The sequence below is a fragment of the Eurytemora carolleeae genome, unplaced genomic scaffold (assembly GCF_000591075.1).
Source record: "Eurytemora carolleeae unplaced genomic scaffold, Eaff_2.0 scaffold360, whole genome shotgun sequence".
Lineage (NCBI taxonomy): Eukaryota > Metazoa > Arthropoda > Copepoda > Calanoida > Temoridae > Eurytemora > Eurytemora carolleeae.
In genome coordinates this window covers 1-71356 of record NW_019396302.1, presented here as the reverse complement: position 1 = coordinate 71356, position 71356 = coordinate 1, and the positions used below count along the sequence as shown (strand labels likewise).

General features: G+C 33.1%; 6 protein-coding genes across 9 annotated transcripts; 3 read left to right on the top strand and 3 right to left on the bottom strand.

The window, feature by feature from the left end:
• Window positions 1-1697: 1697 nt before the first annotated feature.
• Window positions 1698-7384, bottom strand: LOC111700509 (uncharacterized). Its single transcript, XM_023471439.1, has 7 exons — window positions 7290-7384; window positions 5722-5809; window positions 5396-5464; window positions 5045-5107; window positions 4433-4472; window positions 2408-2489; window positions 1698-1797 (listed from the first exon to the last, which is right to left on the bottom strand). The coding sequence occupies exons 2-7, from the start codon at window positions 5767-5769 to the stop codon at window positions 1725-1727; spliced, it is 375 nt and encodes a 124-aa protein (XP_023327207.1). The 5' UTR covers window positions 5770-5809; window positions 7290-7384; the 3' UTR covers window positions 1698-1724.
• A 71-nt stretch (window positions 7385-7455) lies between these two features.
• Window positions 7456-10732, bottom strand: LOC111700522 (leucine-rich repeat-containing protein 59). The gene is made up of 7 exons (XM_023471458.1): window positions 10653-10732; window positions 10395-10432; window positions 10208-10240; window positions 9777-9869; window positions 8771-8856; window positions 8051-8090; window positions 7456-7536 (listed from the first exon to the last, which is right to left on the bottom strand). Exons 1-7 carry the CDS (start codon window positions 10699-10701, stop codon window positions 7456-7458), a joined length of 420 nt encoding a protein of 139 aa, XP_023327226.1. The 5' UTR covers window positions 10702-10732.
• A 6769-nt stretch (window positions 10733-17501) lies between these two features.
• Window positions 17502-38606, top strand: LOC111700516 (uncharacterized). Of its 4 annotated transcripts, none has more exons than XM_023471449.1 (8): window positions 17502-17644; window positions 31952-32035; window positions 32177-32383; window positions 33000-33588; window positions 34263-34423; window positions 35076-35255; window positions 35522-35798; window positions 38479-38606. In XM_023471449.1, the coding sequence occupies exons 1-8, from the start codon at window positions 17609-17611 to the stop codon at window positions 38589-38591; spliced, it is 1647 nt and encodes a 548-aa protein (XP_023327217.1). In that variant the 5' UTR covers window positions 17502-17608; the 3' UTR covers window positions 38592-38606. The 4 variants fall into 4 exon arrangements, with proteins under 4 accessions (XP_023327217.1, XP_023327216.1, XP_023327218.1 ...); XM_023471448.1 differs by lacking the exon at window positions 17502-17644 and adding an exon at window positions 25645-25920; XM_023471450.1 differs by lacking the exon at window positions 17502-17644 and adding an exon at window positions 29437-29536.
• A 4726-nt stretch (window positions 38607-43332) lies between these two features.
• On the bottom strand, window positions 43333-53655 carry LOC111700521 (uncharacterized). The gene is made up of 15 exons (XM_023471457.1): window positions 53534-53655; window positions 52812-52861; window positions 52390-52438; window positions 52249-52320; window positions 51210-51267; window positions 50284-50355; window positions 50138-50161; window positions 49531-49598; window positions 49261-49288; window positions 48222-48287; window positions 47533-47608; window positions 47161-47228; window positions 44103-44189; window positions 43982-44030; window positions 43333-43534 (listed from the first exon to the last, which is right to left on the bottom strand). Exons 1-15 carry the CDS (start codon window positions 53539-53541, stop codon window positions 43473-43475), a joined length of 837 nt encoding a protein of 278 aa, XP_023327225.1. The 5' UTR covers window positions 53542-53655; the 3' UTR covers window positions 43333-43472.
• A 3586-nt stretch (window positions 53656-57241) lies between these two features.
• On the top strand, window positions 57242-62874 carry LOC111700511 (uncharacterized). The gene is made up of 9 exons (XM_023471441.1): window positions 57242-57340; window positions 59029-59102; window positions 59376-59488; window positions 60019-60080; window positions 60231-60338; window positions 60752-60837; window positions 60902-60984; window positions 61347-61614; window positions 62689-62874. The coding sequence occupies exons 1-8, from the start codon at window positions 57243-57245 to the stop codon at window positions 61449-61451; spliced, it is 729 nt and encodes a 242-aa protein (XP_023327209.1). The 5' UTR covers window position 57242; the 3' UTR covers window positions 61452-61614; window positions 62689-62874.
• A 165-nt stretch (window positions 62875-63039) lies between these two features.
• On the top strand, window positions 63040-70627 carry LOC111700510 (uncharacterized). The gene is made up of 5 exons (XM_023471440.1): window positions 63040-63844; window positions 64110-65032; window positions 66083-66292; window positions 67555-67683; window positions 70097-70627. The coding sequence occupies exons 1-5, from the start codon at window positions 63521-63523 to the stop codon at window positions 70134-70136; spliced, it is 1626 nt and encodes a 541-aa protein (XP_023327208.1). The 5' UTR covers window positions 63040-63520; the 3' UTR covers window positions 70137-70627.
• Window positions 70628-71356: the final 729 nt, after the last annotated feature.

Genomic DNA, 71356 nt, shown 5'->3' with positions numbered 1-71356 from the left:
TTCTTTATAATAATTGATTTTAAAATAAGTTTAGTTTATTCTACATCCTTCTACATAATTAATTTTAGAATAAGTTTAGTTTATTCTACATCCTTTTGCATAATAATTAATTTTAGAATAAGTTTAGTTTATTCTACATCCTTCTACATAATAATTACTTTTAGAATAAGTTTAGTTTATTCTACTTCCTTCTACATAATAATTAATGTTAGAATAAGTTTAGTTTATTCTACATCCTTCAACATAATAATTAATTTTAGAATAAGTTTAGTTTATTCTGCATCTTTCTTTGTAATAATTGATTTTAGAATAAGTTTAGTTTATTCTACATCCTTCTACATAATAATTAATTTCAGAATAAGTTTAGTTTATTCCACATCCTTCTACATAATAATTAATTTTAGAATAAGTTTAGTTTACTCTACATCCTTCTAGATAATAATTAATTTTAGAATAAGTTTAGTTTATTAGTCATCCTTCTACATAATAAATAATAAAGTCCAGTTTATCTGCATAGGATCAGGGTGGCCAAAACTTTTTTGAACACATCCGTACAAAAATCCGTACATTTTCAGAAGAAATCCGTACAATCCGTACAATTTTCGAAAAACAATCCGTACAATCCGTACAATTTTTTAAAAAAAATCCGTACAATCCGTACATTTTTTTAAACCAATACGTACATTTTTTTAAAAATCCGTTCATTTTTTAAAAAAATCTGTAAAATCAGTACAATTTTCGAAAAAAAATCCCATTTTTGAAGAAAAAAACATTAAAATTCAATTTTTCATTTATTGTCTTTTGTGTTCAGTTCATGTAAGAGGGTTTAAACTTCTTCAGCAAGAATCAATCTGTAAAAAATTGGCTTCATACATATATACAAACTAAATACTGGGTACATGATACTAGGTGCATGATACTGGATACTGGATACATGATACAGGGTACATGATACAGGATATAAATGAGTGAAAATTTAAAAAAACGGTGTATTTTCAAGGATAAAAATCCGTACAATCCGTACAATTTGAAAACAAATCCGTACAATCCGTACAATTTTAGGGTTAAAAAAAAATCAATCCGTACAATCCGTACATTTTGGCCACCCTGCAGGATTCATTACATCGAATTAAAAGCGCAAACTTTAAATATTACTGATTTTTCAATTCTTAATTGACATGGTTTTTTAAGCTATTAATCTACAGAGCGTCCCATATCATATTAGATTATCTCTAATCTTCAACGACAAAATAAACCTTTAATACTCGAAAAACTTATCATTTTCCGCAAGAAAATTCTTATATAAGCCTTATGTTATTTTTCAAATTGATTCAATCTAATTAAATTTTCTTATTAGTCCCGAAAATCGCAATTTAGACCCGTTGATGGTCTAATATGATGTGGGACACCCTGTATTTAAATGTGAAAATGATTTTCAGGAAATATAGAATGTAGCTGATTATCTACCTGGATGGAGCTGATTATCTACCTGTACGGGGCTGATTATCTAACTGGATGTAGCTGATTATCTACCTGGCCTGGATGTAGCTGATTATCTACCTGGATGTAGCTTATAATCTACCTAGATGTAGTTGATTATCTACCTGGATGGAGCTGATTATCTACCAGAATGGAGCTGATTATCTACCTGGATGTAGCTGATTATCTACCTGGATGTGGCTGATTATCTACCTGGATGGATCTGATTATCTACCTGTGTAGAGCTAATCATCTACCTGGATAACCGGAACAGCTGCTTGTATAGAATCCGAATCCATTTTGCCGTCTGTATACAACCTTAAAAGAGAAATATAGAATTAAAAGTATCACACCGCCTAATAAAATGGCAAACTTCAAATTTGGTGAAAGCATTTTCACAAAGATATTTTTTCATGGGCGACTTCCCAATTGACAATTTCCAAAGTTTCAATTTCGCAAGCTGCAACTTCCCAAGGCTAGGTTAGGCTTTCTGAGGCACCGCAGTCTGCAATGGGGGGGGGAGAAGCACTGCGACTAGGATGAGTTTGGGGGCAGAGTTCTCGGCTAGAACTGACTAGGAGGCCGAGCGCTGCGGCTAGGACAGACTTGGGAAGTTGCCGTTCGGGAAATTGCACAGTTGGACAATTTCCACTTGGGAAAATATCGTTGGGAAGTTTCCACTTGGGAGAATACCGTTGGAAAGTTTCCACTTGGGAAAATACCGTTGGGAAGTTTCCACTTGGGAAAATAACGTTGGGAAGTTGCCACATGGGAAAAATCATTTGGGAAAGTACCGAACATCGTGGAACGAAAAAGGAACTCGGGTAAAACTAACCGTAATAATAAAAACCTGAAATAATATAAGTATTTTTAATTTTAAGGTTTAATAAGGTAACAAAATTAAAGTCAGCAAAAGGTAAAGACAAACCAGAGAAGAGAAATGCCCAGAGCAACACATCCAACCATACAGTAGAGTATCAGTCGGACCAGCAGACCAATACAGGAGAACCCTGTAATACAGAAATACAGAAATACAGAAATTGCATTGAGTACCAGAAAACTCTGGAATAGGAAGACGACATGAATACTCAAGTTATAACTTAAAATAGTCCAATGAACACGAGACAATGTAATTATGTATGGTAAACAGACCATTTCGCAAGTAAAACTATTTTCTTTGTAACAACATCAAATACACTTAATTATTGCTATAATATCGTCTTACTAGTTCAGTTTTCTGGTTCTCATTGTAAATGTTTTTTATTCAAACAGGCTACCATGGTCCGTAAATAAATAGAAAGCGTAAATTGTTAAAGGGACTGTAAGCGTAACTCTAAGTGACCCTCCATGCAAAGATGGCAATGCCCGATTCAAAACGGTAACCTTAAAAGCTTTATCTGATCAAGTATTAATTAGATATCAATGTTCTCTATAAAAGATACATGCGAATTTGAAAACTTGAAAACAAATAGAATTGATCAAAATTAAAAACGACTAATTAATTAGATATAAGTCTCAAGGGTACCGTTGTGGATAGGGCATTGTTATCTTTGTCTAAATCAGGGTTCCTCTCAGAGCAAACTTGGATAAGATTTGGAAAACTACTGCAAATTTTAAGCAGAAACATACCAATTTTGGAGAATAATTTCCCCAATAAATGAATAAATTAGCCGATTTCGGAAAAAAGTCTAACAGGAAAATGCCAATTTTAGCCAAACGTGCCAATCGAGATATTCAGTTGGTAACATTCTTCATGTTTTATGAAAAAATCTGCCACAAATAATGTCTTTGCACATAAAATCTGCCACATATGCAATAGAATATTGGAAAATCTGCCACAAACATAATCTTAATGCATGAAATCTGCCACACAAATTATAATTGAGTTTAAAATCTGATACAAAATTATGTTAACAGAGCTGAAAACTTTAGAATTGGATACCCTTAATCCTGATCGCTTAGTCTGAATATCCAATTTGGAAACTTGTAAATTTCTTTTGAATCCGGTCATGTTGGATATAACATTTCCTTATTACGTAACATGTAATAAAGATAAGTTTGATTACAAATCCAGATGTGATGCTATATCGATTGGATTAATATCCGATTGAACTAAACTCAGAAATTATGCCACAAAAAGTATCCAAATGGAAACATATGGAAATGCCACAAATAAAATTTGCCACAATTGCAATCACATCTCATAAACTAGACCACAAAAAGATCACCTAAATGCATATCTTCATAAGGGGGGAGGGGATATTATCTGAGAAAAAAGGCAACTTTTTATATCATGCAAATACAAAATATGTTCTCAATAGCTTGTAATAGAACGAAGCCATGTTTTAAAACAGACAAATATCTATCTAAAAATATTGTGTGAAAAGTAAAGATCAGCTTTTTTAGCCTGAATTCATAAATCTTTTAACATCTTCTGAGGTTTCGGTTAAAAAAAATTTGCACTGCGGCACGCCTCTTATACGTGCACCACTGCACTCTTAAAAATTATACACCCCCCCCCCCTCTCCCCTTATTTTAATTATTAGAATTAGAAAAGGCTCTTCACACCAAAATCTTTTGGCTTAATGTCAATATGTTTCAAAATTGAGTGATTTGGATTGATTGACAAAAAACATTTCACCCCCCCCCCCCCCACTCACAACCAATAATTCATTATTTTTGAAGGGGGGTTAAATTTCTGCCACTTTTTGAAAATCTGCCACATTTTCTTTTTACCTGACCTGCCACAAAAAAACCTGGGGGGAACCCTGGCGTAAAGTCACTTTAAATTACGCCAACAGTCCCTTTAAGCATGAAGGTTTTGGGTAAGTGGAACTCAACGTCTTTATAGTGATATTTAGGAACAGAAAAATAAATGAATAAATTGACGGTTATTTGTTGAGTTGTATGCTGAACTAAAAAAGTAAAAAAACTTTTTAAAAAGTATATTTACCCGAGCATTCTGGTTCCTCAGTATCCTGTGCGTGACCATTCTGAAAAAAATCATCAATTTTACTTTAATAGCGAATTAAATACAATGTAATAGTTAGTGTTATTCTTTTTTGAAGAACTAGGCTTAAGGGTGCTTTGCACCCATCTTCTATTTCATTTGTGAACATTTTCTTTTTGTACACGTTGGGTTCACTGATGTCCCACACAAAATTTGGTCCTGACTGGTTCAGCCGTTTCGGCGTTTATTAGTTACAAACAAACCAACACCAAGACACCCAAGGAAAGTATATATAGACTAATTTTACACCCTATTTTAATACTTATTTCTATAATCTTATTTTACTATTTAATAAAATATAATGTAATAGAAAATAAATAAATAAAAATCTACTTGAAAATGAGAAAAGAAAACTTGTATCTGATTTATGGTGGATAATTATAATATTTTTTTGGGCACATGAACTAGGAACATAACAAGGGGAATTTGAGGATTTTAAAAAGTTGTTAAAAACTTCCGAGATTCGGTAAAACAGCGTTCCTATGACAGAAAAACGTATAAGGTGGAAAATATTCCTAAAAGCCTAAACCCTCAGGGTCTATACGAGCAGTGTACCTGATGATGATGCTTAGACGGTGAACCACCGTTCTGATCCCCCCTCACCATATACTCCGCGTACTGAAACATTAAACATTAAAGAATAGAAAATCAAATAAACATCTAGAATTATTTCGATGTGTCTTTCATAAATAAAATTCAGAAACACTAAGATAGTTCTGATAGGTTCACGAAAAAATTAGATAGTCAGAAATACCAAGTGAAAATGTGGAGCAACAGTAATAAATAAAAGGTTCGTCCTAAGATCAATAAATGAATTTTTACTCTGCTTAAAAACCTGAGAATTTTGGTCAAATGAACTTTATATGAAGTGAAAAACTGCTTTTAATATGTTATCAGTTTATTTACCGAATCCTTTTGTTCCATCTCCTTTAATTTAGCCTCTTCTCTCCTTTTCTCCTTTAACATCTTCTTCTCCTGTTCAATCAATCAATCAATCAATTTACCAACCAATCAATTAACCACACCAAGTACCAACCAAACAAATACCAGCCAACCAAGCAATACATGCCTAATGAATAAATGAAAAAAAGATCCATTAAGCTAAATAACCTTTTTATGAATGTATTAAAGTATTTTGTCCATTGTAATAAGACAAGAGAGACAAAAAAGGATCAATTTTGAAAAGCTTAAAACCGACGATGGTATAAATACGCAACCGAAGATTCTCTAACCTGACGGATTCTCTCCCGTTCCATCTCTTCCTTCTTCTCCTTTTTCATCCTTATCTTCGCCTCATGTTCTAGCCGCTGCTTCTTCTCTCTTAAATACAACAATTAATAATTCGTAAAAATATTTAAAGGAAGTCCAAAAACAATTTAAATTTTCAAGTGACCCTCCGGCCTCCATTCACAAACCTTTTAGAGTGAAATAAAAACTTTGTCATTTTTCCATCATAAACATGTTCAATTCTGACAATTCTTATTAATGCACTGAAGCAAAAATCTACAAGTATTTAGAGAAACCGCAATTAAATACAATAACTGTTAAGATGTTCTATAGCTGGCGGGTCACGTGAAATGACGTCGCTAGCCTATTTTACCAGGCCAGGATGTTCAGCCTTTGAAGTGAACCAAGATAAAGCGTCAATCTTCTTCTATATGAGTATTTCAAAGGGGCTTTGACATTTTCTGTATAAAATATTTCCAAAATGATGATTTCCAAAATTCTACGCATTTATCTAGACTTTACGGTCGCCAAGTCAGAAAGAATATAGTTCATGATAAGCAAAAACAAAACTAATTAACATTAGTTTTTGGAAAAAAAACAAATTGTTAAAACGAACGAAGTGTTAGTTTTAAGCTATTGAAAACGATTGTTAAATATAACTAATTTTCGAAACGATCGTTTTGAAAAACTACTCGTTTTAAAAAAATGGAAAAACCAAATAGATTATCAAGTACAATAGGTGGCAACAGGGAAATGGATCAATTATACACGACGTCACAAGTGTCTAATATAACAAGGAAAACGAATTTTTCTTACATTAGTTAACATGTTTTCCAAGATTAAATAAAAAAGTGTAAAAACAATAATAAAGAACACATGAAATTGCACTTATATTACTGTAAGATAAGAACTTTTTTGGCAATTCACGTGAAACTAAAGTAAAATGCACTTAAGATTAAAATCTTATATGTTTTCCATCATAACTCCTCTTATTAACTCCTCTTATTGAAGAGTTATTTAGAAGGACAAAAATGTTTTGAATTCATGATATGTAATCAAATAAATTTGCTTTCCTTACACGTGTGCTTAAAATCCGAACCAGAGGAACTACGGAGTCACAAAGTCGTAACAGCAATGTCAATTGAATTTGACCTTCGCCTCCTGGTTAGTTGGCTGTGAATTATTACTAGTATTATTATTTTTCTCGGACACAGAAACAAAGTTGACACTTGTGACGTAAGAATACAGCTGTACTGACAAATGTACAAATTTTACGTTGCCATCTATTTTACTTGACAATCTAGTCGAGAAAAAAATAGTTTTGAAAACTATTCTTTTGGAGTAAAATCGACAGTTTTGAAAAAGATCAAAAAATATTTTAAACTTTAGAAGTTTCAGGAGTCGACGGAATCAATTTTCGTCTTTTCTTCTTAAAAACAATCGTATTCAAAACAATACTTTCGTTTTCAGATTTATTCATCATCGTTAAAGAAACGAAACAAACGTTTTTCAAAGTCAAAACTTCCCATCCCTACATATGAACCGACTAAGTAAATGGTAAACTGATACTCACTGGAAAAGCTGGGACTCAATACTTTGAAGCCTGGCCACTACTTTCTACACAAATTCAAAATAATATTTTATGTCAGAATGGATCTTTTTTTATAGATTTAAAAGACCCTCTTTTCATTTGAAACGTATCATTTGTATCTCATTCCAACTTTTCAGATTAGCTTAATTTAAAAAAATCCTTTTGCACAATCATTAGCAGTTATACAAGGTCCAGCTGCCTTGGCTAGTTCAGGGACTAGAGGGTTTTCCTAGATATAAATAATAAGTGCTTGGGGTCCAAATACGTTGGATCTGCAACATTTTGGCTTATTGGATCCGCATAATTATTCGGATCCAAGAGGCAAAATATCAACCAATAAATGTAAGAAAAAAATGTTTGCTCTCAAACCCCAAAATCTGAATTGATAAAAAATTGAGATTTATTAAAAATTTCCTCATCTCTGAAAAGATAAATAAATAAAACAGTCACCCATCAGTCCGAAGAGAGAATAGTTTAATGTGTTTTAGAATGAAATTAGGCGAAAAATAATTTGAAGATTCTTCTTGATTCTTCTTCAGGGCGGATCCAGGATCCGCATCAAAATGAAATGGATCCTAAGAACTGTAAATATTATAATTCAACAAATTCAAACTGAAGAATTTAGTAAAATATAATATGAATTAAAACATAAAATATGCAAAAGTACCTCTCTGAGATAATGTAAATAATACTCCTGAGCTATCGATATCAAATATCTCAAAAAAAAATTCAGCCTGGCCTACCTTTAGATCCAAAAACTTGAGACTCTTCAGCTGTGCAAAACTAAAAAAAAACATTAGCGTCATAATCAGTTTTGGACTTTTACAAAAAAGAATGCAAAAATGTTTTGTAATCCAGTCATATTTATGCAAATACAGAAGATTAGATCAAGCTGTTCATATAAAATGTGCAAATGTTAAATTGTTCGGTATGTTCAAATTGTTTGATAAATAAGGTTTGTCGACATGTCATCTAGAGATTTGTATGGTGCATGTCGTTTTAGGTCATATCCTTTCAATTAAAGAACAGAGTTAATAGTGTTTGTAATATATATATGCTAATATACGGAAGGTTTACCATCAAGACCCCCCACGCCCTCCCCCTCCCTGGCTTCCAAAGCAAAACATATAATGTAAGATGTATTACAAGGACTTTGGAGCAGGGGTGTTTGATTTTTAGAATTACACAGAAATGATTTTTGAAGAATTTTGGGGATAATATAAAGAATTGGACATCAAGGTTGGTGAGCTTTTTCATCCTTTGCGATACGTTCCCCCAAAATACATTTATTTCCCACTAAAAATCATCCCCCCCCCCCTCCAATAAGCGAAGAAACCAAACCCCACCCCCACACACACACACAAAAAAAACCGAATTTCTGGGGGAATAAAATGAAGAGGGACCGGAGGGGAAAATGATTTTTCATTAGGAGGCCTAGCAGGATTTAACTGATCCAAACTGACCTGACGGGTAGTTTAGATATTTGGTTTGAATACAGATCTAGAGATTTCAACTTGGTCAACTGACCAAAATTCTCCGGTAACTCAACCTGTAATACATAAAATTATATAAAACAGCTACATAAAGCTAAATATAAGATTAATAAAACTTTATGAAGGTGATTTTATTTATTCCTCTTAATGTTCTTTTCCTTCCATTATGTTATTCGTTAAAGGTACTGTAAGCCTAACTTCAAGTGACCCTACATGTAAAGAGGGGAATGACCGATTTACAACGGTACACTTAAACCTTTGAATGTGCAGTGCGCAAGGCCGCTTTGCTTCAACATGTTGGAACCCGCTTGAATTCCTCTAACACACGGCCTGAAACCCTGTAAACTCAACGCAACTGATCTGTTACTAACGAAACTTAAAGTGCCGTTCAAAGTGGTTTTCAAACATTCTTAATTAAACTTTTATTTTCTGTCCCTTTTACACCGTGACTATTGCCATTTCTTAAATATTTAAGTGCTTGCAGTTTAGCAAATTAGGGCGTTTCAGTCAGTAGATTGATATACATAAAATATATCAGACATCCTTCACCAGACAAAGGTTTAAAGGGTACCGTTGTGAATAGGGGATTCTCCTCTTTAAATGGAAGGTCGCTTGAAATAACGCAGACAGTCCCTTTAAAATGAGTTTCATTGAAGAAAAAAAACATGAATTTGTAACTGAAAATGCAGAAGAGAGGAGTTAATTTCACAATTTCAGTGAGATACAAAATGGAAATATTACTAAATACAGTATTTTAATCCTAAGACTAACCAAATGAGACTGTTAACATATTTTCACGTGAACTTCCAACACAAAAAATGTCTAAAAATGTTTCAATTATCGTTTAATTTTTGTTACATTACATTGAAATATTTCCCCAATTTATACAGAAAAAAAAATAAATACAAAAAATTAGAGACACGGAAATTCCGGAAACGGTGCTTTGTTGTGAATATTTGTGTCACAATTTACTCACAATCTGGTTTTTGCTGAGGTCTATACTTGTCAGTTGTGTTAGTAGTGGCAGGTTTGCTGGTACACACGTCAACAGGTTGTGGGACAGGTTCAACTATCATAAATAATACAATAATAAAAGATAAAAAAAATGTTCGAAAAAATTAACAAATTCAATTTTGAAACGGTTTCCTAGAGATTACTTTCATCCTTTTTTAATTCTTTAGACCTCGAAATATGGTTTTCATTGGCAACGCAACGCAATAATTGCGCAACGATTTATCTTATCCGCGGTCTGCACAAATTCAAAATCTTTCTTGTTACATGCCCAAACAAAATATGATATTTTTAGGACAGAAGAAGAATATAAATAATTTCGCTAAAACCTAAGTATTACCGCTTGTATAATGTTTAGCAAGGGTAAACTTCGCTAAACATAAAAAGTTAAATCACCTTGAGAACTTTAGAACCAAGCTGTTCTATCTCCTAAAATTAACACATCAGATGAATTCAACAATGAGACGTTTTTATTTTTATATTATTTTTTTTTAATATTTTTATCATTACGAGTCAATTCAATCATTCCATTAATTTAAATTAATCTTTTATTTCTCAATGTAATTTCATGTGATAATTTTACCTTAACCGGTATTTCGGTAAGTTGCATCATGGACAAATCTTAAATAGGTTAAATTATTAATAGTTGTTTTTATCTATTATATTATAAGTTATAAGTCAATATCTAAGTGAAATCAATAAGTGAAAACTGAAAATTATTGATAATTTTACAACGCAACTTCATCCTACATTAATGTGGTATAAGAGAAATTTAGAATCAAAATTATCGCAAAAAAAAATAATTTAATTGGTTGAGAATAAATTAAAAAATACTTCTTACCCAGCTCCTCATCAACCAGTTTATCTTTAAGGTACAATTTCCCCGACATGGTTTACTTTCTGAAAACAATCGTAAATTTAATTTGATTTATTCTGATAAATAAAACTGAAATCTGTATGTAATTTAGGCATTGTTTAAGGTGTCCTCACAACATGGATTTCAGAGTCGACATGCTACATATGGCAGGATGACCCAGCCAGAAGGTAACAGCTGGCTGCTAGGGCCGATCAGAGTAGTCTTGAGAAAGTTTATACCCTATAAATCGACATACAACATGCAAAACCTGTTGTAAGATGACCCATTACGTAACAGTAGGCTACTAGCGCACCGTGACATGGAAACGCCTCTAAAAACAGAATCATAAAACTAATTTAATGTCGTTTTCTCTCAACTTAAAATTAAAAGACTATATTCTAACTGTTTTCACAGCCATGGCCGCAGCGCTCGGCCTCCCAGCCTGTTCTAGTCGCAGCGCACGGCCCGCTAGCCTGTCCTAGTCACAGCGCTCGGCCCCTAGCCCATCAAGCCGCAGCGCTCAGCCCCTCCGTAACCTGCGGTGCAACCTAACATACCCTAAATTAATGGTAAAATAATTGTTAAAATATTTTTTTAATGAGAGAAGACATTAAATTAGTTTTATGAGAACGTTTTTTGAGACATTTCCGTGTTGAGGCGTTTCCATGTCACCCCGATCGGTGTGGCCAAAAGATTTTTTAATCCAAGAAATGGAATTCTCATGCCCAATTACCTATAAATTGATATACGGCCTGTAAAACTTATAGTCATAATGTGACATCTGGCTACTAGAACGCCGGTTAGAATGCTCCAAAGTCAATTATGACCTCGGAAATAAATTCCTTGTCCAAATTTACCTGTAGTTTGAAATATTGCATGCTACTAATGTTCTGAATTAGGTCCAACTTGAACTAAAAAATATTTATTTTTATCTCTGTGTTTGGTTAAAGTATTAAAATTTGTTTGGTCAAGCTAAAATAAATGAGTTGGTGTGAACCAATTGGTATTTCCCAAATTTTCAAAGTAATGTTCCTAATTCGTAAAGCTGATCACAATAAGATGCTGCATGCAAAGTTTCAGCTTTCTAGCGGAATTTGTATAACCATTTACAGCCTATACAAATTTTGGTGAAACAAATTTTAAAATTTACCCCATTTTTTCGGCTATGGCCGCCGAAATAGATCACTGCGCCAAATGCACACTTATATTTATCGTCATCCTCTATCCATGGCGGTGGTATATTCCTAGAGAACGATTTTTGGACCCCCCTCCTACACATATCCGCCATACTCCACTTCTGACCTACGCCAAATCCGCTATACTACACATCCGACCTACTAGCACGTGGTATTACAGCTGCTTTATGGACTTGTGGCCGCAGCGCCCGGCCCCCTATAGCCTGTCCTGGCCGCAGCGCTCGGCCCCCTGGCCTGTCCTAGCGGCAGCGCTCGGCCCAGAAATTACAAAATAGCTTAAAGTTAAAGGTCATGTACAAAATTGATAGGAGGGGGGGGGCCGGGGTCCAAAAATCGTTCTCTAGGACAGACCCGCGCGTTGGTGCGTTTTACTTTGTTTAAATTATCACTCTTCTTTAGGTAAAATAAAAGATCGAGAAGTATTCCATTCATTCCAGTAATATCCAATAAATTAATATTGTTGTAAAATGTTAAATTTGTATCACTTCAGAAGATTTCTGACAGGTTTAATTATGATGAAGGAAATTCTGATTGGATCGGCCACAAGACAATGTGCAATTAACCGAAATATGCCGCGTAAAACTTTTGTTTTGTCAAATTTCTTCAATCAACTAATCATGACACTCTTCGGTGTCATACATATAATACAAATAAGGTGAAATATCGGGTGGTGTATTTTTCGACCTACACATATCCGCCATACTCCACTTGTGTCCTACGCCAAATCCGCTATACTACACATCCGACCTACTAGCACGTGGTATTACAGCTGCTATATGGACTTGTGGCCGCAGCGCCCGGCCCCCTATAGCCTGTCCTGGCCGCAGCGCTCGGCCCAGAAATTGTCTTAAATAAGTCAATATCTAAGTGAAATCAATAAGTGAAAACTGAAAATTATTGATAATTTTACAACGCAACTTCGCACAATCATTAGCAGTTATACAAGGTCCAGCTGCCTTGGCTAGTTCAGGGACTAGAGGGTTTTCCTAGATATAAATAATAAGTGCTTGGGGTCCTAATTGTCTTAACCTAACCTAACCCTCAAATAATACTAAAAGAAACAGCTGGCGTAGGTCCGATATTGCAGTAGGTCGGAAAGTTAGTAGGTCGGAAGTTCAGGGGGGATGTTGCATATAGACGATATAACATTACCGAAATATCGTTTGCCACTAATGATTGATCGGACGAATCGGACGGTACGGTGTATTTTTCGACCTACACATATCCGCCATACTCCACTTCTGACCTACGCCAAATCCGCTATACTACACATCCGATCCCTACTAGCACGTGGTACAGCTACTTTGTTGACTTGTGGCCGCAGCGCCCGGCCCCCTAGCCTGTCCTAGCCGCGGCGCTCGGCCCCCTAGCCTGTCCTAGCCGCAGCGCTCGGCCCAGAAATTGTCTTAACCTAACAACCCTCAAATAATACTAAAATAAACAGCTGGCGTAGGTCCGATATTGCAGTAGGTCGGAAAGTTAGTAGGTCAGAAGTTCAGTAGAGGGGATGTTGCATATAGACGATGTAACATTACCGAATCGGACTAACGTACATTCGTACTAGCGTTCATTCGGACTAACGTTCATTCGCACTATCATGTGCGAGACTGAACAATGTATTGTTCAATCAAACTAAAATCCACGTGGAAGGTTTTTTAAATTCTATTTTTTAATTCTAGCGCGGAATTCGACGACGGTTCATTTAATTAATTTATACAGCTCTATTGAACATATATTGTAGACTTGTAGTCGAAAGGAACAAAAGCTAAAAGTGTCTGCCTGTCCTAGCCGCGGCGTTCGGCCCCTATAGCCTAGCCGCAGCGTTCGGCCCAGAGATTGTCTTAACCTAACCTCCCTCAAATATTACAAAAATAAACAGCTGGCGTATAGTTCCGATATGACCAATATTGCAGTAGGTCAGAAAGTTAGTTCAGAAGAGGCGGAATGATTCGTATATCGATGTAATATTACGTATATCTTTAGGCACAATAAAAAAGTACCCATCAGCAGGTCCGTAGCGGGGGGGGGGCACAGGGGCACGTGCCTCCCCCCTGTTTTTCATTGCACATTATCTGAGACAAAAAAGAAGAAAATTAAAATAGGAAAGGAAAAAGGAAATGAAAGATGAAAGGAAGAAGGCAGAGGCTCGACTTGGGGGCGGGCTGCACGCCGCCCCCCATTAGCACCTTAGAGGGGGGGCGCCCCCCCCCCCTTCCAGAATGTAAAGAAAGCTTGGCAAATATCAGTATCACAGGATCGTCCGGAAATAACAAAACCAAAAAAGAGTTATTTTTAGAAGTTGTATTCAACTATAGTTAGTTTTAAAAAAAATATTTTTATCTTTCTGAATTCTCAAGGCTAAAGGCTATTGTAAACATTTAATGTAAAAAAGTTCCGAACTGTATTGCATTTGTGTCACGATATCAAAGGTTTATACCACTAGGTGCAAAGATTAGGGATTAGAAAATTTGAGTTTGTAGCAAAAACTCAGTTCCAAATCTAAAGAACATTCTGAGACTGTACTTGGCAAACTTCTAACTGATTATCATATTTGATAACTTTAACCTGTTTATCTTCTTTGAAAGAAATTCTATAAAATCGAAAATCCAATAAGATTATGAATGTTAGTTAGAATGACCAATAATAAATTCAATAACTTCAGGAGAAAACGTAAAATTATCTGTACTTTTTCAATGAAGATGATTAAATTCTAAATGTATTTGGTGTTTTTTTTTTCAGAATATATAAATGAGTATTTCTTGATTAATAAGAGAATTGATTGACTCATAACGTTAATTTTACAGTTGTCAAAGGTATAATTAAAAAAACGATTTGAATTGAGCACAGCCAAATTTGCATGCAACAACTTAAAATTTCCTTTTTTTCGACTTCANCTAGCAAAAGTGCTTGTTGCGCCTCTGCTATGTACTGGCCCATTGTTCTATAAATAACACTATGTAGTATGTACTTGCCTATTGTTCTGTAGAGAACACTTGTCCTGGCATATTGTTCTGTAGAGAACACAATGTACTGGTATATTGTTCTGTAGAGAACACAATGTACTGGCCTATTGTTTTGTAGAGAACACTATGTAATTGGCTATGTTCTGTAGAGAACACAATGTACTTGCCTATTGTTCTGTAGAGAACACTATGTCCTGGCATATTTTTCTGTAGAGAACACAATGTACTGGCCTATTGTTCTGTAGAGAACACAATGTACTTGCCTATTGTTCTGTATAAAACACAATGTACTTGCCTATTTTTCTGCAGAGAACACTATGTCCTGGCCTATTGTTCTGTAGAGAACACAATGTACTGGCCTATTGTTCTGTAGAGAACACTATGTACTTGCCTATTGTTCTGTAGAAAACGCAATGTACTTGCCTATTGTTCTGCAGAGAACACTATGTACTTGCCTATTGCTCTGTAGAGAACACTATGTACTTGGCTATGTTCTGTAGAGAACACAATGTACTTGCCTATTGTTCTGTAGAGAACACTATGTACTTGCCTATTGTTCTGTAGAGAACACAATGTACTTGCCTATTGTTCTGTAGAGAACAGAATGTACTGACCTATTGTTTTGTAGAGAACACAATGTACTTGCCTATTGTTCTGTAGAGAACACTATATATCTGGCATATTGTTCTATAAAGAACACTATGTCCCTGCCTACTGTTCTAAAGATAACAACATGTATTTGCCTATTGTTCTGCAGTAGATACTGTATATAAAACTATGCACTTGCCTGTTGTTCTGTAGAGAACACAACAGACGACTTTTAAAATCAAATTAGGACTTAAAATAGTCCAATGAGCATGAGACACTGCAATTGTTCAAGTAAACAGGCCCATTACACTTATTTATTCATTAAAATGTGTATCTAGTAAAACTCTTTGGCTTTGTAACAACAATGAATACACTTAAGTATTGTCATAAAGTGGTCTTCCCATTTGAGAGTTTTCTAGTTATCACTGTATGTACTGTACTTGTCTATTGTTCAGTAAAGAACACTATGTACTGTGCTTATCTATTGTTCTGTAAAGAACACTATGTACTGTGCTTATCTATTGTTTTGTAGAGAACACTATGTACAGTACTTGTCTATTGTTCTGTAGAGACCACTATGTACTTGCCTATTGTTCTATAAAGAACACAGTGTACCTACCCGCCTATTGTTCTTTAAAGTACACAATGTACTGGCCTAAAGTTGTTTGCACTTGACTATTGTTCTGTAGAGAACACAATTTAATGGCTTTTTGTTTTATGGTGAACACTATGTACTGGCCCATTATTTTGTAGAGAACACAATGTACTTGCCTATTGTTCTGTAGAGAACACTATGTACTGACTCATTGTTCTGTAGAGAACACAATTGGGCAATCATTTTAGGTCGTACTCGTATTAAGCAATATTTGTCAGATGAATAACATTTTAGGATAGAATTGTGCAATGATTTTTAGGTTGGATGAGCAATAGTTTTAGGCCGTACGAGCACCAGTCTAATTCCCATGTTTTATGTCAAAATATGACAAATGATACATCATTAGAAAGCTCTTGTGCTCTACTTTTAGAATCTGCAAAAAAATTTGCAAATTTGCAAAAATTAAATTTTTTATCGCAAAATCCATTTATATAGTAAAAATGTTTGCAAAACAAATTTGTCCATTAAGCAAAAAATTGATTCGGTCATTGAGTAATAATTTTATATCAGATATGGCAACAACTGTTTGTGTGCAATATTTTTAGGTCGGATGAGCAACATTTTTTGGGGAAATTATTCATTAGGAACATTCCAATTTGGCAAATTTTACATAGTTGGGAAGTTCTCAATGGGAAACTTTAAGTTGGCAAAGAATCCACATGGCAAATGAACTGAGTTTTTGCATCAAACTCAAATTTTGTATTCCCTATATCTTTGTAAACCTTTGAATTTCACTCTTAAATTATTTGATCTACGTTCGAAGTATCAAAGATATACTACATTGGGTTGCAAATATTTAAAAATTGGAAAATCAAAGTTTTTACGTGGCAAAACTCAGGACCTTTACGTTTAAGTTTCCACTTAGCAAATTTTACTTGAGGGGGGTTCCTACTTGGCAAATTTACGTTAGGAAAGTTTTTACATGGCAAATTCTACCTTATGAACGGAACACTTTGCAAATTTTACATTAGGGACGTTCCTACTTGGCAAATTTACGTTATTAAGAAAATTTTCACTTGAAAAATTTTACTTTTGGGAAATTCCCACTTACTTATTCTTGACGTTTATCTTAATGGGAAAACAGCTTTGGAAAGGCCATCCCTTTGTTTTCGACACTCCTTTGGCTATACGTCCTATATTATGTGTTTAGTGTATAGATGTATAATGTATATATATATGTTTAATGTTTATTTGTATACTGTATATATTATGTTTATTGTTTAATGTATATATATATATATGTGTTTTAATGTATAATATGTTTATAATGTATAATGCCTGGTATAATTCGATATATTGCGAAATGTATAAAGGCGTAAAAGATAAAATGTGGGTGTGAAGGGTAGTGGGGGTGTTTGTGAGTGTGATGAGTGTGTGTGTGTCATGGTTCGACCCTTCCAATGATTTTCCTATTGGTTAGTCCCGTCCCACCTATGCCAGCTGTAACTTGTATATAATAGAACGAGAGAACCACATAAAATAAACCACCGCAAATCCACACAAAGTTTGGATAAAAAAAACTTTTACAATAGTGACAACATGAAACTTACACAAGACAGAGTACTCGGTGAAACGGTAAGGACATTTCGGCTTAAAATACGTTTTGCCTTTTTTGAATCATAACTTTGAAAGTTTGGGAAAAACTGGTTCTAAAGGGAAAAGATTTAAATTTTAGAAAAAAAATAAAACACAATATTTTTGTTTCAATAATTAGCTTTAAATACCAAGTGAAATATTTGAAAGATTTGTTGATTTATATTGCCCCCTGTATATGGCTTAAGTCTACAGTGAAATCATATGTTGGTAGGACCAGGGCACCAAACCAAGGTCACTCAGATTTAACTATTATCAAACTAAACTTAACCAACTCAACCCAACAATCTTGTATATATTTAAAATATAATTGGTTAACTATTTTCACCAAAAAATGGCGTATAAACTATAAATCTATTTTAAAAAGTGAAAGTATTTATTAAGTTAGATAATGAAAATTAATCTGGTCTCGCGTTTAAACAAAGAAACAAATTAACAAAGGAATCAGAAATTATTTTTCGTAAATTCTTTTCACATTAATCCAAAGAATATTATAATGAGATCAATATAGTTATTTCTTAATTTTTGTAAACAACAATTTTGTTGCAGATGTAATTAGTATATAAAGATGAAATATGAACATTGTACAATTTACAAAGTATGAATTATATTGTATACATGGTTTTGAATTTATATCCTTTAAAGATATACAGCGGTAATTTATTTATACAAAATACAGACAAAATAAATCTGAGCATAATAAGTTTACCATCTATTCTGAAATCAATTATTTTTTTTAAATGATAAGATCAGAAATAACGACAAAAATGCAAAAAAAACACCCCCTTAGCATATGGTGAACAAAAAAAGTATACAAAAAAGTAGTAAAAGAAATAAAAAAATTTAATCAATTTTCTACAGTTTCCTAGACACAAGAGCTTTTCGCTATTAAAGACAAGTTTCAGTTTAAGATTAAAAAAGTGAGTAAATGTATGCCTTGAAACCGACCAAGAATGTAAATATATGAAAAAAAAATGCAAATTGCTAGAATATTTTGAATAAAATTTCCTAACCAATAATGACAAATTTCCAATTTATGAAATTAAATGAATCCTGTAACGAGTGCTGGTTCTGGAGAATAGAAAATTCATAAATTCAGTTTAATGATTCAAAGGAAAAGTTTTCGTAAGCTGAATAAATGCTAATAATTCTTGAAAACTCTTCTCTCGATGTCTCCAATTAATATCATTCAGTCAAACCATCTTTAAATTCGTCAGATTTCATTTTACTGCAGCAAATGAACAATTGAAAATGAACATCACTTGAAAGGAAATGAGAAATCGTCTCAAACTCTAAATTTGGAATCCATGTATGTTTGCAACCTGATGTCGAAGACCTTTGATATGTCTTTGTATAAATAAGAGTTCTGCTATGGTTAAATTTCAAGGTTGAACAGATATATAGATTATAAAATTAGAATTTGAGGTAAGCGACCAGTTCCTTTCAACATTTTCAGGAATAGATAATAGATACTTGAAAAATATTTGTATAAGACTAAATATGTAACGTTGGGCAAAAATCAAGAATATTAGACTTTTAAAAGACGCGTCACAAAAACCATTGTATATTCTAAACAGAGGCGTATTCAGGGGGGGGGCTATTTGAGCTCAATCCCCCCTCCCCCTGGATCAGTGAAACCTATGGATTTCAGGGGGTTTTCAGGCTCCAATGGGTGCTGAGCCACCCCCCTCCCCTTGCAAAGAAATACAAATTAAGCCCCCCCTTGGAAAAATTCCTGAAAACGCCCCTGATTCTAAAAGGTTGCTTTTATTACACTACTTTTGCTAAGTTTGACGATGAGATTAGATATAATGCCAAAACGAATCAAACCTTTGTTTCTAACCAGAATAAAGGTTTGATCTGTTTTTGCAATACTTTTTGAAAAATTGCGAACCCAAACTTTTAAATGCTTAAGAACGAACCAATTTGTTTGGCCAAATCTAATCATTAGTAAGTGTATGCAAAGGAGAGGCTATTGGGGCTCAGCCCCGCCCCCCCCCCCCTTCATCTAAAAATATCGTTTCCAGATAATTTAAAGTTTCATTGGGTGCTGCTGCCCCCTCATGCAAGAAGGAAAGAAATACAACCCCCCCTGGAAAAGTTCTTGTTTTTTATTAAACACTAACCCTAAAAACAGTTTAGACTAAATTATAGTGTGCTGTGGACGAACCACCAAGGATAAAAATAATTTTTTTTAAAGGTAATGCAATGTAAATCCCGTTATACTCGGAAGCTCTCCCCTTTAAATCTCGGTATACTCGGAAGCTCTCCCCCTTTAAATCCCGGTATACTTGGCAGCTCTCCCCTTGTAAATCCCGGTATACTTTGCAGCTCTCCCTTTGTAAATCCCGGTATACTCGGAAGCTCTCCCCTTTAAATCCCGGTGTACTTGGCAGCTCTCCCCTTGTAAATCCCGGTATACTTGGCAGCTCTCCCTCGTAAATCCTGGTATACTTGGCAGCTTTCCCCTTGTAAATCTCAGTATGCTTGGCAGCTCTCCCCTTTAAATCCCTGTATACTTCGCAGCTTCCACCTTGTAAATCTCAGTCTTGGCAGCTTTACCCTTGTAAATCCCAGTATACTTGGCAGCTTTCCACTAGTAAATATCAGTATGCTTGGCAGCTCTCCCCTTGTAAATCCCTGTATTCTTGGCAGTTTTTTTGTCTCCCCTTGTAAATCTCAGTATACTTCGCAGCTTCCACCTTGTAAATCTCAGTCTTGGCAGTTTTACCCTTGTAAATCCCAGTATACTTGGGAGCTGACCCCTTGTCAATCCCAGTATACTTGGCAGCTTTCCACTAGTAAATATCAGTATGCTTGGCAGCTCTCCCCTTGTAAATCCCGGTATACTTGGCAGCTCTCCCTTGTAAATCTGGTATACTTGGCAGCTTTCCCCTTGTAAATCTCAGTATGCTTGGCAGCTCTCCCCTTTAAATCCCTGTATACTTCGCAGCTTCCACCTTGTAAATCTCATTCTTGGCAGCTTTACCCTTGTAAATCCCTGTATACTTCGCAGCTTCCACCTTGTAAATCTCAGTCTTGGCAGTTTTACCCTTGTAAATCCCAGTATACTTGGGAGCTGACCCCTTGTCAATCCCAGTATACTTGGCAGCTTTCCCCTAGTAAATCTCAGTATGCTTGGCAGCTCTCCCCTTGTAAATCCTTGTATTCTTGGCAGTTTTTTTGTCTCCCCTTGTAAATCCCAGTATACTTCGCAGCTTCAACCTTGTAAATCTCAGTCTTGGCAGCTTTCTCGGAGCACTTATAAGAAGTTTCCTCACAAAAGGTTTCTTTCAAGAAAAATTGTTTCTTCAGTTTTACCATTATGAAGGCATGGTGTAGTTTTAAACATCTAACACATTTACATGATTTGAGTAGTTTACTTATTTCTAAAAAACCCGGCAAAGTTTTCCATGTTTTTTTAATGTCTTTTTCCAGTTTATGTTAAATAAAATTTTCTCTATATCATTTCAAAGTAGAAAGTTTTTAAATGGTTAATTGAATACTAATAAGTAATATTTTAAACATTATTAATTCTCTAAATTCCTTTTCTAACAAATAAACATATAGCTAGAAACATTTCTGAAAGCAAACATTTTGTAGCAGGGCGCATTTTGTGAAGGAAACATTTCGTGGAGAAAACATTTTGTAGCAGGAGAGGAGACATTTTGTGGAGGAAACGTTTTGTTCCGGGAAAAATTTGTAAAGGAAACGATTTGTGTCATAAGTACTTTGAGGAGGAAACGTTTTGTATCAAGAAACATTGTGCATGGGGAAACGTTTGGTGGGGAAACTTTATGTGTGGAAATCTTGTTTGGGGAAACGTTTTATAAGTACTTCACTTTCCCCTTGTAAATCTAGAATTTTCCCTTAAGGTAAAAAAAGTTATTTCGCTTTAAACATTTTATTATATTGATAAATATCAATAACACAAAATATATGCTTTACTTTTTTTGCTCTTTTTAAATAAAAAATTGTAGAAATTGATTAAATTTCTTTTCAACGTAACATTCAGTGACCTCTATATTAAGCTAGACCCTTATTATATACTTGTACATCTGTTCGTACTTTTTGAACCATCTATTATGAATTATCTAATTTGGGCCTGTAGCGTTCCTTAACAGTGACGTCATGGACTAAATAAATGGACATCTGAACAGCTTAATATGAAAAACAGTATATAGAAAATTAAGAATAGAGATAATAGAGGACTAAGAATAGAGTATACAAAAGAATAGAAATTATAAAGCATTAAGAACAGGGCATATAAAGCATTAAGAACAGAGCATATAGAGGATTAAGAATAGAGAATATAGAGCATTAAGAACCGAGCATATGGAGGATTAGAACTATAGAATATAGAGGATTAAGAATAGCGAATATATCGGAGTAAGCATAGATAAAGAATAGAGAATATAGAGGATTAAGAACCAAGCATATGGAGGGTTAAGAATAGAGAATATAGAGGATTAAGAATAGTGAATATATCGGAGTAAGAATAGATAAAGAATAGAGAATATAGAGGATTAAGAACAGAACAATATAGAGGATTAAAAATAGAGAATATAGAGGATTAGGCTAGAGAATATGGAGGATTAAGAACCGAGCATATGGAGGATTAAGAATAAAGAATATAGAGGATTGAGAATAGAGAATACAGAGGATTAAGAAATAAAGCTGACTAGTCGTTTAAAGAATAAAGAGAATTAAGAATACATATAAATAGAGGATTGAGAATATGTAATATAAAGGATTATACAAGGAATATAGAGTATAGAGGATTGAGAATATGTAATATAAAGGATTATACAAGGAAAATAGAGTATAGAGGATTTCGAATATGTAATATAACGGATTATACAAGGAACTTAGAGTATAGAGGATTGAGAATATGTAATATAAAGGATTATACAAGGAATATAGAGTATAGAGGATTGAGAATATGTAATATAAAGGATTATACAAGGAACATAGAGTATAGAGGATTGAGATTATGTAATATAAAGGATTATACAAGGAATATAGAGTATAGAGGATTGAGAATAAAGAATATATAGATAATCCAGAATAAAGAATATAGAGGTCTAAAACTAGAGTGAACAGAGGATATGAGTAGAGGTTGGTATACTAAAGCCTGCGAAGTATTGAATACATTTATCCGTTGCCTGATTTCTGGCCTTGAGAGTTTTCAGCCTTGAAACCAAACCTGGGTTTCATCAATTCTTAGAATCCCATAATTTCAAGTATGTAGACTAGTTTCAACCAAACATCCCCCAACCATCTTATTGCGTATACCCCCTGACTTATACCCCCCCCCTTCCTGACTTATACCCCCACTCACTTTTACCTTAAAAGTATGCCATGCCGACACCTTCTGCAAAAATATTCTTGCAATGAGTCTTGAAAACGGCGACATAACTTCCTTTCTTTTCTTTTTAAAGTGCACAAGGAGTAGTTAGGCGTAGTAAAATGGATTTAAAGTATTAATATTCTATCAATAGAATCAATCAGTAATCAAGTTTAACGTATGTATAATATATTATATATAAAAATAATATATAAAATGTTGTAAAAGATCAGTTAACCCATGTTTATTAACTGATGAGGATCGAGAGATCTAAAACAATTTGTATTCATAAATATGAAAACTGAGAAGCTGTTTTAATTTTTTCATGCTTTATAGTTTTCTATATATATGTATGTCACATTTTTATAAACTGTCCACTAAACATTTATTAATGCATTTCCCCTGACCTTACCCCCCCATATCTCCATCATCTCTGCCTGTTTATAAGCTTGAAATGAATAAAACACCTTGTTTGCCTCGCTTTACAACTTTCACCGTTTATTTCACCATATCTAACCTTTTATATTTATACTTCGTCTTCATGCAGTTAGATTTTATTTTAAGATGCACTGTGGACAAGTTTAGTATGGACAACATTTTTTAAAATTTTTCTCTTTTTGTTGGGATACTGTTATTAAGTTACTTTGCATTATTCTAATCCCTGAAGTTTGATGAAATAAAAAATCAATCCTAAATTATTCTAATCCATAATCATTAAATCTTAGACCTCTTAGAGTTCGTTTAAAACTCAGTGCAGCAAGTAAACAATGAGTTTGAACTCATTTGATCAGTTTATTCAAAAGATTCCGGGTCTGAACAAGTCCACAGTTATTTAGTAAACCATAACTGTTTGATGTTTTCGAGGATGTATATTCTAAATCTTAAATAAAAAAATCAATCAAAAAATCAAAGCCATGTTTTTGTTGGATAGATGCAGTTTATTTTGTTATCTATATATATATATATATATATAATGTAGATTGTAGATGTATATGATGTTTATCTTATTATCTAATATACAAGATATTTACCATTTATACAATAATCTTACAATACTGTTTACAAATACAAGACTTTATTTTCGTAATTTAACTGCTATATAACCTTCTAACCAGCATACAACTAAACAGAATCGTTTGTTTCGGTCTGCTTGCTTTAAAATCAATTTAACTCTTGCAGAACAAGTAGCCCATTGTAAAATATTATTATTTAACCAGGATAATAGCCGATTGTAAAATATTTTTATATAACCAGCTAGGATAATAGCCAATTGTAAAATATTATTATATAACCAGGATAGTAGCCGATTGTAAAATATTATTATATAACCAGGATAATAGCCCATTGTAAAATATTATTATATAACCAGCATAATAGCCGATTGTAAAATATTATTATATAAAGTCCCCTTAAAGGGGCATCAAATGATATCTTATTCGCTATTGTTTTATACCTATAGTTTTATACCTATAATATTTTTATAGCATAGTTTTTGCGATTACTTATGAGTTAAACTATAAAGTTATGCCACCGGGATGAAAATGTGACTTTCCGACTTTTGGACTCGCTAACACTATGCCTTTCTGACTTTTTAAATTTCTGACATTCTGATTTTCTTCTATATTTTAAATTTTCTAACTTTCTAACTTTCTGACTTTCTAACACTATGCCTTTCTAACACTGTGGCTTTCTGTCTTTTTGATTTGCTATCTTTTTGACTTTCTAACTTTCTGACTTTCTAACTTTCTGACTTTCTAACTTTCTGACTTTCTAACTTTCTGACTTTCTAACTTTCTGACTTTCTAACTTTTAACTTTCTGACTTTCTAACTTTCTGACTTTCTAACTTTCTGACTTTCTAACTTTCTGACTTTCTAACTTTCTGACTTTCTAACTTTCTGACTTTTTAGCTTTCTGACTTTCTATTTTTCTGACTTTCTAACACTGTGCCTCTCTGACTTTCTACCTTTCTGACTTTCTAACACTGTGACTTCCTGGGTGGATTGTTGCAGTTGATGTTCTCTAACTGTTTAGCTATATCTATGGACTGGTTTGACTAGGAAGTATATATCTGCTAAACACTGATCAGTCGTATTTCTGGTCTTGTCAAAGCAACACCTCTCCCCTCTCACATTCTAGTTCCTGTAGTGAACCAAGAATAAGATGACATTATTAGATTGAAGTTTTTTTCTCTCTTTTTGCTTGTTTATTCATCCTTCTGTATTGTCCTTGACTTTATATACTGAGCTTTGTATACATGAGTCACTACTTACCACAGCGTAATATTTTTCAAAATACTTGCATCAAACTTCCAGCTACCGGACCCTCTCTAGACTCCCCTTGTTCAAAAGTAAAGAACAATATAAAGCAAATTCCTGTTTTTTTATTAAAAAAAAATATTTTATTTTTAATTATAAAATTTTTCTTAACTCATTCTGAGATATGGTTTCATTAACGGTCATCTTAACCTTAATTTGCTGTTTTTTAGAATAAGTTAATGCGATGTTGATCAAATCAATTCTTACAAACTTATTATTTGGTTTAGCTGGAGAAGAATAGATCTTTTTAATCAATTTGACAATTTATATTTTTCTGGAACAATATATTAGTTAACTCAACAATACTTTCAGTTTGTTCAATTATTGAACCTAAATAAGAAAATGTTGGAAAATGTGACAAATGAGATTGAGTTACTGGAAAATTTATTTTCCATCGAGGATATATTGAGGATCGTTGAGATCACTAGCTCTAGCTCTAGTTCTAGTTCTAGTTCCTTTGCTAGATTAAATCCTAGTTCTAGTTCTAGCCATAGCTCCAACTTAAACTCTAGCTTCAACTCCAGAATAAACTCCAGCTCCTTTGAGATGGAGTCCGATGAATTGATCCCTGTGACAGTTTTAGAAAAAACTCCGGTAAGATAAAAAAGATATTTTGTTTTTGTTTACTAGTCAACATTGTTTATGTACGGTGGTAGGCGATTATATCAATTAAATGAAGACGACGTTCGATTTAAATTTTGATTTTCATCAAGCCTTTAAACAGCATGGATGCACAAAAACATGGAGTCAAAGAACAGCTGTCAATTAAAAAGCATCTTTTTAAAGGGAGTGTTCGCGAAAAATGAAAGGGGGTATAGGCTTAATGCGATAAAAAACCGCTTTTGATCGCTACTAATCTTACTTATATCTGTTGCGTCTATAAGGAGAAAATTGTTAAAGACGTCTCATACCGAATAACTTAGCGGCCATACAATTAAGAAAATTGCAACATACTACTACTTAGACCGTATAAAATCAATTTAATTATAAACAAATCATTTAGATATTACAACCTATAGTCATCGATTATCTTTCGCCACATTTGTATATGTTTATATTTTATTATATTTTATTTTTTTAGAAAACGTTTTCAACGGATTTTGAAAATTGTGAGTGGTGTGCGGCATTCTTAGATAGTTGCGCAAGCTACAAGAGAAATAAACAAATCAATTAAAAATATTATAAAATATAAACTATATACAAATGTGGCGAAAGATAATCGATGACTATAGGTTGTGATATCTGAATGATTTCTTTGAAATTAAATTGATTTTTTACGGTCTAAGAAGTATGTTGCAATTTTCTGAATTTGTATGGCCGCTTAGTTATTCGGTATAAGACGTCTTTAACAATTTTCTTCTTATAGACGCAACAGATAGAATTAAGATTAGTGGCGATTCAAAGCGCTTTTTTATCGCATTAAGCCTATACCCCCTTTCATTTTTCGCGAACACTCCGTTTAATTGGTTGTAAACTTATAAGAAAAGGCTAACTATTAAAATTTGAATAAACAGCCGTCTTCATAATATTGATATAATCGCCTACCACCGTATATTAATATTCTATAGCATTGTGAGTCTGTAAACCGTCAAGAACGGGTTCTGACTTCTGAGGGATAAATGATTAGCGGAGCAAATTGTTATATAACGCTAATTGTTGATGTAAAGTCTAATGAAAATCATATATGATAGCGGTATGATTTTGTATTTCGACCATGTATGATTTCGTATTCCGATCATGTATGATGTCGTAATCCGACCATGTATGATTTCGTATTCCGACCATGTATGATGTCGTAATCCGACCATGTATGATTTCGTATTCCGACCATGTATGATTTCGTATTCCGACCATGAATGATTTCGTATTCCGACCATGTATGATTTCGTATTCCGACCATGTATGATTTCATATTCCGACCATGTATGATTTCGTATTCCGACCATGTATGATTTCGTATTCCAATCATGTATGATTTCATATTCCAATCATGTATGATTTCGTATTCCGACCATGTATGATTTCGTATTCCGACCATGTATGATTTCGTATTCCGACCATGAATGATTTCGTATTCCGACCATGTATAATTTCGTATTCCGACCAGTATGATTTCGTATTCCGACAAGTATGATTTCGTATTCCGACCATGTATGATTTTGTATTCCGACCAGCATGATTTCGTATTCCGACCATGTATGATTGAGTTTAAGTTGTATCATGAGTTCACAAAAGAGTTTTAGACAGCTCTTTTATGTAATCATAATACAAAACATATTTACAAATATACTGGAAGCATATTTTGCATTTTTCTTAAGAATTGCGTATTAAGGCCAAAATGGGGTAGTTTTAATACTAGTATAGCCTTGAAAAGGTATCTTGCAAAATTAAATTATTTTACGATGTAATTTTAAACTAATTATCCCAAGGGACCGATGTATCATCATTAATGCTTTCCTTGATTTCATTACATCTATGTATGTATCTATCTATCTTTCTATCTATCTATCTATCTATCTAACTATCTATCTATCTATCTAACTATCTATCTATCTATCTATCTATCTATCTATCTATCTATCTATCTATCTATCTAACTATCTATCTATCTATCTATCTATCTATCTATCTATCTATCTATCTATCTATCTATCTATCTATCTATCTATCTATCTATATATCTATCTATCTTTCTGGTGTTCGTTAGCTCTACTGTGTCGGAAATACCACCAATAGTTTCCTCGAAGCAGAACATTTCATCTGTACATTGGATCAATTATACACTAGCAACTAAACAGTTACTTACAATGGGATAAATATCAAAAACATTAATTAGATAGATATACTGACTTCTACACAACATTGAATCTTTCGTTTTTCTGAGAGATTGTCTTGTCACCCATTACCTGGCAATAAAGGATACTAAAAGTTTCAAATTTTCTTATGAAAAATTCAAAAGAATATTCTGGACCAGATTGTAAAAATAATGGGTATGGGTTAGATCCCACACAAAACTTGTAGACTTATCTCACAAAACATCCCTGAGGTTCCATTTGAACAATTGGGACCCATTCGGTTCAGCCGTTTTGACACTTATTGGATTAAATAAAAAAACGTATACATTGAATATTTAGAACCTTATCTTATTTAGCATTTTACTTGTATTGGTTGTCAATGAGGAATGATAAAAATTAAAAAAAGCTAAATCGATTAAACAACTTTAAAAAGAAGAAACCGTTACATCAATGTCGGAGAATAGCATAAAACATCAAAATGAAATATAAAACTTGAGAAATGATTAAATTTATGAAATTAAAGAATATTTAATTTTAATTTTCATGTAAAAAAAGATACTTTAATTGAGACAGGATAAATCCACCATTTTGAAAATTGGTTCAAATCTATTTATAAATTATAATTATACAATTATAAAAAATACTGCGCAGTAGTGTATATTTTATGATAAACAACTGGTTTCTCGCTGGCCCTGATAACAATTATTAAATGACGTTATATCTCAGCCAAACACACAGGGGGGACTTTTAGTCATTATATTATAATTTTATTAACGTAAAATCTAATCAACCCCATGAATATGTACCATTTTTCAAGAGATTTATTAGGGGGTTTGGTGTGAGGTATTTTTATAAATTACTTGTACTTTAAATAACCCCTGCCTGGTTAGGCCTAAAGGCAGTTCGGCAGGCTAGAATAAGGGCGTGGCCAGGCAAAAAAACCTGTCTCTTCTCCACTGTTTAGCGATAGAAAATACAAAAATTCGCGCAAACACTTTTTCCGCCATCTTTAATCATTATTGATCAGAAAACCTCTTAAAATGTTTATCTCTTTTAATATTTTTCTCTCTTAATTTTGAAGAGCAAAGGGCCTCTCATAGCTCTGCCTAAATGTTAAGAGATGATGCGTAATATATGAACTCTTCATGGCATTATGAACGGTCCCGGTTACCATAGGAAAGCCTGAAATCCCCAGCAGTTGAATCCAAACAGAGCAACAAGTGTCCGATAGAGTTCCAATTATCCGCTACCATCGATAAGAGGGGGGGATTGGGAAGGAGGGGGAGATTGAGGTACATAGACGGAGGTACATGTACACATAGAAGGTGGTACAAGTACACATAGGAGGGGGTACAGGAGGTACAGAAACGCATAGACGGGGAACAGATATACATCTAAGGATTAAAGAGTTACAGGTATACATAGAAGGGGTCACCCTCAACAAATCTTTTGGTGTGTACTGCAGTAATTTGCAGTACACTGACCGAAGAAATTAGTGGGGTTTGGTGAAGAGTAGGGTGCAGGTACATATAGAAGGGGTGCAGGTACACAAAGAAGGGGTACAGGTACACATAGAAGGGGTGCAGGTACACATAGAAGGGTTCTCATCTTTGCATAAAAGTCCCTGAGTTTGCAAATACTTAAACCAATACCAAGAACTTGGTACAGGGTGTGAAAAAGAAAAGTACAGAGTTCATAGAAATGTTTTCAACGAATGCCCTCCCAAAGTTCAAAGAAGATTGAAGACTAATCAGAAAACAACTGAATCCATGTTCTAAGAAGTTTGAAAAGATTAGTGAAAGTTTGTACTTTTAGCATCTATAAATTTATCAAGAAAATTAGAATTATGAATTTTATTTTTCTTGATTTATTTTCAAGATTAGAATACCATGTTAAATAGGTTTAGAGGCCATATCTAAATTATCACAAAATATTTTTTATGGAGCGGTAACCGAGGAAATCATATCCAAAAAACTCGGACAATAAGAGATCAATTACGTACGATTTTGCTTTATTTTTATTTGCAAAAGTAATATAGATAGAACTAGAAGCTTTAGTATCTATAATTTGCCTGCCTGCCTGTCTTTTTTTTTTGTCTGTTTGGTTCCAATAAACAACTGAACCGATTTGGCCCAAATTTTCTGTGGGACCTCATGCATGACCCCAGGGAAGGTTTATCAGAATTACAAAAAGTTGTACCCAAAAGCTTTCGATTTTTGTAAAAGTTTAAAAGTGCGCGAGAAAATATTTGAAAATCCGCGAAATTTTTTTTGTTATTGTTTTATACTGTACAAAAAGAAGATGGTCACAGATACGCCACAATTAAAAGTTAAAATATAGGATGGGCGGAAGTGCCTTTAAAGTCAAGTATATAATTTATGTTTGTATAACAGCTAGTACAAGTATATACTTGAATTCAGAACATACACACATGTAGGATGTACCGCTCGTTTTTCCACTTAATTTTGTGCACTGTCAGATTTGTTTTCATTTAAAGTCATGAACTGTAAAGAGCTGAACAATGAATTTGTCCCAAGCTAAGTAACGAATAATGAAGAGTTATTTATCAGCAATTCTTCTGGAAAACTAACAAGTTACTAAATAAACAAAAAATTTGAAACCCACAACATTTTTTGTATGAAATCCGCGAATTTTTTTGTTTTACAATGATACAAAGAGAACATGTTTACTATTGAAATAGAGGATGGGCGCAAAGCGCTCTAAAAGCCTAGTATAATATATATAAATATATATATATAATATGTAAACTATATCTAGCTGTTATCTATCCTTGACGTGTATGCTTGTTATCTACTCTAGTATCACCTCAACTAGAAGTTTTATATTTATAACTTCTAGTTAAAAACATGCACTCGTCTAGTATATACTCATTCCCGTACACTCGTCCTTGCCAACACCCACATACTCGTCCTTTCAGTCAAAAGTTAGCTTGTCAATTCCAACAAGACAAGAACTATGCTTTTTATTCTAACAATTATTTGAATAATCGTCTAGTTTCCTCGGACTATCCAGTGCAATATCGTCCGGAGCACTTCAGTTCTCCAACTCGTCCCTGTAGTTTAAGCCTGTACTATGATAAAAGACGATGTGGTGGGAACTATATAAAGTATGCTGACTATAGAAACCCAGTTCAGCAGAATGTTGAAGTTTTCACGGTAGGAATCCTCATATATGGTGTCACAAAAATAAAACAAAAAGCTCGGTTCGTTTCCATGAAAATTTTAAAATATTAATGGTATTATTATACCATTAATATTTTAAATTTTTTTAAAAAATGTATGTCTGATGGGTGCTTTAATTAAAATAAAAGTTTAAACTTTGTATTTAGAAACACCTTNTCAAAAACAAGAATTTCAGATATCACATAAATTTTATGGCACAATTCAACAATGATAACTGCAAACTAGCCAAAAGAAGAAGTTAGTAGTACGGCTTTGTGTCATCGTAGCTTCTCTCGTTTTGTATTTACACACAAGTATGAGAAAGGCAAATCCATACGGTTACATCTTATACATTTAAAACAATTTTGTTCTTTTCGATAGGTCTTCAATAATTGTATGATTATATATATATTATATTATATTATATATATATATATATCCATAGACACAGTGTTTCGTCCTATTAGGACTCATCAGTATGGCTCTAATCATCAGATTTTGATTTTGCAGTTGACTGGGCTTGAACCATAAATTTTTAGATTATGAATCAAACACGCTAACCACTGCTCCACCAAACCCTGATGATTTGGTAATGAAATAGGGACCAGAGAGCTCAACCAACTCATTATTATATATCTATATATCTAGATGATGCAGCTGGTTCCGAATTCTTCTCCTCTTTCTTCTCTAGACTCTGACTTAGATTTTGATCTTGATCTACTAGACTGCCAGGTAGGCAAATGTCGTCTTCTATCTTTACATTATGATTGGCAAGTGAATGTCGTCATCTAACCAGGAAAAGGATAAAACCAAAAACCAAAAACAACAAATATTTGTTAATGCTATAAAAATATAAATGGTTTATTCTTTAAGGTTCCAAGCCCCTGTCCGCCTTCTCCACTCAGTATCCTTTCCCCAACCATGTTTTCCCCTGAGGGAAAGGACCACTACGCACTTTCCCCACAGGGAAACTACACTTGTTCCCCCTCCCCTCGAAGATATCCCTCCCCCTCCCCCTCCTCGATGTCGGGCCCCTACTCCCCAGCAGGCAGACAAAGAAGAATATCTTCTACGCTACTGGTTCGTATACATTTATTATTTATTCATTTAATTTATTTATTCATTTCATTAATTTATTTATTTATTTTATTTATTCATTTAATTTATTTATTCATTTCATTTATTTATTACTTTAATTCTATTCTTCATTTAATTTTATTCTTTGATTCATTTTTTTTATCTATTCATCCTAATAATTTAAATATTCTTATCTATTCCTTTTCATTTTTTCATTCTTTGAATATTCATTTTTAAAATTTTTTTATGCATCTCTATTTCAGTATATCACATTATTTTTACATCTAATAAGATTAGTAAAATTTACTTCCTGTTTGTCTATCTGGATGTTTGGGTGTCTGTCTGTTTGTTTTTCCGTTCATAACTCGGGAACCCCGGGACTGATTTGCCTCAAATTTTGATTGGGGAACTCGGGAGACTCACGGGAATATTCTTAGCTTGGTTTAAGATTCTAATAGCGAAAATTTAGTTTCCTGGTAAAATCGTTCAAGTGCGGGTAAACGGCGAGAGTAGCTATAAGAAGCCTGGGCAGCGCTTGGTTCCCAAGCTAATTGTTGATAACAAGAAAAATTTCAAACTGAGTTATTTTTTTGTGATATTTATATGCTTGTGAATTTAGGAGGCTGAGGAGCTTGGGGATATAAACATGCAGGATTCTCTACTTGAATTTAGAGAACTCCAAGACAAGATCAAGAAAGAACAAGAGAACCTTCTAGATTCAAGGTTCGACACTTTCTCCACTACAGATTTCTCAAATCCTTTCTCAGCACCTTCTCAAACCGTGGAGTTCGGGGCTCCCATCAAATTGGAACCGTTTGAATGTCTAAGAAAAGATGATTCAGGAACGAACACAGATCTAGTTAGTTCTCATCCAGTACTGAAACAGTACTTGGAGGACATGTCCTTCCAGTCCAGGTTCAACCTCACCACACAACCTTTTCAGTTTGTTCCGGAGACACGAGTTATAGATTCAGGAGGTAAAACCAAGATGGCGGCTTCTGAAGCGCAGCTGACAATACCGCGTCAGATTAATTCACCCCGAAGTTCGATTGCGGAAGATTCCGGCCGGGTTGAGACTGAACTTATGGATGATGTGAAACCGGTTCTGGAAATCACCGAACATCAAGTCAAACCGGTTTTAGAACTAGCAGTTGAGCAGGTCAAGATGGATATTGAGACGACATGCGAGATTCTTGGAATCACTAAAGGTAAGAGAAAAGTATCAATTATAATTGTTAACTAGAAAAAAACGTCTATATATATTTTCATGGGAAAATGCCAATTACGATCAAATTCCTTATAACTTATTAATTTAATATTCTTGTTTTGGTGTTGAATATTGATCAATTAAGCTCTCGTTCTCTGCCCCCATTCCTCCCCTCCTCCTTCTCCTCCTTACCATGCCTGGTTCTCTTTAATCTTCTCTTTCGTTTTACTCTTCCACGCATCATTTCAGTTTTTAACCTCACGCTAGTCGGACCTTTCTCCTCTTTCTCAACTTCATTTTATCGAGGACTTTACCCTTGATTCTTAGTACCTATAGAGAAGTATGTAATATAATCTATACCCAAGTACAATAGTACATTTACCTAACAGAATTCTTGGATTGAAAAAAACCCAGAATTAGTCAATATGAATCTACAGAAATACTGGAATTTAGATATTCCCATAAATATATTAATATCAAGATTAATGTAAACTAGCTAAAGCACCCGGCGTTGACCGTGGAATTAAAAAAACACGTGTAGAAAAAAAATTCGAATAGATTTTTTTTAAATCCGTATTTAGAAAACAATAATTTCGATTATTTTAGCCTTTCTTACCCATGGGTTTTCTCCGATGCCCACTTTTCATGACTAAATATCAAATAAGCTTGTTTTAGACCCTGGAAGTTGGTCTGCAGCTAGTGTAAAGAGCTGGTTGCTCTGGACCCTACAACAGTTCTGTATTCCTCTATCAACAGTAGATATGGAGAACTGGAACCTGGACGGAAACCAGATGATAAATATGAACCAGTCCGAGTTCAAGGCTAGAATACCGCAGGTATAATAATACTTAACTTTAAATTAAAGGAATTGAGCCTTTGCCACAAACTCTGTTTTCTCATCCTTAATATCTTTTCAATCCAATGGCGTAAGCCTTAAATATGAATTCTGTTAGATAAATATTAATTAAAGATAGATAACTAGGGACATGTATCAATCTCAACTCCAAGGGCAAAATGCTTTCTAGTTGAAAAAATATAGGGATTAGAAAATCAGAGTTTGTGGCAAAGACTAAATTCCTTTCAAGTTCTATTAAAAAATCGGAGGATTCTAATTGTAACTTCTCTTTTTGAACAGCTATTAAGAAAATAAAAAAAGTTTTGAATTTCTATTCTTGAAAACAAGTCGATTTTCCGGTTCAATTTAAGTTTGAAACGCTACGAAATCACAATGTCGCCCCGGTAAGTTCGCATGATTTACAAATACAAATGTTTACAAAATGCTTCTTTTAAATCATTCAAACATCTTTTAACATGTATTACGCTAATTATACAAGACAATACAATAAGTTTCAATTTTAGTTTTACATAAACCAACTATTGAATTTACATCTTTAATCACATGTTAATTTATAAAAATGTTGACAACATTTTTCAATTAAATCCTAAAACAAAATTAAATACGCAACTTCAAAGATTTATCATTTTCAGGGAGGTGAAACAGTTTACGCTCAGTTTGATCTATGGAGGTCGAACTGGTATGCTAGTATGGATATGGATGTCCAGGGAGGTCTGGAGGGGGGTCTACAGGGAGGTCTAGAAGAGAGCTATGGACCTCCTCCTCCATACCCAGAATATTCACAGTTTTCTGACGTTAACTACCTTTTTCAGGTAAATACATTTCTATTTATATTTAGTTATTTGAACATTGAATAAATATTTCTTTTTGCAATTTTACGTGTTTTCGTGAGTAGTTTTCACTTATTTCTTTTTTGCTTGAGGTTTGACTGAGTTTAAGTTTTTAACCCAGATCAAAGAAAAGGATTATTTTTTTGAATTTATCCCGAAAACATTATTTACCAAAATGAAATTCTGATATCATTTTTATATAAATTTATATAATCAAAATGGACGAAGACGACATTTAATTTTTCTAGTGTATGGATAATGAGCCTCCTCCCTCACCTTGCTCAGCGGTATCTCCTCCTTATACCCTAGATATTTCCCCTTCCTCTCCTTATACTTTCTCCTCACAGCCCTACTCATCCTCCACCACCTCCTTCACCTCATCCACCACCTCCTTCTCAACATCCACCAGCACCTTCTCCTCCTCCAGCACCGCCTTCTCCTCCCCTGCCACCTCCTACCCTTCCTTCTCCTCCCCTCCTCCCTACCCAGGAACACCTACCTTTCCGCTTACTGAGGAGGACGAAGGTAAATAGGCATTTATCTACCTATCGTGCTATCAACCCACCTGCCTACTTGACAACTTAACAACTTAACAACCAGCATATTTATCTACCTATAGTGCTATCAACCCACCTGCCTACTTGACAACTTAACAACCAACATATTTGTAAACTATATCTAGCTGTTATCTATCCTTGACGTGTATGCTTGTTATCTACTCTAGTATCACCTCAACTAGAAGTTTTATATTTATAACTTCTAGTTAAAAACATGCACTCGTCTAGTATATACTCATTCCCGTACACTCGTCCTTGCCAACACCCACATACTCGTCCTTTCAGTCAAAAGTTAGCTTGTCAATTCCAACAAGACAAGAACTATGCTTTTTATTCTAACAATTATTTGAATAATCGTCTAGTTTCCTCGGACTATCCAGTGCAATATCGTCCGGAGCACTTCAGTTCTCCAACTCGTCCCTGTAGTTTAAGCCTGTACTATGATAAAAGACGATGTGGTGGGAACTATATAAAGTATGCTGACTATAGAAACCCAGTTCAGCAGAATGTTGAAGTTTTCACGGTAGGAATCCTCATATATGGTGTCACAAAAATAAAACAAAAAGCTCGGTTCGTTTCCATGAAAATTTTAAAATATTAATGGTATTATTATACCATTAATATTTTAAATTTTTTTAAAAAATGTATGTCTGATGGGTGCTTTAATTAAAATAAAAGTTTAAACTTTGTATTTAGAAACACCTTTTAACCTTTTATACAACTTGAATTTTATACTGTAAGAGCATAAAGTTACTAATTGTGCAACTAAACACTGTGAGGCCCTTGCTAGGTTACAGTGTAATCATTACATTTAAAAGCTGACTGGAAAAATGTTGATTTACGGTTTACCAATGACGTCATATTTTTCATGCTTAATACACAGATGCTCATAATTTTTTCTTTCAATTCCACAAGATTACAGCTACAAGTAAGCGTGACATTATGAAAATAATTGAATATATATCGTACAGACGTTTCAGAAGTATATATCGTGTGTGGGTGACTACCTATAGTTTACTTATTAATGGTTACTTATGAGTGACCCTACGTATAAGTAATTGTGTTAAATAAGAATTAGTGGATTCGTTAAAAATCTGAATTTCTTGAGTTTGAATTTAACGTTGTCCGTTTACGTCATCGATAAAACTGTCGAATGTTTAGAGCTAAGCCAAGTGACGTCAAGGTTTCTACATAGTTCGATACAGATCAAATTTCAGTTATTGATGATACTGCATAGTACTTTAGTTTGTCTTGTTGCTTGATATAGTTCATTTATTTATGCATATCATTTGGTTCATTTAGTTAAATAAGTTCATTTAGTTCATTCATTTAATTCATTTAGTTCATTCAGTTCATTTAGTTAATTTAGTTAATTTAGTTAATTTAGTTAATTTAATTCATTTAATTCATTAATTTCATTTAATTCATTTAATTCAAATAGTTAATTTGTTACAGTTAGTTCATATAATTTATTCACCCAATTTAGTTCAATTATAGTTCATTTACTTTAAGCAGTTCATTTATGAAGTTCATTTAGTTTATTAAGGTCATTTAATTCACTCAATTCATTTAATTAATTTAATTCACTTAATTCATTTAAATCATTGAATTTATTCAAATCAATTTATCAGACGGACCCTCTTAAAAATGAAACAAGAGAGAAGAAAGCTCAAAAGAAAATTTTTCGAGGGAAAAGGGAAAACTTGCAGAGACAAAACTAGAAGGGTATTATTGATTCATTTAATGCAAAATCTCTGGCTTATCTTAAAATATGAAAACTGAATTCCTAGAAATTCGTTCTTATCAAGCTTGTCTGCATCGTTCAAACAAATCAAAATAGAAAACTCATGTTCTGATATCATGGAAATAAATATGTACTTTAACTTTTTTGTTTGATGTCTTTTTATCAATTTAATGTTGGGACTTAAACCTGTCACAGAAGCGTAACATTCATTTTTGCTCCTGCACTCACTTTTTATCAATTACATTTAGACAAAAAACGAAATGCGAAAATAAAAAATGACTAAACCGTTAAATACATATAAAGATATAGAACATTTTAGATACGATTTATACTTCTTAGACAGTAGAAGACGTTCTAATGATCCTTTTATTCGGAAGTTTTTCTAAAATTAGCAAAGATTTTAGATATAACAAAAAACTGCACAATATAATATAAATTCACTATACATCAGAAATACGTCAAATATCGTACCATTAAAATTTTTGAGATTTAAACAAAAATGAAACCTTTAAAGAACTGTCGATATATTTTCGATATTTATAATAAATAGGACGTTGTACTGCCAATCCTCAGTCCTAAAGTGAATGTACTAAATCCGGACTATAGAATCAGTTTTTAATACAAAATCAAGAATATCTTAAAATGTTCATATCGCGGGATGAAGTTTATTTTGCGTATACAATCCTTAGAGGTTGTTGTTTAGAATATTTGGTGGTTTTAGATAAAACTATACCATCTTTATATCCATAATTATATATTTATATACGGATCTGAGAGTGTTAGATTTAGAAGAATTGTACCTACCTACCTACCTACCTACCTACCTACCTACCTACCTACATACATACCTACCTACCTACCTACCTACCTACCAACATCACTATATATCTACCTATTAATCTAGATACAGATGAGGATGCTGAGAAGGGATCTCCGTGTACCGGAAGATCTCCAACAAACATTCATCTCTGGCAATTCGTTAAGGTAAACAATTCCAAAAAAATTGTATACACTTAAACAATTCAAAACAATTTGTGTACACTTAAACAATTCCAAATAATTTGTATACACTTAAACAATTCCAAACAATTTCTTATATTAAACATTTCCAAACAATTCGTACACTTAAACATTTCCAAACAATTTGTACACTTAAATATCATCATTTTATTATTATTATTATTATTTCTAGGAGTCAGGGTGTATTTAAGATTGTAGATAGTGTGAAGGTTGCAACACTTTGGGGGAAAAGAAAGGTAGGTTTCGCCTGAAATATAATTCAGAATATAAATAAACGTGTTTTTGTGTTGTTTCATACATGGTTTCCCACGAAACATGCCAGTTGGTAAATAGTTTTGAATGTCGTCTTTCGTACACTATATTACATATTAATGGCTGTTTGCAGGTTATTTCGTTTAAACAATCTTTTACTCAAGTATATTTTACTTTGAAATTTAATACAATATATAATATTTTTATTGTTGTCTTTGGTATTAAACAATTAAACAAATTATGGAAGAATACATTCTAAACTATTTACCAACTGTCATGTTTCGTGGGACACCCTGTACCCATCCAATGAATATATTTGATTAGTCAAAGGAATTGAGTTTTTGTCACAAAATCTGATTTTATAACCCTTATGTCTTTGCGACCTGATGTCGTAGATCTTAGATATTTCAAACTATGAGTTCTGTTATATCACATAGTCGTAGTTTGAAAAATCAAAGGTTTACACCATCGGTTTGCAGAGCTTTAGGGATTAGAACATTTAAATTTGTGGCTAAAACTCAACTCCTTATCTTAAACATGTTTATTAATAAAGTTATTTGAGCCTAAATTGTATCCGTTCAATTTGCTTTAAATAAAAAAATTTAATTTAAATTGTTTACAAGATAAATGTTGTAATTCACATTTTAAATTTATTTTGCCTTTTGATCTTTGCGACATTAAATTAAAATCAAAGACGATGTTCAGACAAGAATAGACCATTTACCATCGTATATTCTAGAACCGGCCAGCTATGAACTACGACAAGTTGTCCCGCTCCCTCCGGCAGTACTACAAGAAGGGGATCATGAAGAAAACTGAGAGATCTCAACGCCTTGTTTATCAGTTCTGTCATCCGTACCACGTCTAGTTCTCTCCCCTCCGTGACTCCCCCTTCATCCATACCAAGTCTAGCCTGCCCGCACCTGCATCTTAATACTCAGAACATTTTACTCACTAACTCACAATCTTTCTTTGAGCTGAGGCCTGTCCTTAATATCTTAATTCTAAACCTACACAGGTCGAATTTATCCCTTTATTCGTCATTAGAATGTAAATCCTCGACAGGTTTAGACCTATCAGTGTAGGTTTCTTACAACTGTTTGTCGGAGTTTAACCGGCATCCTTCTCCCCTTTCTCTGAAAGGACGAGAAGCGTGCTGTTGTTTTCTTTCTGTGCTTGAGGTAAGTCAAGCACAGAACCTTGTTCAGTATTTTTAACTCTATATTCAAAATATGTAACTCATTGTAACTTTGGAGGTAATTCCGTAATCATTAATTATGCTTTTATAAGATGTTCGTTGATAGATTTATATATTTTATTGTAATATTGTTTATGCCTCATTCTTCGTCGTACTCTTCGACGCTCGGCTTTATTGTTTGCTGGGCGCAGCGCGCACACGCCCCGTAACTTTACAAGTCTGATGCTCAGATTGCGTCGGTGGATTTGGATTTTTTTTCATGCCTAAATATCAGTGATATTTTATCGTATGCTACATTAGCAGCACATTGTTTTAGTTCTAAGGTTCTACATGTTATCTGGCAAACTTCGCTATTTTTAAAGGGTCCTTTGTATGAAAATTAAAATATTTCAAATCAATGTTTAGAAATGGCGACTTTCAGACAATTCCCTCTTTTTGGCAAAATAGCGTGAAAATATTTGCCAAGGCCCGGGTGAATAAATAAAAATAAGCCAACGGTAGGAGGGGAAGGTCTAAGATCAAATTGAAATTATATTATTTAGAATTTGTAAGTTTGCCTTTCTTAAAAAAGTGTGGTTATTAGTATACCAATTGTATACATTTGTTTAAGTGAAAAATTAGGTAAAATAAGTTCGACAATTGATTTTAATGGCCATTATCAAATCGAACCTTGAACTTGTTTTACTCAAGAATTATTATTATTGTTATTGATATACTTTTGACCTAACTCCCGATGTACTTTGTGACTTCAATCTGGTGAAAGAGGACATTATAAATTGTGTCCAAGTCCAAAAAATAAAGATATTTAAAAAAAAATATTATTTTGTTTAATCTGTTTAAAATTCTAATGATAGAAATATATATAATATAAATGTTTACCTTTTATTTTGATATTTCTAGAATGTTCTAAAGTGAAATTATGCATTAAGTCATGTTGATATTGATATTGCCAAAGTTAAGAATTAGATGCTGTAATATAAAGTACCATGCATGATTTAAGCGTTCCCAGGCATTTGCCCTTGGTTTGGTGCCAATATCAACATAAATCTTTTTTTTGTAGCAACATGGAAACATAAAAGTTGCAAACATAAAAACTCTTAGTTTCTAGTTTATGAAGGAGTATTGGGCAAAATATTGATTTTTAAAGTTGAGTAGTGAGAAATAAATAGAGATGGATGTTAAACCTGTTCGAATACAGCCGAGGATAGAAATGTATCTTGAAATAAACTAGCAGATGGGTGTTAAACCTGTTCGAATACAGCCGAGGATAGAAAGGTATCTTGAAATAAACTAGCAGATGGATGATAAACCTGTTCGAATACAGCTGAGGATAGAAAGGTATCCTGATATAAACTAGCAGATGGATGTTAAACCTGTTCGAATACAGCTGAGGATAGAAAGGTATCTTGGAATAAACTAGCAGATGAATGTTAAACCTGTTCGAATACAGTCGAGGATAGAAAGGTATCTTGAAATAAACTAGCAGATGGATGTTAAACCTGTTCGAATACAGTCGAGGATAGAAATGTATCTTGAAATAAACTAGCAGATGGGTGTTAAACCTGTTCGAATACAGCCGAGGATAGAAAGGTATCTTGAAATAAACTAGCAGATGGATGATAAACCTGTTCGAATACAGCTGAGGATAGAAAGGTATCTTGATATAAACTAGCAGACGGATGTTAAACCTGTTCGAATACAGTCGAGGATAGAAATGTATCTTGGAATAAACTAGCAGATGGATGTTAAACCTGTTCGAATACAGTCGAGGATACAAAGGTATCTTGAAATAGACTAGCAGATGGATGTTAAACCTGTTCGAATACAGCCGAGGATAGAAAGCTATCTTGAAATTTCATTCCAAATTACTGAAGACAATTTGCACGGATATATAGAACTGAAAGGGACTGCAAGCGTAATTTCAAATGGGGTTTCATTTAAAAAGGGGACCTGAAATTACGCTTATAGTCCCTTTAAATGCATGAGTAGATTCAGAAAAAAAAATGTCTACTCTTAAACATCTGAAATTAAGATGTATACAATTTAATTCAGGCTTTAATATTATTGTAAACCTTATTTTATTAGTTTTAAGTTTTATGCATTTTATTACTGTGTACATCTGTTCCAGTAATAAAATTTGCAAATTATCAAAATGTGAATGATCTTTCTTGAATTAATTTTTGAAAATAATTAATCAAGTATTCTAAGTGGAACCTATTGTGATTGAAGGATTGAACCATGCAATGAATTTAGGACTAGAGTTTTTGAAACAACGTGAAGTGAATTTTGCAATGTGCAAAGCAGGAAGCTAAGGTTGACAGGGAAAGGAAGCCTATAAGGTTAAACAGGTTATGTGGTGTGATAGGTTCCCCCTTTCCATTTATTCAGAAAGGAAAGAGAATGTATAAAAAGGAGAAAAAGATAATTAGAGAAACTAGTAGTGTTAATCACATACCGAAAGTAACAGAGAGGAGAATATGGAGAGGGGAAAAAATATCAAGGGAATTGGAAAGGAGAAGGTTTTGTGGAATCTATGCTTCTACATGTCAGGCGAGGTACAAGCTACCTATGTGGAACACCACACGGAGATGAGATAGAAGTATGAACATGACAGAGACTAGGAAAAATCCACAGCTTATAAATCGTTAAGGAGGCCTGGATTAAAGAAAGTTAAGAGAAAGCAATAAACCGCGGAAGCGAAAGAAGATGGTGAAGCCACGTTATTTAAAAATGGTATTTGATCACTGAATCATATTATCCTACAGAAGAAAGTAAGAAGACATTTATTCGTGAAAGCTTCAAGATAGATAAAAGCAATATATTAAACAGAGATGAATAGTTGAAAGAAGAAGTGATCAAAATGTTTTAGACAATTTTTCGGCTCTGGCGTTACATAACAATAATTGCAGGAAAACAGATCTATCACAGTTAAAAATGGAACTGGAACCAGGAACTATTCCCAAGAGACCCCAAATGAGACCTTTAAACCCAGATCAGAAAAGAAGCTTGAAAATGTAGATAGACGAGTGGAGAGCAGGAATCATTGAACCAGCTAATAGATTGTTGAGATCACTTTTCTCAACTAACTTATGACTATTTACTAAATAACTATTCTCTGTTAGGATGGATATCAGATGGAAGAATGGACTTAATTAATTAATAATTAATTATAGTTTAATTACATGAGACCTTTTAATTTTGAATGATTGTGTCTAGTACCATCATTCAAATTGTAAAAAAATGTTATCAAATAATCTTATTTATTTCAATTATTACTAATACGTAAATTTTTAACTATTCTCAGATTTTTCATTTTAGCAAATCTTAAATTTTTAGATCAAAAATCAACAGTTTAACAAAACACATTTCTCTAGACATGAATTTTTACTAAACAATGATGAATCATAAGATATATTTATTAAGTTGTTTTATTCATCTTCATTTCCTTCCTTCTCTGCTGATATTTCTTCCTGTTGTTCAAATTCTTCTCCTGAAAATCAAAATTGGCACAAAAATTTAACAATTAAATAAAAATTGGCGAAACTTGAAATTTGCGAAAATGTTGAAAACTTTTGACAATTTTTTTTAGCAAGTTTCCAAGGTTTTCTGACCTCAATTTTGCAAAATTGTTCCATAAATATTAAACATTTTTTCTTTCGTAAAACTGAAAAGACATTTTTCTGACCAACAGTTCTTTAGGAAAGGAAATTGTCATTAAAAGTATGCAAAATTTTAAACAAAAATGAATTTAACTTTAGTCTAAACTGAATTTTCCTGAAAAGGAAATAATTCAAATATTTGGAATATATACCTCTCACTTACTTTATAAGCATTTTTGTCATAAATTCCCTAACAAATTTTTTCATAATTTTTAAGAAACAAAAAGATTTAGAATTAGATTTAATCAAAATTAGTTGTTTGTTGAGGTTCTTAATACCTGTTTTCTTTTCCTCTGATATGTTCGGCATTGATGATATTTCAGGGGTCTACAAATAACAACATTAATGCCAACTACATCTAGTGTTGGTTTATTGAACTAAAAGCAAATTTATGTCAACCTTCACTTGTCTGATAGACTCTGAAACATCATCTGAGGATCCAAAATTATTAATCTTCTTTATCCCAGTATCAGGATGCCCATTTACCTAAACAATGGAGTTGTAAGAAGCTGAAATAAGAAAAAAAAACTAAAAATTTGATTTACAAGCAAAGTATATACATAATTAAGGGTGAAACAGACAGTCGCGTGCATTCAACGATAAACTGTCAACATTTTTATCGAAAGACGAAAAAAATGTTAGTGTAGGATCTTGTTGTCCAAATGTTTAGCGTAGGTTCATGGCGTCCAAATGTTTAGTGTAGGTTCAGGGTGTCCAAATGTTTAGTGTAGGTTCAGGGTGTCCAAATGTTTAGTGTAGGTTCAGGGTGTCCAAATGTTTAGTGTAGGTTCTTGGTGTCCAAATGTTTAGTGTAGTTTCAGGGTCTCTAAATGTTTAGTGTAGGTTCAGGGTGTCCAAATGTTTAGTGTAGGTTCAGGGTGTCCAAATGTTTAGTGTAGGTTCAGGGTGGCTAAAGGTTTGGTTTAGGTTCATTGTGTCCAAATGAAAATGGAATATGAAAGACGACTTCTAATTGGGTTTGATTCCCTTCACAGTTTTCTGTAAATATCATTAATGTAGTAATAAACTTTAAAAACAAAATACCAAAAAGTCTTTCAAAAATGTAGCTCTTACAATGGGAGAAATAATAAATTGTCCAGATTTCTTGAATAAACGAATTGAGTTTTTGCCACAAACTTAAATTGTATAATCCAGCTATATCTTTGCAACCAGATGGCGTGAACCTTTGATATTTCAAACTGAGTTTATTTCATCTAGAATAATTCATGGTTTAAAACATCAAAGGTCTACAACATCTGGTAGCATACATTAAAGAGGTACAAAATCAGAGTTTGTGGCAAAACCTCAGTTCCGATGATATTCTCTAATTACCCAATAAAACAAAACTTTGGAAAGCTTATTATTCATGCAACCTTTTTTTGATACATAATATTAGTGTCAATATAAACTATCTGAATGTAAAACAATATATAAGCCGCTTTGAATTCGAATGTTTATTGGGACACCCAGCATATTCTAATTATTTACTTAATACAAATATAAGTAAGTGTTGATGTAAACAAGTTTGGACAACTTCATAATTAGATCGTTATTAATAAGTAGGCTAATAAAACTACTGATATAACTTTGTGTAGCCTGGTTATTACAATAAATGTAAATGATGGAAGGCACGGAATACAGGTTGTGGGGAAAGTATAATGAAAACAAAAATGTTTAAGAGGAAAAGCATAATTAAATGTGTTTGTTAGGATTAAATACCAGGACTTTCGCTATAGTTTAGTGATCAAATAAAAAGTTAAAAGATCAATGAGATAGCTAGTAGATGAATCTAATAGCTGGGTTATGGATCTAATAGCTGAAATAGGTATCTAATATCTAGATTAGGGATCTAATACTTAGAAGATGGATCTATAAATGGCTAGGTTATGGATCTAATAGCAATGAGATGGATCTAATAGCTAGGAGATGGATCTAATAGCAAGGAGATTGATCTATACAGCTAGGAGATGGATCTAATAGCTAGGATATGGATCAAAAAGCTAGGAGATGGATCTAATACCTAAGAGATGAATCTAATAGCTAGGATATGGATTTAATAGCTAGGAGAGGGATCTAATAACTAGGATATGGATCTAATAGCTAGGAGAGGGATCTAATAGCTAGGCGAGAGATCTAATAGCTAGGATATGAATCTAATAGCCAGGAAATGGATCTAATAGCTAGGATATGGATCTAATAGCCGGGAGAGGGATCTAATAGCTAGAATATGGGTCAAACAGCAAGGAGAGGGATCTAATAGCTAAGATATGGATCTTATAGCTAGGAGATGGATCTAATAGCTAGGAGATGGATCTAAAAGCTATGATATAGATCTAATAGCTAGGATATGGATCTAATAGCTAGGAGATGGATATAATAGCTAGCAGATAGATCTAATAGCTATGAGATGAATATAATAGCTAGGAGAGGGATCTAGAAATTAGGAGATGGATCTAATAGCTAGGAGATGGATCTTATAGCTAGGAGATGAATCTAATAGCTAGGAGATGGATCTAACAGCTAGGAGTGGGATCTAATAGCTAGGAGATGGATCTATATAGCTAGGAGATGGATCTAATAGCTAGGAGATGGATCTAATAGATAGGAGATGGATCTTATAGCTAGGAGATGAATCTAATAGCTAGGAGAGGGATATAATAGCTAGGAGTGGGATCTAATAGCAAGGAGATTGATCTATATAGCTAGGAGAATGGATCTAATAGCTAGGATATTGATCTAATAGCTAGGAGAGGGATCTAATAGCAAGGAGACGGATCTAATAGCTAAGATATGAATCTAATAGCTAGGATATAGATCTAATAGCCAGGAGAGGGATTTAATAGCTAGAATATGTGTCTAACAGATAGGAGAGGGATCTAATAGCTAGAAGAGGAATCAAATAGCTAGGAGATGGATCATATAGCTTTAAGAGAGGAAAGATGAAGAATGAAAAAAATCAGTTTGGATAAGTAAGTTCGAGGTTACGAACTAGCAGATGAAAGAGTAATATTATTTTAGCAGAGAACTACTTTCAGATCAGACCTGGGCATTTCTAACTTTATCGAAAAGAACGAACACAATTTTTAAAGAATCGACAAGTATAATATTTAAGTAGTGCATGAATAGTTTCAATAAACAATTAAGATTGGACTCTGTATACTTAGGAAAACGGTTAGAATTTTAAAACAGCGCAATTTTAATATCAGATATATTAGAATTTTATAGAAAAGTGAATATATTTTAATGATAAATAAAGGAAAAGATATTCATGTTAACCCTTATTGCCCTTCTCTACTTCAACTGAGTAGGATCTATATAGCCAGTTGTATCTAGTGCTCAGCAAAGAACTGCACAATAAACGGGAAACTTTAAAGTTTAATAATCTTGAGACACTAATTTATTTTACCTCCAATACTCAAAATAACAATAAATATTTGAAGAAACATGAAAAACTTACTGAGTGGACACTTTCTGATCTTGATAATCCGGTTCTTCTTCCTAAAACCGACTCACTCCGTCCTAAACCTAGAATTTAAATATTGTATATTTAATAGATCAAGTTACCTTTTATTTAAACATTGCAGGCACAATCCAGATATTTTGTCAAGGTAAAGGACAAGGTCTCTGCTAAGACTAAGATTAAAGGTAAAGTACAAGGTGAAGGTTACGGCCCAGGCAAACGCAAATGTCAAGGCCTTGGTTAAGACCATGGTAAAGCACAAAGTCTATGCTAAAACCAAGCTAAAGGTAAAAACCAAGGTAGTGGCAATGGTCAAAATCCAGGTAAAAGCCAAGGTTTAATGTCAAAGTTGAAATTCCTTTATATTACCTGAATCCGACCTTGGTCCTTCTACATTAGGCACATGCCTTACCACCCTCCCTTCACCTTCATCGTATACATACGCCTGATGTAAAAAATACTTTGAAAGTAAGTTTTATTCCCCCCTCTCCCTCCCTCCCCCTCTAGAATATTTAACATTTTCTAATCCTAATATCTTTGCCACCTGATGGTGTCCGCAAATCTTTGACATTTCAAACTTCGATTATGTAATCTTAGTTTGAAATATAGGGATTAGAAATTTATAGTTTTTGGCAAAGACTCAATTCCTTTCTTTGATTGAAGTCTTTCGTGGAGATTTTTGAGTTCAGTAACAGGTTTATGCAGTATTTATTATAGGGTGGGGAACGGGGGTAAATCTTTAAAGAAATTGAGTCTTTGCCACAAACCCTGCTTTTCTTAATCCTATATCTTTGGATTCCAATGTCGTAGACCTTTGATATTTCCAACTATGAATTCTGTTAGATCAAATAATATAAGTTTGAAATATCAAAGATTTACGACATTGGGTTCCAAAGATATAGGAATTATAAAATCAGAGTTTGTGGCAAAGACTCAATTCCTTTGTGTGATTCAAGAGTAAAACAGTGTGTGTCCTTTAATTTCTACAGGTTAAATGCCCCTGCTCATTTGAGCATACTTTTGTAACGTTGTGTTGAAAGATAAAAAGAATTATATACCTGATTGTCGATAAAGAGCTTGTCATATCTTATAGAACATTTTTTGTTTGGAGCCCTCATTTTTATCTTTATAACCAAAAATGACAAAAAAAAATAGAATTGCCCTTGACACTTTTTAGAAAATGTTACGCTAGTATTTTGGAGGGAAATAGTGTTAAATATATTTTCAGGATTTTTATAATTAACTGATTGTGAGAAATCCTTTAGAAGTTTTCATCCTAGTATAAGGTTTATTTAAATCTATAGCCAAGGGCCATGGTATTTATATGATTATTTTGATATTGATTAAATTTGGATTGGCTAGAGCATAAATATCGTTTACCAATTTAACTGAGCTCTTCTCTCTCAAAAATGACGTCAATCAAACCAGATATTCACAAGTAATCATTTCCAAAGAATTAGTATTATTTTCCTTCAGTTACTTTTGTATGCACGTTTTTGAACGTTAAATATGATATTACTTTAGTCTGAAGCCTAGTGAGCAGTAGTTGATCTATTTGAAGAATATGTTAAACCACTTCTTTGTAATCAGTAAAATTAGGTTTAAATTTGAAACATTGTGTTTTAAAAAAATTGGGAATCGGGTTCAGACTTCGGGATCGTCTTTGTTAAAAATTAGCATTATACCTGACATTACACAGTAACGTCTGTTAGAGTATGATTCATATGCATAAACGGTACAAAAAACTGTTATATATTCTGAAAATTGGAGAAAAAAATTCACAAAAAGACAGATATTTATGTCTTCGGGATTTAAACCCTTCATATCGAACAAAAAAAATGATGTATTAAAGGGACTGTAAAGGAAAAATTAAAGGGGGTATAGGGTGAAACCTGACAATCTAAGGAGTTGATTGAGACATATAAGACATCTATCTGATGTTCCTGTCTCGTGGAATTGACATAAAACTGTGTCAAAGTTATACCAAAAATACTCTTTCATTTTTCCTTTACAGTCCCTTTATTAATTCTACCACTCTCACCACCGGAGGGCATGAATTAAAATTACAAGGGTTAAACACTCATTCATTTTTGGCTCCTTTCTCATGTATTTCTGCAGCTCTTGCCTGTAAATAACCGGTTTTTAGTCTTGATTTAACAATGGAAAAATAGTTTTTTCATGCAGAGATTTTCTAATTATTTTTATAGTTCGATTTCTATTTCTAGTTCTAGTTCTAGTTCTAGTTCTAATTCTAGTTCTAGTTCTAGTTCTAGTTCTAGTTCTAATTATACTAGTTCTAATTTCAAAATTTTAAACTCTATGTAAAAAGACAAAATTTGTATTAAATATTTTTAAAAACTTGGGTTCCTGTGTTCTCTTGTTTTTCTTGAGAGGTCTTCCGAAACATAAACATTGGTAGATTTCAACAGTTTGGACTGGTTTCAAGCTTTGTTAGTTAACAATGTGTAAACAAAATAGTAAACAAAATAGTAAACAAAATAGTAAACATATATAGAAACAATATGTAAACAAAATAGTAAACAAAATAGTAAACATATATAGAAACAATATGTAAACAAAATAGTAAACAAAATAGTAAACATATATAGAAACAATATGTAAACAAAATAGTAAACAAAATAGTATAGAAACAATATGTAAACAAAATAGTAAACTTTTAGATATAGGTAACAAAATGTAACCAAATAGCAAATCAAAAGTTAATAAATAGAAAACAAAAAGACAATAAAAAGTTAATAAAAGTAATAAATAAATATAAATAAAAAGCGAAAAGATTAACTGAATATGTTGATTAAAATGTAAACAAAACCAAACAGAGTTCAAACATATATCTTCTTACTTCAAATGGTGCCTTGTAATTAAAAGATATGGTAAAATTGGTCTAAAAAACATTTTGAAGTTGGAAAAAGTTTCAAGGCTAATGTAGTAAAATATGTAAATATTAACAACACTCCTTGCTCAAAATCTCTTCTCGGTCCTACAAAATATTAGATTTTACAAGGATACAAGGATAAAAGGATAAAAGGATAAAAGGATACAAGGATACAAGTTACAAGGATACAAGGATACAAGGATACAAGGATACAAGGATATAAATACCTTGAAATGAAGGAAAGATACTAGAATAGGTCTGCAACCTCTGATTTCTGGTCCTGTACTTAGCCTCGTAACCTGATAAAAGGTACAAAAAAATAATAAATACAAAATTTATAATAAGAGTTTTAGAAAATTTGATTTCATCAATAACTAATATTAAAATTGATTTTGAATTTTGATACTCTATACATAATTTAATTGAAAACATTGAATTGAAGTTATAAAAAAAAGTATTCAACTTTTTTGTTTCAAAGAAAGGATGGATTGGTTCAATCATTCAAAAACAATGGAACACTAAGAATACTTTATTAAACAATGTTTATACTCTCCTATTGACAGAAATGTTGATAAAGATTTGAATTATTAATTGATCGACGTAAAGTACAATTTTTATTTTTGGTAGATTTGATCACCAGAGAGTAATCAATTTTTATATATCAACTAAACTATTGATTCACTTTTCAAACCGTTTTTTTGATTCTTTCCCATAGGAAAAAATGAGAATGCTTTAAGTTCTGAGGGGGAGGGGGGATTACGTCAGGGGGGGGAAGTACTTTTTCCATTAAGCAGTTCTGAAAGTGCCAATCACGTAACTTTTTTCTATTATACTAAATGTATGTAATTATTGACGAATATAGATATAAAATTACTTTATACTTTCCAGGGTGTACTTTGCTGTGGTTAGAATGCAGGGATATAATGGATAATTCAGGGGGGGAATAAGTGTTCCCTGCAGGTTTGATTTTTTTGTGGTTACAAATAATATAAATATTATAGCATTATTTTTAAAAATCTAATATTTTTAAAGTTAAAAATAATTATCATCACAATATACAATATACTTATGTTTTTTAATTTTAACACTATACTGAACTTTTTGTTTTAACTTAAACTTTTAAAGATTTCCTATTGTTTTACAATGTATTTACTTTAGCAAGGGGAATATCTCTAGAAATACTGAGGTTAAACCTGAACAGGTCTTGAATCCTGAAATAATAAAAATATTAAGGATTTTTTCAGAATAGGGAACAAGATAGCAATTGGCGACATAAGGAAAACAGTCAATAGAGTCAAAATATAGGTTCTAAATTCAAATATTTGGTAAAATTAAAGTTTCCATTTTTAAAGAATTTATTAGTATAAAACTTAGAAACAATAATCTAAAGATTAAGTTAATGTATTTACTTAAAATTTTATTGTTCCTTTTTAAAGCTATAAAGGGAATGACCGGCAATGTATGGTAGTAAACTGAGAATGTAGTATTGTGTAGAAATTATTTAGGAATTAAAAAATTTATTTAATAACGACTACAAAAAAAGCAGTGAAAATTCTACAGTAAACAATTTAGATTATTTAGGAACAGGTTGAGCAAAAAAATAATTGTAATTAGCATCGAAAATAAGTAATCTTATTCAGTTATTGATTTTGTAATGTCTCGCTGTTCACAAACTATTTCTGTAGGTTTCTTGTATTTTTTGTTGAAAAAACGACATTTTGAAGATTTGAAGAAATAGGCGAACAAATTCATAAAGAATAAGAAATTCAATATAATGATGAAAAATAAATAATTGATTCTAACATCGATTTATTGAGAAAATTTCAATTGAGAGATATGTTCTTAATAATCTAATTAGTTTACTTTAGAATTGTTTTTTACATTTTTTGTCGTCACTATTTAATAATTAAAAAAAAATTGATTCTCAGAACATAATTTCACCCAAATGGATGATTTTGAACGTCGACTTTGCTCTCAAACTCGTTAATTATACATCGGTAAAACGTTTTATATGTCTCAAATGAATCCTGAAAACTTCTCCACAAAACTAAATTCTCAGTTCAACTACCATACCTTGCCGGTCGCTCCTTTTAAAAATGCAAGAGAAATCAAGAATTCTGAGAATTTGTATACCGTTGTAAATCATTCACGGCACTAATAATTTCAAGATTTTAAAAATGAATCGAATAAACCTAGGAAGAAGAGAAGAGGGAAGTTCTGGTGTGTAATCTGGATTCAACCCATAGAACAACAAATTGTTCTTTCTACAAAAATAAAATAAAAAACAGCAATTTTATTTTTGTTTAAATGTCAATTAAATAATATTAACTTACATAGACTTGTCTACATCATGCATCTTTTCATTAAGGTCGTCGTAAACTCCTGAACAACTCATAAATAGAATTTAAAGAATTTGAGCCAGGTCTAAACCTGGCTGATCTCCCCACCATCGGATCAAATTAAAACTACTGATTAAAATCGTTTCTTAAATTTCAACTTTTAATCAGGTGGTTCAAATTTGAACCGCGGCAGTAGGAAGTTTAGCGACGCAGTTCAGGGTTCGAAAGGGAAGGGTGCAGTGTATTAAAAGAATGTTGATACCGATAAATTTTAGTCTTAGGTGCCAGGACAAATTGTTTGAAATTGCAAAGACGATGCAGGGTTAAGGCTAGCTGGGACAAGATCAGAAGAATTTTATGTCACCAATTACGAAAAAAAAAATTATTTCTAAATTAAAAATTTTCTTCTTCTTTACCTGATATAGAATCCATCTTTAACCTTATTGCTTTCACCTCAGACTCAAATCTACACATATCAAATAGTTTCGACCCAACCATTTGCAAAGGAATTGAGTCTTTGCCACAACCTCAAATTTTCTAATCCCTACATCTTATAAACCTGATGGTGTATACCTTTGATATTTCAAACTTAGAATATTTGAGTCATAGCTTGAAATTTCTAAGGTCTACGACATATATTGGAAAATTAAAGTTTGTGGTAAAGACTCAATTCCTTTATTCACACATTGTTTTCTTTCGTATTATTTAGTTGATATAGTCGCACAGTCATAAAAAGGAATAGTCAAATACTTGTAATCAAAAACTTGTAAATTCCATGACATTCTTTTTTCTAAAATAAATTAAAATAAATAAACAACTTCAAAACTAATCCTCTCTTTAAAAAGTGTGAAGTTTATAAATTAATAAACTTAATCTTAAACCCGTTTCTTGCCAAAAAATCTTAAATTCACTGAAAGAAAATAATTAACGACTCAATTTTTGATTTACTTATACATATATCTTTATACAACCAGAATGCTACAACTTAAGCTATTTTAATCTTTGGCAATTAGCAGTGTAGACCAATAGTAGAAATATCTAAGATTTGCCGTCATGTTGCAAAGATATAATGATTAAATTGAAGAGATGAATATATAATATTAAAAAATTATGGCATTATTAAATATCTAGTATTTACCCTGCCATTGAGGATATTGTAAGTTTAAGCTGATCAATTTCTTGTTTATGAACTAGAACTTCCTTCTCCAATCCATCCACCTTGTCTTCGTACTCTTTAACCTGAAGATTAAAGGATATCAGAATTTATGGACAAAAAACAGTCAGTTAATTTAGCTATGGTTGGTTCAACTACTCTTCTCATGACCCCCAGATAGATTAAAATCAGAGAGCTGATTCAATTTGATCTTGGTCGCGCAGGCACTGATATTTAGACAATTATACAAGTTATTTAATCAGTTTTTAAACAGCCTCGACTGTAAAGTGTCGCAACGCCTTAGCTTTTGATTTTACCCAAGGAGAATAGAATAGAAGGAGGGGGCGATAGGGTTTCCGTACACTGTGCTGTGACGTTTTTGGACTGCCGAAGAACTAGTTTTTGCGTAACAACAATAACAAAGGCAGCCGATCTAATGTAAACAAACATGAGTTAGTATAAGATGAATCTTCATCTAACGCCAGAAATGCCAGATGTTTGTTTATCATTTGTGTTATTGTTTACAATCTTTATTATTGTTGTTACGCAAAAACTAGTTCTTCGGCAGTCCAAAAACGTCACAGCAAAGTGTATGGAAACCTTATCGCCCCCTCCTTCTATTCAATTCTCCTTGGTTTTACACTAACAATTTACTTACACAGGTTACACTAACCATTACTACCTAGTTTAAATAATTCCTGCTTTTAATGAATACCCTACTACCGAATAATGCTTAGAACGTAAAAAGAATAAGACATTAAAAACGATATCAAGAAAGATGTTTATATCGAGAAAAATGTACATGTTGTACAAAATGTAAATATTTTACGAAATTCCTTCTTTGCCAAATCTTATATTGTGCAATATTCAAATTATACATAAATACATATAACATAAACTACCGTATTGAACATGCAATGTGATCGGTATAATAAAAGATTATTTTAGTAAACTTTAGTGAAAACCTTGTTTAATGTATATCTTATTTTAGGACACATCTAAAAAAAGGAATATCAAAACCTTTTTCGTTGTTGCATTTAATGATGTTGCAGTGCACATAATCCACATTAAATCATATTGAAAGTATTAAGTTATAAAGACATCCTAAATGTAACCTGTATTCAAACATGTTTTTTGGACTTGAACAAAATATATATTTTAAATCGAACTTTGGGCATTCTTCCATATCGGAAATTAGTCTTCCATTATTTTCTATTGAAAAGAACGCCTGATCAATATTATTGGGGAACTGTAAATAAAATTGTTAATAGGAAGCTATATATCTGTTTTCTGTCTTCTATATGGAGGGGATGAAAACAAATTTACACATAACACATTTTTTTTACGGTTTTCTTGCAAAATTTTTTTATTTTCAAAAATCTGTTTATTTCTAATAATGTTTATATTTACTGAAATCTGTTTGAAAAATCTGAAATGAATGTTTTAAATAATAATTATGACAATATTTTAAAAGACCCGAAAACGAAAAATTGTGCTTTTTTTGTATTCTGCCTCCTGAGGGGAGGAAGGCCAACCACATCAATCTCTAGTCCGAACCACATTCTCCTCATTTTCTCGTCCGAACCACCTCGAAATTCTCGTCCTTTCAATATTATTTTTTTTTAAGTGTCCGATCCTTGAAAATAAATACATTTTTTAAAAATATGGCGACGTTAGGGCATAAAACATGACTAGAATAAAGTTTTCCAAGGATTTTGAAATGTTGGAATCTTCAAATCCACGAGAATGATGTCAAACATTATTTAGGTTAAAAATTGAATCTCTTCTGCCTCCAAAATGGATAACTTTCACAAATAAAAATTTATACCAAAGAATTCGCGTGAACATGGTCTTTAATCTTTCCATTTCAACCCATACAAAATAATCATTGATTTCTGATTTATTTACAAATAAGGTAGATTTGTTGTACCCACTAAGAGATCACTACTGCCTGCCGCATGCTTAAAATTATAGAAAAAATAATGTTCAATTTATATTATTTAAATCATTTGCTACAATTAATTGGTCACAACCCTATGAATTCAAACAGTATTTAATCATATAAAAATTTTAAGTCATATCTCTAACCCAAATCCAGCTGGAATATTGCAAAAAATTGTTTACATCGAGTTTGAGAATGTTTTGCGGCATTTTCCGCGAAAGAAAGGGCTCTTGATACAGACGCTTTTTTGTAGAACATCGTTTAAATGGAGTATTTTCATTTTTACACAAATCTAAAATTTAACTGGCCAAATTTTATATTTCATCTATGCCCTAACGTCGCCATATTTTTAAAAATGTATTTATTTTCAAGGATAGGACACTTAAAAAAAATAATATTGAAAGGACGAGGATTTCTAGGTGGTTTGGACGAGAAAATGAGGAGAATGTGGTTCGGACTAAATATTGATGTGGTTGGCCTTCCTCCCCTTGCCTCCTTATTAACAAAGGCCATATTATGGTAAGCACTGAGCAGTATCTAATTGAGGTAAAGCCTCAGTTAAAACATATCTAGCGCCAGAGAATAAATAGAATTAATAAAAACACATAAATAGTCAAAAAAAATTTAAGATTAGCTTTGTATTGGACAGTTTCAAAATAAACATTGCCGGCCAGCGTAGGTATTTACTAAATGCATATCATGAGAAGCATGAAATTGCTTAACGGGAATGAAGACGGTAATTTGTAATGCTACTATAGTATATGAATAAAAATCAATAAAGCAATGCACTGAGTTTCTCAAATATTCAACGAGTCGGTTTTTCTTACAATATATTTATATACAAAAGATACAAACTCTAAATCGAACGATACCAATACAAACTAAATATTATGAATCTAATCAGTTCTATAAAACAGGAGACATTTTACATTTTCATCTTCATCGTCTCACTTATACAAATTAAATATTGTTAATCAAATCATTTTCATCTAGTAGGGGAATTCTTCAAGGGAACCTTAATTCAAGGGAGCTGAATCACAACTGTCTGTCCCCCTTCGATTTCGCTCCATCCTAGGATCGCATTTAACCCTAGCTACCACGGGGTTGTTCCGCCCCCTCCCCAACGCTTGGGTCTTCAAGATAACGGAAAATTCGGCGTCGCTTGGGTTATTTATAGAATCCAAATGCAAACTCAAATAAATCCGTTAGGATTCAAAATAGGATTCTAAAGTCCAACCGTAGGGTTAAAGATGGGGGGGGGGGGAAAGGGGGCATGATTCCCCTTGGTAGCTATGATCTCAGCGATCCAAAACATCCTTGAATTGCTGATCGTAAAAGATCAACAAAACTCGCCCACTGTTACACTACGTTTTCCTCCATTTCAAGAGTAGCAACTCCGATTCTAAATCATAATTTAATATCCTTTAAATATTCACGGGGGGGGGGACTGGTAGTTAACTACCCGGCCAAATATCCAGCATGTGTGTACAATCAAGACGATTTACTGATAAAGGATGTACGGAACAGACATCAAATATGCAGTACGCTTCCGCAGTAAAAAAGTGAAGTACATGGATTGTACAGTTAGTAAAGGATCAGCACTCTAAATACTACAACCTTGTGGTTAAACCTTAATCTGAGAAATATATATATAAAGATATCCTCGTGATTTTATGTTCAAACGTGTTGAATTCTGACAATATGTCTTTTACAGAGAAACCAAAACTGAAAATAATCAATGTTTTAGATAAAATGTCGACTGAAAGCATGACGAGTCAAGCAAGGTCTAGAGTCTGGGAATATTGTGATTCATCATCAATCCACGGTCTTAGTTATCTTACACCAAAGAGGTTCGATTTCCCTTTAATAGATATACCATAGTAGATATAAACTATACAAGTTGATAAGAGCAAACTTTGAAAGCTGGACTAGACTCGCCAAAACTTTTAAGATTAGTTGGATATATTTTAGTAACTAGTTGATTCACAGAACATCATTCTAGTATCAAAGGTTTTGTTATTTAAATTAGGCTGAAAGGGAGTGTTCGCGAAAAATAAAAGGGCGTATAGGCTTAATGCGACAAAAAAGCGCTTTTGATCGCTACTAATCTTACTTCTATCTGTTGCGTCTATAAGGAGAAAATTGTTAAAAACGATTAATACGGAAGAACGCAGTGTCCATACAAATTCATGAAAGATGCAACATACGACTTAGACCGTTAAAAAATCTATTTAATTTCAAACAAATCATTCAGATATTACAACCTACAGTCATCGATTATCTTTCGCCACATTTGTATATAATTTGTTTATATTTTTCATAATATGTTTTGATTTTATTTTTTGAAATAATATTTAGCTTACAACTTGTTTTCGAACATTCCTGGAAAATATTAAAATGTCGTCTTTATTACCAAATATCTTCGAAACAGGAATAAATGTTTTTATAAGTAACTCTCAGATCATAACAATTAAAACATATTATGAAAAATAAACTATATACAAATGTGGCGAAAGATAATCGATGACTATAGGTTGTAATATCTAAATGATTTGTTTGAAATTAAATAGATTTTTTTACGTTCTATGTCGTACTCGTATGTTGCATCTCTCTGAATTTGTATGGACACTACGTTCTTCGGTATTAGCCGTTTTTAACAATTTTCTCCTTATAGACGCAACAGATAGAAGTAAGATTAGTAGCGATCAAAAGCGCTTTTTTATCGCATTAAGCCTGTACCCCCTTTCATTTTTCGTGAAAACTCCCTTTAAGTATAGATTATGAAGTATACTGTCTCTAGCTTAGTATGATTTCAGAAGTATACTGACTTCCTAAATATGTTTATGATTCGGTATAATGACTCCCTTGATATGTTTCTAGAAGCTTACTGACTCCCTTGGTATGTTTCTAAAAGTGTACTGACTCCCTTGGTATGTTAAAAGAGGTGTACTGACTCCCTTGGTATGTTAAAAGAAGTGTATGACTCCCTTGGTATGTTTCTAAAAGTGTACTGACTCCCTTGGTATGTTAAAAGAGGTATACTGACTCCCTTGGTATGTTAAAAGAAGTGTACTGACTCCCTTGGTATGTTAAAAGAAGTGTACTGACTCCCTTGGTATGTTAAAAGAAGTGTACTGACATCCTTGGTATGATTTTAGAGATGTACTGACTCCCTTGGTATATTTCTAGAAGTTTACTGACTCTCTTGGTATGTTAAAAGAGGTGTACTGTCTCCCTTGGTATGTTTCTAGAAGTGTACTGACATCCTTGGTATGATTTTAGAGAATTAAGTGTACTGACTCCCTTGGTATGTTTCTAGAAGTGTACTGACATCCTTGGTATGATTTTAGAGAATTAAGTGTACTGACTCCCTTGGTATGTTTTTAAAAGTGTACTGACTTGCTTAGTTTTTTTAGAAGTGCACTGACTCATTTAGTTTGTTTTTAGAAGTATACTGATTTACATAGTTTGCTTTAGAAGTGCACTGACTCATTTAGTTTGTTATTAGAAGTATACTGATTTACATAGTTTGCTTTAGAAGTGCATTGACTCGCTCAGTTTGGTTCATCCTAATTCTTCTTGGATTTGGAGCTGCTTATTACATTCTAAGTGGTATGAATTAAATGTTTACAACATATTTAGAATTTATATGATCATCTCCGATTTAACAAAAGTATTGATTACTAGCTGAAGTGCCCGGCGTTGCCCGTGGAATCTTAAAAACACTTTAAAAAGTTTAAAATTTTGAAGAAAAAAATAATATTTCTTTTGCTCAATTTGGTCCAACCGTTTGGCCAGCTATAGCTAACATATAAATATATAAACAAATATACCAATATATATATGAGCGAACAGTTTTATTATATAGATAAGATAATTTTTCAGTATTTGCCAAAGAATGGTATGGGGACCCTATAGTTATAGAGAGTAATACATTGCTAACCGATGATGTTCCTCTTCCTGCTGTGATTCTGTGCCCTCCAAATACTAATACAAAGGTCAAATCTTCATACTTTTCAAAATTAGACATTTCGCCATTTGAACAACAATAGCTTTTCAATCCCAACATCTTTTCCATCTGGTGGGGTAAATCATTGACATTTACACCATTCAGGTTTATAATAGCACTGGTGTAAAACATTAAGCTTAATAATTATGAAGTGCTAAAAAATAGATTTTGTAACTAAGTTCCCTTCAATTATTATTGGAATGTCTTTAATTTGAAGGCTGTAAAATAAAGTTACAAATTCCAAAATTGTGTTCCATGTGATTTCGGAATTCCGCAGTAGAATTCTTGGGACAGAGTATTTAGGAGATTGAATCAGTTTAACAAAAAAATAATGACTTTTTATAAAATAATAATTTGCATGCCAAAAGTACAGTTTATTGTAAGATGGAAGATAATCCAATATGATATTGGAAATTCTATAGATTGCCACATGCTTGATTTATTGATTGATTTATTCTAATTAATTGATTTATTGATTGATTCATTCTGATTAATTGATTTATTGATTGATTTGTACAGTTTGATGCAGCTCTTGAATATGTAGAGTTTACCTCGGATGAATGGTCTAAAGAGAAAGCCAGGGACTAGATTTTATAGCGAGACATAGTTGAACCGTATAGATATGGTTAAACCACTTTTCTTCAGATTAAACCTGCGCCCAACAAGACGAATGGTTCAACTTTGTCTAAGCGGTTCAAATACCAATTACTATTTATTAAATCTGGTGGCAGGATAGAGAACCAAATAGTGACTGATATGTTTACAACTGCAACCCAGTTTGCAGACACTATAACAGACAAAATGAAATTAACAGCAGACATTCTTCAAAAAGTTTACAGGTTGGAAATAAATTTGTTTTAGCTTGAAAGTCTAAGCCTACTGTGTAAGAAGAACCGGCCTCTAACATTTTGTTCTATATACAAAATTCACCGAAAGCATTCCGGCATGACGACCATTTTGAACGACATTACAAATAAAATGTTAGGAATGTCACAAACTCAAATTTTCTAATCCTTATATCTTAGCAACTTGATGGTGCAAACCTTTGATATTTCAAACTTAGATTATTTGATCTACCAGAATTCATAGTTTGAAATATCTAAGGTCTATGGCATTGGGTTGCAAGGATATAGGAATTAGAAAATTTGAGTTTGTGGCAAAGACTCAAATCCTTTGTAAAATATCCATTATATATTCTGTTTTTAAATTCTAAATATATTTAAGTTTAGGTGTTAAATTCACATTGTTTTAGAAATGAGTTCCAGTTGCCACTGCCAAATATCAATATGTTTCCTACATCTCGGTTTGAGCCGAACAAGTTCTACCTCAGAAATGAAGGTCAGCATAAGATCTTATTTTATAAGACAAACTTATTGTTAAATGTCTAAATGGTAATATCTAGGAATCTTGATGTATTCTAACGACAACGCACTTTCCCAACTAACCTGCTGGTATCGACCTGGCACCAAATGGGTCTTTAGTAGGGTTTGTTTATTCAGTAATAATACTTCATCATTCTTTTCAAATCAGAATTTTTGTTTTAGAAATTTACAATGCTTTTGTTTGCTGATAATTCGTATAGTTTGTAATTCTCGGATCAGAGATAGTAAGGGTAAAACTTTTGTGTCTTAAATCATGTGAATGTGAGATGAAATTTTCTGTTGATGAAACCACACAGGATACCTTGACAGTAAAGGTCAACTTATGAAGTTAAATCTCAATTTAAGAGATTATCCCTGAATATTGAGCCCATTTACTGGTCAAATAAGGGTTAACACAAACAAAAGTTGTACCCCTGGCTTTTATTTAAAAAGTTCAAACTCAAACATAATCTAATTCTATCTTAGGATTCCACTCAGTACACAGGAGTACAAGATACTGGTTCAGATTTTTCTGGGATATCTGCTCGATACTTTTTATCCAACTCATCATTCAAGGATCTTATTTTATAATCTATCAAAAAATCTGTTTTTATATAATGAAGTTTAATGTTATTTAAAAACCTGTATTTAGACATATCCTTTTACTTCAACCTTGACTCTGAATGGATCAGTTGGGCTTTGGGAAGATGCACTTGTAACTTCTAACTCTGGTTTAAACTGTGAACCAGAAAAGGTAATCAGGGGCGTAAATAAGGGTTCTGTAGGGGGGATAAATTTTTTTAATGTGGCGCGTTTCTTTTTTAACCCCCCCTATGAAAATATCATGATGTGTATCAAATTATTGGTTTTAGTTGGGTTTGATTTGCATTTTTCACTCATTTCTGGCATTTACAAACTCCATCAAATAAAGGCCTCATTTACCTTGTTTTATACCCGTCATTATAGTCATTCGTTTTACATTAACTACAAAGATCTGTAAAAAAACTGAATTAAGTTACGTAAAAAATAGTTTTACTCTAAGAGGAAAAACATGTAACTTTTTAAAATCTTTAGAAAAGCTACTCTGCTAAACTTTGAAAAATTATTGTATTTGTTTATATTCTAATTTTAATTTCTCAAATTTTCTTGTCGTCAATGTACTAGGTATATATGTTAATTTCACTAAATTAAAAGGGAAATATCTTACTTTTTAAAATTTAATTCTTAATAATCTTGATATTTTAACATTTTATTCCGGAAGAGCTATATACTTAATTTGACATATAGTGCAAGTACGCTAATGCATTGAAAAAACTCGATTTTTGGGTAAAATTTATCTATGTTACTTTTTTATGTTGATTGAGTAAGATTATCTGCGCGAAGCGCCAACATTTTTTTTACATTTTCCTTTTAATGGTAATAATGGACATAGAAAATGGAGATCAAGTTACTAAACCGGGATGTTTGTGTCCCAAAGATCCTAGGGGGGTATTTACCCCTAAGATTCTAAGGGGAGGGTAATTACCCCAAGGATTCTAGGGGGGGTAAGTACCCCCAATAACCCCCCTTATTTACGCCACTGCAGGTAATGAAACTTATTGCATTTGATCTGCACAAATTTAAAATTTCTGCAACTTTTTGCAACCTGACATAAAAAAACTTGGAAGCTTCAAATTATGAGTTCTTTTGGATCAAGTAGTTTCAGTTCTCAAACCATTATGTTGAAAAGATATATGAATTAAAAATTTTAGCTTGAGTTACGTAGTTTGTAACTCTAGATAAATTGAGAATTTTATTTATATTAAACTAATTAAACAATCCCTGACAGGGCACCAACTCTACCCTTGTTCTTCACTGGATCACGAAGCCTGCCTTAACCTCCCCGATCCCTGAAACATGTGAATCCACAGATAATCCAGTTTTCTGTTTAATTCACAACATACTAGAGGGCTGTCAACCGGATATATCCAGTTGTGTGACGAGGCTTACAGAGTTTTGGAAAGAAAAATTTCTTAACCAGGAACCAGATTTAATTAATAGGATAAGTAGTTGAACTACGTAGACTAAATTAAACCACTTCTCTTCAACTTGATCTAACGTACAGCAAAAGAGAACTGGTTGATCACGCATTGTGCATGGATTAAATCTGCCTTGCTATTCATTAAATCTGGTCCCAGATGAAATATATGGAAATAGATGAGGATAACTTACCCCGATACTTGAACTTAAACATTTCCTACAATGAGACCAAGATAAGGTTTTCTTCAGATTCTATTCTGAAAACCAACTCATCTCAATCTTCTTTACTAGAAGCCTGGAAATTAAGGATAGTTTTTTTACATTTTAACATCTACAAAGAATGTTATCAACATTGATAAGCTCCAAATTTACCACTACAGGATATCCAAGAGGAATTGATTTAATCTGTAGGTTAATGCACAAGATAATTTTAAAATGATTAATCCTGGAATTCACAACAAAAAATGTTGACCTCAGAAGAGTTGTTTGAATGTGTGATTATTGTTTTGTATTAGTTATTAATAAGTTGAGTTAAAATACCACATTTAAAAAAAACATTTTTTTGATTTTACAGCAAGATTTTCTTGAAAATTTGAAACATACTATCAACGATAATCAGCCTGATATGGAACTGGAAGCCTATGATATATGAAGTTCAAATTATGCAAGGACTGCTTCGAGCTCTGACAGTCAATACTATGAAGGAGTTTGCTCTTATGCTAACCTATTTGAAGGAACGAGGAACACCCAGAGGAATATTGTACTCAAAAATAGAAAGATATGGTCAAGTCGAGAGAGTTTCTTTAAAGGAACATATTCTGAAAAAAACTAAGATAATTGCCTCAACCCTGCTGAACTCTATTTTGCCCCAGTATGAGAATGTGAGCCTGCCTGATTTAGTAGATATGTTGACTATTCAAACCAACACGTCACTTATGTTTCTAGAAAATGGAGAAAATATTTTGGTATTAACATTCTTTTTGTAACTAAAAATATCAGAACCTAAAAAAGGAATTGAGTCATTGTCACAGACTTAAATTTTCTAATCCTTTTATCTTTGCAACTTGATGTTGTAGACCTTTGATATTTCAAACTATCATTTCTGTCAGATTAAATAATAATAATGAATAAGTTTGAAAAATCATAGGTTTATACTTGTAAACTGCAAAGATATAGGAATTAGAAAATTTAATATTATGAAAAAAACTCAATTCCATTGTTTTTTTTCAGGAAAAAAGTAAGCTTATAGATTGGGGAAAACTGCAAACTGAACTGTTCGGAAGTCTGATCTCTAAATCTGTCCATCCTCCACATTTTACTAAAAACAAGCTGGGACAGTTTGCTGAAATCAATCCTGCCTTTATTCCCATCTGTATATCTGGCTTTGAATCTGTTGGTTTGAAGCACAAAGGGTTTAAGCACAAATTGTGCGAAGATTTTGACCCATTTGTGTTTAATGGTAAGCAGTGCTACAGGTTGGATACAAGTAAGGAAAAGTTTAAGTCTAGCTATCTAACCCTGCTGGTGGATTCAAGGACATTCGATCTCACAACATACAGTACAAAGATCAAACCAGAGTATTTTAGAGGTAACGTTGCATATTTACATCCTGACTTATCCTTTGGAAGAATATACCTGGATACTACTGAAAGTCTGGAAATTGATGAAGGTTTAACCTTGTTTGAGAACCTGCAAGATGGATCTGAGAGACCATTTTCAACACTGTATCTCAAGGTCAAAAGACCCATTAGATACACATACACTGAGAACTTTGAAAGTCTGTCAAGTAAACAAAGAAACTGTCTTCTACAAACTGAGGCAAAGAGGAACTACAGAAGAAAGTCTTGTATTTACGACTACATACTAACTGCTAAGGAACTCCAATGCAACTGTTCTAGGTGGTTCAGAGCGGATAAAAACACCAGAGCTTGTTCTGTAAAGGATCTCCCTTGCTTGGGAGACATGCCGGATTCATTTTTAGACCTTGTACAGCAGGAGATAGATCTTTATTCTCAGGCATTGGTTTCCTGCCAGGAGTCGTGTGAAAAGTTTTACGTAACTATTGAGAATGATCAGCAACATCCAGATAAATTTCCATTCACAAAACAGGAACTTTTTGATATTGCACGGGATTATACAGAATTCAAACTAAGGTGAAGTTTATTGTTTTAAATTTTGTCAATTTTGTACTGTAGACTTACTTTCCAGTGACCCTTTATTCAAATGATGTTTGGTATTTTACCAAAGGTCTTTTTCCAAGCGGCAATTTCCCAAGTGGCAACTTCCCCATGAAGGAAAAGCGGAAACTTCTCAAATGTACATTTTCCCAATTTCCTTGAATAATTTACTATATTTTCTTTAAAACAAGTAATTGCCACAGCGCTCGGCCCCCTTGCCCATCCTGGCCTCAGTGCTCGGCCCCCTAAACTGTCCTAGCCGCAGCACTCGGCCCCCTAGCCCATTCTAGCCGCAGCGCTCGGTCCCCTATTGTAGCCTGTGGCGCCTAAGACCTAACCTTAAACATTGTACTATATTTTCTTTAATTCAAGTAAATTCGGCCCCCTTGCCCATCCTAGCCTCAGAAAGCTTACCCTAACCGTAAATAATAATAAGGATCGTTCAATACATTTTCACCCTTTGAAGAATGGGTGTAGGCCGCCAACATGTTCTTTTGCCTTAACTAACTTGGAGAAACAGAATGATTTTTTTAAGTTGTCTATTTTCTAAAAAAAATAGAGAAATTTATTTTAAAATGTTATACGTAAATCTTCATTTAATACTTCCTTTATGGGGAAAATGCCATTTATCCTTCATGGGGAAGTTGCCACTTGGGAAATTGTCAGTTGGGAAGTTGCCGCTTGTGAAATTGCGCATTTGGGAAGTTTCCACTTGGGAAATTGCCCTTGGTAAAATGCCTTTTGGAAAGTACCTAACATCATTTAAATAGTATTGTGCCCTTTTTACAACGGTATCCTTAAAACCTTTGTCTGATCAAGATAAAATGACATTTTGATGTATTTACCTTTGAAAATTGGTTGATTTCAACTGTTTTTTCCCAATAAACTAGAGAAACAATAAAAGAAACTAGAAAAACGATATTATCCATTACTGATTAAATAAATGCACAAAGGATATCATTGTGGATCAGACAGCTTCTATATAAATTGATGGTCACTTAAGATTACAACAATGGTCTATTTAAGATATAAAACGAATGAGATGGCTGCTCGAAGTTTCTACAACATCACCCTTGATAACCGAGCAGACTATGATTCCACAACAGGACTACTTGAGAAATTAAACAGGACGTCCTCGCCTAGATGGAATGAAAAGACAAGTCTTAGTGTGATTGCTATCTTCTATGACAAGGAAGATACTGCTAAACTATTTGAAGTGAAGAGAATGAACACAAGGTAATAGTTGTGACCCAATATAATTTTGATTACAATGTTATGAGGGTTGTGAAAGGATGGTGGTGTGCCAACTCCCCATATGGTTAATCATTGAGCCACGGACAAGCCAAAAATACAATTTGCAAGATTTTTAAAATTTACCAAGTTATAGCGCCCAGACCACTAGTACTTGACACATTGTTTGACCCCCTAACTATAGCGCCTGGGGTGCTTCAGAAGACATAATAAGCCTAATCAACATTAGTCAAATATAGAGTCTTCAGGGTTTTTCAACTTAATCTAAAAAAATAAGTATACGGTGATAATCTATGATGGTACAGAAACAGATTCACGTTGAGTTAAAAATATTTCATGCAGGACCTACAAAGAAAATCAAGTTTTTCAAATCTCTCCTGAATCCATTTTGTACTTTTGAGCATTTTTCTCGACACACAACACAATTTAACAAATAAAGGTTTTAAACTGTTAATAATCTCAATATATGATTTATTTTATGATATTATAATACCAAAATAACAGTGTTATAAATAGTTATTAAACTTCCATAATCCAAATTACAGGACAGAAACTGATAAATTTACATTTTTAATTGAGTAAGATACAAAGACCCATAAAGTGAAATTCCGTGTGTTTTGTTTATTTCTGCATGGTGCCTTCTTATTGAAGCTTATGAAAACTTTATAACTAAATGTTATACTAGGCTTTTATGGTGCTTTGAGCCCATCGTCTATTTCAACTTTTAATGGTGGCTTTATCTGTGAGCATCTTCTCTTTGTACAGTATAAAAAAAAAAGTTTGCGGTTTTTATAATATGTTTTTGCGCATTTTCAAAATTTAAAAAAAAAATAAAAATCTTTTAAGCAAACATTTTTGAAATATTCATCCTTCACAAAACTTCCCTGGGGTCACGTGAGGTCCCACAAAAAATGTGGGCCCTATCGGTTCAGCCGTTTTGACGATTATTGGATACAAACAGACAGACAGACAAGCAAAGTATATAGATAGATGTAAAAGGTAGTGTTCAGAAATATCAAACAGAGGATAATGGATGAACCATAATTAAATTATGAAACGGTTAACAAACTATTTCTTCTATTGCATATTGAGAAACAGGTTTCGCAATGCATTTTGGGGTGTGTGGGCCTGGAAGCTAGGTTTATTCCAAATACTCATTACAAAACTACGGGGATAAATGAAATTTCTATTCATGATTTGATTATAGGTATCAGCCTCCTTTCTTTTTGTGAATACTTACTTTACAGGTTTACAGTAGTTGATCTGCTTTCAACTGTTGGAGGCACAATGGGGCTGTTCACAGGGTTCTCTATACTCTCAGGAGCAGAGATTTTATACTGGATATTCGGGACTATAGCCTCCCTGCTATGCTATAGGTATACTATACTGGATATTCGGGAATATATCCTCCCTGCTCTGTTACAGGTATACTACACTGGATATTAGGGAATATATCCTCCCTGCTCTGCTACAAGTATACTATACTGGATATTCGGTACTATAGCCTCCCTGCTCTGTTACAGGTATACAATACTGGATATTCGGGAATATATCCTCCCTGCTCTGGTATAGGTATCCTATACTGGATATTCGTGACTATAGGCTCCCTGCTGTGCTATAGGTATACTATACTGGATATTCGGGAATATATCCTCCCTGCTCTGGTATAGGTATCCTATACTGGATATTAGGGAATATATCCTCCCTGCTCTGTTACAGTTTTACTATACATACTGGATATTCGTGACTTTAGCCTCCCTGCTGTGCTATAGGTATACTATACTGGATATTAGGGAATATATCCTCCCTGCTCTGGTGTAGGTATCTGGTATACTACTGGGTATTAGGGAATATATCCTCCCTGCTCTGGTATAGGTATACTATACTGGATATTAGGGAATATATCCTCCCTGCTCTGGTATAGGTATACTATACTGGATATTAGGCAATATATCCTCCCTGCTCTGTTACAGGTATCTGGTATACTATACTGGATATTAGGGAATATATCCTCCCTGCTCTGTTACAGGTATACTATACTGGATATTAGGGAATATATCCTCCCTGCTCTGTTACAGGTATCTGGTGTACTATACTGGATATTAGGGAATATATCCTTCCTGCTCTGTTACAGGTATACTATACTGGATATTAGGGAATATATCCTCCCTGCTCTGTTACTAGGGCTGGGCGCGTTAACGGTGGAACGATCGTTCTTTCCCGAGAACGAACGGAACAATCAAGAACGATCCCATCGTTCCGAAAAAAAACGAACGCTTAGAACGCGTTCTTAAAAATATTGGAACGATTAGTAAAAGAACGGAACGGGAATTGCTTGAAAAGAACGGTTAAAATCGTTAACGCGTTCTTATTATCAAGAACTTGTTCTAAGTTGGAACGCATTTTAAATCAGGAATGTGTTCTAAATCATCTAGAAATAGTTAAAGATTTTTTATTTAATCACCCGGCCTGGATATTCGTGACTATAGCCTCCCTGCTCTGTTACAGGTATACTATACTGCATATTAGAGAACATTTCCTCCCTGCTCTGTTACGGGTATACTATACTGGATATTAGGGAATATATTCTCCCTGCTATGCTATATGTATACTATACTGGATATTAGGGAATATAGTCTTCCTGCTCTGTTACAGGTATACTATACTGGATATTAGGGAATATAGCCTCCCTGCTCTGTTACAGGTATCATATACTGGATATTAGGGAATATATCATCCCTGCTCTGCTACAGGTATCCTTTACTGGATATTAGGGAATATATCCTCCCTGCTCTGCTACAGGTATCCTATACTGGATATTAGGGAATATCCTCCCTGCTCTGCTACAGGTATCCTATACTGGATATTAGGGAATATAGCCTCCCTGCTCTGTTACAGGTATACTATACTGGATATTAGGGAATATATCCTCCTGCTCTGGTATAGGTATACTATACTGGATATTAGGAAATATATCCTCCCTGCTCTGTTACAGGTATCTGGTATACTATACTGGATATTAGGGAATATATCCTCCCTGCTCTGCTACAGGTATCCTATACTGGATATTAAGGAATATAGCCTCCCTGCTCTGTTACAGGTATCTGGTATACTATACTGGATATTAGGGAACATATCCTCCCTGCTCTGTTACAGGTATCTGGTATCCTATACTGGATATTAGGGAATATATCCTCCCTGCTCTGTTACAGTTTTACTATACATACTGGATATTCGTGACTATAGCCTTCCTGCTGTACTATAGGTATACTATACTGGATATTAGGGAATACATCCTCCCTGCTGTGCTATAGGTATACTATACTGGATATTCGGGACTATATCCTCCCTGCTCTGGTAGATAGATATATATTTATCATTAAAGTACATAATTTTACATAGATGTATTCTTTAAACTAACACTTTAATGACGGGATTTGCCAAGCCAACATTGGCCGTCTTTAATGGCAAACCCGGAGGTACAAGAAATAAAATAAACACTCGGGAAAATTTGGAAAAATGAAAATGGAAATTAAATAAATAACAATTTGATTAAATTTTGAAATTTTTCTAATATTAAAATCAAGCTTGATAAACTTTGTGAACTTTGAAAGTATAAAAATGAAATCACTTTTAAAATGTTAAATTCAAAAACACTTTTGAAAGCTTCTTCAGCTTTTTGAAAGGTTAGTATTAATTAAAATGTCGGTAAAAAAACCTATACAACTAAGATAAAATAAATGTGGAGGCATGTTCTTATCATACATTAAAATTAAATACCATTTTCAGGGTGTGCTCTATACAGAGACAGAAGAAGAGAAATAAATGAATAAAACTTGATTGAGCTGAAATATTATAATCAGATTTAATCATTTTTTTTTCTCAGAATCATTAGCAAGTATAAATTATTGACGTAAAGAAGGCTGACAAAAATATTAATGTAAAAATGGCTGAAATAAATATAACTATAAAGGAGGCTGACAATAAATGTAAAGAAGGCTGACATAAATATTAATGTAAAAATGGCTGAAATAAATATAACTATAAAGGAGGCTGACAATAAATGTAAAGAAGATTGAAATAAATATAAATATAAATATAAATGTAAAGAGGGCTGACAATCAATATAAATGTAAAGAAGGCTGACAATCAATATAAATATAATGAAGGCTGACAAAAAATATATAAATTTAAATATAAAGATGGCTGACAATAAATATAAATGTAAAGGAGGCTGACAATCAATATAAATATAAAGAAAACTGACAATCAATATAAGTATAAAGAAAACTGATAATAGATGTAAAAATAAAGAAAACTGCTGACAGATGTAAATGTAAAGAAAATTGATAATAAATGTAAATGAAAAGAAACCCTCAATAAATATCTCATGTTTTAACGCATTAAATTTGAAAAAAACAGATCTGGGGAATTTTTATTATAAAATGAAATTGGCAACGTAATTTTCCCATTATCAATGTTGAAAATGTTGAGCTTTTATCCTTCCAAACTAGAGTATATCAAAGTATTGAAATCCTAAACTAGAGTATATCAAAGTATTGAAATCCTAAACTAGAGTATATCAAAGTATTGAAATCCTAAACTAGAGTATATCAAAGTATTAAAATCCTGAACTAGAGTATATCAAAGTATTAACATCCTAAACAATTTCAAATGGAAAGTAATTTTGGATTCGTACTTGCCACTGTATAAAATACAGCAATGCTGTAAAACTTAATCACTGTGCCAGAGTGCAGAAAATGTCTGAAAAATGAAAAATGCTTTCTCCCCCACTCCCCTACTTTATCTAGAGATGGGGGCGTCAGCCTTTTTTTCCCTTTCGTTAGTTCATCGTTCGTTAACAACCCATTTCGTGCGTTTTTTCAATCGCTCAGAAAAAATTATTTAATTTGTTCTTGGAATTAACGTTCATTTTCCAATTATTTGGTTCGTTTTTCATTGCACAATCATTTAACAAAGTCCTTACCCGGGTAGAATCTTAGAGTCTGAAACCTAGTCTTAGACGCCGGGCCGACCTCCTCAGACCCT

What these genes read in the sequence shown, in the direction of transcription:
- LOC111700522 (XM_023471458.1), bottom strand. Translation starts at nt 10,701, where the DNA reads ATGTCGGGGAAATTGTACCTTAAAGATAAACTGGTTGATGAGGAGCTG. An exon ending in TTGGTTCTAAAGTTCTCAAG is followed by an intron (nt 9,870 to 10,207) that starts GTGATTTAACTT and finishes TATTTATGATAG; the next exon opens with TTGAACCTGTCCCACAACCT. An exon ending in ATATCTAAACTACCCGTCAG is followed by an intron (nt 8,091 to 8,770) that starts GTCAGTTTGGAT and finishes GTTTTTTTTTAG; the next exon opens with TTTTGCACAGCTGAAGAGTC.
- LOC111700511 (XM_023471441.1), top strand. Translation starts at nt 57,243, where the DNA reads ATGTCGACTGAAAGCATGACGAGTCAAGCAAGGTCTAGAGTCTGGGAA. An exon ending in TGCTTATTACATTCTAAGTG is followed by an intron (nt 59,103 to 59,375) that starts GTATGAATTAAA and finishes ATAATTTTTCAG; the next exon opens with TATTTGCCAAAGAATGGTAT. An exon ending in CCAAATGGGTCTTTAGTAGG is followed by an intron (nt 60,985 to 61,346) that starts GTTTGTTTATTC and finishes ATTCTATCTTAG; the next exon opens with GATTCCACTCAGTACACAGG.
- LOC111700509 (XM_023471439.1), bottom strand. Translation starts at nt 5,769, where the DNA reads ATGAAAAAGGAGAAGAAGGAAGAGATGGAACGGGAGAGAATCCGTCAG. An exon ending in AACGGGAGAGAATCCGTCAG is followed by an intron (nt 5,465 to 5,721) that starts GTTAGAGAATCT and finishes TTGATTGAACAG; the next exon opens with GAGAAGAAGATGTTAAAGGA. An exon ending in CTGGGCATTTCTCTTCTCTG is followed by an intron (nt 1,798 to 2,407) that starts GTTTGTCTTTAC and finishes TTCTCTTTTAAG; the next exon opens with GTTGTATACAGACGGCAAAA.
- LOC111700521 (XM_023471457.1), bottom strand. An exon ending in GAGATATTCCCCTTGCTAAA is followed by an intron (nt 50,356 to 51,209) that starts GTAAATACATTG and finishes ACCTTTTATCAG; the next exon opens with GTTACGAGGCTAAGTACAGG. An exon ending in AGCTCTTTATCGACAATCAG is followed by an intron (nt 47,609 to 48,221) that starts GTATATAATTCT and finishes TTTTTACATCAG; the next exon opens with GCGTATGTATACGATGAAGG.
- LOC111700516 (XM_023471447.1), top strand. Translation starts at nt 30,989, where the DNA reads ATGCACTCGTCTAGTATATACTCATTCCCGTACACTCGTCCTTGCCAA. An exon ending in AGAATGTTGAAGTTTTCACG is followed by an intron (nt 31,298 to 31,951) that starts GTAGGAATCCTC and finishes CTATATATCTAG; the next exon opens with ATGATGCAGCTGGTTCCGAA. An exon ending in TTGATCTACTAGACTGCCAG is followed by an intron (nt 32,036 to 32,176) that starts GTAGGCAAATGT and finishes TTATTCTTTAAG; the next exon opens with GTTCCAAGCCCCTGTCCGCC.
- LOC111700510 (XM_023471440.1), top strand. Translation starts at nt 63,521, where the DNA reads ATGATATATGAAGTTCAAATTATGCAAGGACTGCTTCGAGCTCTGACA. An exon ending in TATACAGAATTCAAACTAAG is followed by an intron (nt 65,033 to 66,082) that starts GTGAAGTTTATT and finishes GGTCTATTTAAG; the next exon opens with ATATAAAACGAATGAGATGG. An exon ending in GCCTCCCTGCTATGCTATAG is followed by an intron (nt 67,684 to 70,096) that starts GTATACTATACT and finishes TACCATTTTCAG; the next exon opens with GGTGTGCTCTATACAGAGAC.